The sequence below is a fragment of the Prionailurus viverrinus genome, chromosome D3 (genome assembly GCF_022837055.1).
Source record: "Prionailurus viverrinus isolate Anna chromosome D3, UM_Priviv_1.0, whole genome shotgun sequence".
Taxonomy (NCBI): Eukaryota; Metazoa; Chordata; class Mammalia; order Carnivora; family Felidae; genus Prionailurus; species Prionailurus viverrinus.
Window position 1 is genome coordinate 90,798,727 of NC_062572.1, and position 72,089 is coordinate 90,870,815.

At 41.6% G+C, this 72,089-nt stretch overlaps 1 long non-coding RNA gene across 1 annotated transcript; it reads right to left on the reverse strand.

Annotated features, from left to right (window-relative positions):
• Nucleotides 1–19,411: 19,411 nt before the first annotated feature.
• On the reverse strand, nucleotides 19,412–35,560 carry LOC125149013 (uncharacterized). Its single transcript, XR_007145778.1, has 3 exons — nucleotides 35,462–35,560; nucleotides 21,681–21,707; nucleotides 19,412–19,483 (listed from the first exon to the last, which is right to left on the reverse strand). It is a non-coding gene; the product is annotated as an uncharacterized LOC125149013 (long non-coding RNA).
• Nucleotides 35,561–72,089: the final 36,529 nt, after the last annotated feature.

Genomic DNA, 72,089 nt, shown 5'->3' on the forward strand with positions numbered 1-72,089 from the left:
CAGCAGCTTTCTTTTCAGAGACTTGATGCTCGGCTTCACTACACCAGGAATTCTTCTTGATGCTAAAGGAAAGTTTGAGGGCTGATTTGTCTTTTTGTTTGTTCTTTTTTTTCTAAACAGGACAAGGCATATACACACAAACACTTGTTTCTTCCCAGCCTAATTCCTCTTTCTGAAGTGGCTTCAATCCCAGATTGTTGACTTCTAAACAAAAACTAATCAGTCTCTGGCAGGAAGAATTCTGCATCCCATCACGGTGTGACAACACTCCCGGGCAACAGTGGGGAGCTGGAAAACAGTCAAGAAACAAGAGGTAAATGGGAAAGCTACCTGAATGCTAGTAACAGACCCCTCCAGACACCTGCACAGACAGCTTTAGGGTCACCTCAAGACCACTTCGCTTGTCCCAGCCCGGATAAAGCATGGCAGGTGAGGAAGCCCAGCCTGGGATGGCATTGGCTTCACATGCTGGGAATTGGCCTGCTCTGCGGAGCCACGATGGAACCCAAGAAAGCTCACTCAGGAAAAGTCAGCATTTAGCAGTAGTCACCCACAGACAATACCTGGACAGGATACCCAGGCAGAAACGATAGCAACGCTAACTTCATTTTCCTCAAATTTCTGTAAAGGCTCTCTCTGATTTGTCCATTCCCACACTTAGACTCAACTCCTAGACAGAAGAGGCAGGAATGAATATGGGCTCTTTCCAGTTTTCTAATCTCTTATTATAACCACCTAGCACCTGACCTGTTGGTGTCTGCTTTCTCTCTTTTGTGCTTTTTGGTTTAGTCTGTTTAGCTCCTTCTCTCTGGCTGTACTATTCAGAGAGAGGACTTAGCAGCAGTAAGCCATAATAGCTACCAGATATTAGCTACGACTGTGTGCCTGCCTTTTATACACAACATATTTAATTCTTCCCAATAATCCCTAAAATTAAGTTAATTCAGAACCAGAACAATGGTGTTGGAGATGGGGGAAATGAAGCGTTCTTAGAATGGTTTAGACTTCGTCCCCACCGCAACGTGATGCACCTGTATCTATTACAGCATGAATCGCCAAAGTTCCTTGCTGATTAAAACAGCCTTACTCTGGAACCAAACTTCATACCCACCCTTTTGTGCCTTCTGATCATGTCTTTTGTATGGGGGTATCCTTTCTGTTGGAACAGAAGGCAAAGAATTATTACGTGGAACAACTCTGGCAGAAACTACAAAAGGGAAAATGTGACAATATAATTTTGGCTTAATAAAATTTATTTTAAGAAGGCATATTTATTATGTATTTTATATATGGTTTAACATAAAACTTCTATATATTAAGTGGATATATTTTCTGAAAGTTTAACAACCAGGCAATTCAATGGTAATAAATGAATTAAAATGGAAAATAGATTCTGACCATGGTCATTCCAAGCAAAATATATGTTTTCCATCTCATAACTAACTTGAAACTGACAAACCAGTAGGATGTCTGACTTGGTTGGTGAGTTACCAGGATTGACTTTACAAAAAAAGGAAGTTTTTAGTTTGTAGTATTTTAGTATTTAGTTTGTGGTATTTTCTGTGGATGGAAGTGATGCCTATCCGAATATGTCCCTTGAAGCTACGCTGTGCATAAATATGGATAGGTTCATGAGCTTAAGGTCAGTCACAGGAGGAGGGTGGGTGTGAAGAGACGTTAGCTATCCATTACAATCCAGTGTGAGAAGTGCCATCCGGGGACCACACCACTTGTAATTCTCAAGAAGTCACAGAGGACAAAAGAAATCATAGAGGAAATCATGGAGATGACAGATGGGTCATTCCAGATAGGAAGAAATAATCCAACCCCAAAACTAAGTAAAGGGAGATTGATGCAGATACCTGGCAAAGTTTCAGGAGTACTTTTAGCAGATGGTTATAAAGGTAAAAAGATGCTTACTAGGAACCAGAATGGGTTCTTCAGTAAAACCATTTTCAAATGGCTTACTCTGCTACAAGATGCAGAGAATATAAAAGAAATTGTGTGACTTGATTTCACCAAGACATTTGGCTAAGTTCTTTATAATATTTTAGAATCTTATAAGGAGATGTGGTTTGAAAATACTTCAGTGGATTTATATCTGGCTGAATAAACTGAGGTAGAAAATATGATTCTTATCAACCAGAAGAGGAAGCTCCAGAGAGCAGCTGTTAGTTGGATAAAGATGTAGGAATCATCTTTATTAAATTTGCAGCTGACACAGGCTAAGACGGATGGCCAATGCCTCAAACGACACAGCCAAGATTCAAAACAATCCTGATAGACATGAATGATGGACTGACACCATTAGCATGACATTTAACAGGGGTATGTGAAATCATACTCAGAGAAGACAGGAGAGACAACTAAACATCAGTGTCATTTAGGAAAAGGTGTCGATTTTGTTTTAGTTTACTATATGCCCAAAACGGATAAACAGTATGCCATAAAAATTTTACTCTTCTCTAATAAAAGAATAATATCCAAGCAAAAGATGTAACAAAATCCTACTATGCTATATACAGGTTTTTTTTTCTGCTTGGGATTCCCTCTTGTAAGAGGAACATAGAGAAATTTGCTCAGAAGAAGGTGATCATGAAGAGATCACGAAGGGATCATGACCATCCCACATGAAGAATGAAAGAAACAGGGATGGAGCAGGTCTCCAAATATTAGAAGGATTGCAGAGAGAGGGTAAAAGAATGAGCTGTTGAAATTCAGTTCTAATTGTGTTACTCTCCTTCAAATCCCTCAAGAGTTACCGACTTTCCTTCAGTGTACGTTTCTTTCTTCATCCTATAAAAGCCCTTCATTGGCCTCCACATTCTGTCTTCTTCCTGCTTCCATCCCTCTGCCATGGCCCCCCATGCTGCCATATTCCAGGCTCCAGCAATTCTGAAATTCACTCAGTTCCTCAAAAACGTATTCTGCCCTGTCTTCAGGTTTCTAGGCTTGCTGTTCCTTCTGTTTCAGATTCTCTTCCTCAGTGGCTCTGCTGCACCAGAGTGCACCTCCAAGGTCTCAGTTTGATAACTTCCTCCAAGAAGCTGAAATTGGCCTGTGGTCTCCTACATAAACATAGGCTTGGTGGGGATCTCTGCTCTCAGAACTAGGCCCCCAATCTTTGAACTAGACTCCCCACCCCCAGGGGGACTGTTTACATTGCATCCTATCATCTAAAACATCCCCCCATACATGCACATGGGGCCCTGTAAGGTCGTGAAAACAGAGGCCCAAATCTCTTGCACCACTGTATCCCCATTACCCAGGGCAGCAAAAGGACTAAACAGATAGACATTCGCTTTTCAAGAGAGAGCAAATTAAGAACCCTGTGGGAAAGCCGTGGGAAAGAAAATCTTTGCTCAAATCTGGAACACACTTCCTTTCCTCTCTGCCCTGATTTCCAGGATTGAGGCAACTGCTTCCCCCCAGACCTCCCAGCTCAGCTAGTTTGTTGTCTTGTACCGACTCACCCTAGGAAGGAAAATTTGCTTGACTCTCTAGGCCCAGCACCAGACAGGCTTCTGTTCTCCTATTACTCTCTGCACTGTGGAAAACTTATAAATTAATGAAATAATTTTTATTTGATTCTTGAGGCAATTCCTTAAAAAAATATGTGTTCTTTCTGAACAATTGACAGCCCACATTCTGAATCTAAATTCCTCTCCAGGTATTGAAGTTTAGAAGGAGTAGCAAACCCATTTACAATATGCTATATTTAGCATGGCAAAAAATAAAAGACTTATTTGTTGAGAACTAATAGCTTCTCCAAAAATATACACTTCTACTTTGTAAAAACCTTGAGGGTTCACAAAGTATACTAATTAAGTGTGTGGGTCTGAAAACCTTTTATTCAGATCCTTATTTTTCCCTGTGAAGTAAGAAACCAACAGAAATAATTTACATGAATCAATAGCTTACTAGTAATCTCTAAGTCTATACTAACATAATGACGAGCATGAGTTCTATTCATAGTTTATGTCCCTAAGCATGTGTGATGTAGGACACGACAAAAGTCCCTCATGTGATGTGAGTGTTTTTCTTCCATAACTAACCTGTAGGGAAATGTCTGTTCATGTACATGCACAGTTTATTTATATCAGTATCCATTACAAATCTCACATTTCAAAAACACATCTGGAAAGTAGTAGAAATACTCTTCGTCTTTTTGTCTTTCCATCTGCTTAAAGCACAGAGTTTTAATTTGGATTTGGGCCCCAAAAGCAACTGAGGGAAACACATCGAAGAGATTCTGTTTTGGGTGAGCCTGTAGGGCACACACTCCTCCCAGTTCTATTCCTCTATGTTCTGACTCTAATGCCCACTCGGTGGCACCAAGCCAAATTCCCTGCAAAGGTCACTCTGGGGTAGGGATTGGGAAGCAGGAAAGAGCTTAAAAGGAGGAGAATATAATTACCAAATATCCAGTCCATTTTATAAAAGCCTTCTAAAGCCTAATAATAAAATGTCCAGATTATAAATTGTGGGATTATCTTTTACAGCAAACTGTATTCCAAACAACACTGGGAAAATGAATTGCTTTATCTGCATTTAATCACTACACAGTATAAACTTTTCAATTCTCCTGAAAGTGTACAGGACTGAGGTTTTTAGTTTTTTGTGTTTTTTTTCTGAAAAGAGCATTTTCACAATGGAGTCTGTTTATAAATTTCTGTGCTATGTTTACTCGAAAAAAATTACGACAAAATTTGCTGAGTCTTCACCTACAAATGCCAGAGACCCTGCAGTACCCCTATCCCCTTACACTATAACATAGAAACTGTGACATTTTAATGAGCTGTAGTGTCCTCAGAGCCAGAGCTCACTTGATAATGACCTGCATTTGATTTGAGCTCAAATTGTGTGGGCATCCCTGCCGTGCCCCCACTTATTTTATTAAAGACAATCACATTTCTAAAGGAGTTTTGGAAGTCATTTTTAATGTTTCTTCTCATCCTGAGAGCTTTTATTTCTTGCACATCCAAAAGGCACTCAAAAGGTTAGAAAAGACAGTCCAAGGTGCTTGCAAAGGGACTCGGCAGAGTTCAGTGAAAACTGCAACCAACATGAAAATAACCAAAGACAGAAGGGCTCTCAAGTGAATCACATACAGCCTTTCTCAATTCTGCCAGTCTTGTTTCACTCTCCCAGCACATAGCATGATACCACGTGAAATATTTTTTCTAAGTGAAGTATGTGTCTGGAAAGGTATTATCTTTTAGAATGCTCATGTGAAAGCTAAACAATTTTTCAAATGAGGCTGCTAGTGTCCCAAATAGATGTAAAAATTCACTTAGAAGAATTGATTTGTGGCACAATGCACAAACAACATAATGAAAACATTAATTTTATTATTTTTACTTGCCCAGTTTTACTAATCAGAAAGTATGCTGTTTGGCTTAATCAGTACAGTTGGTTTTATTGGTATATTGGCTTTATTTTATGGAATCTGGCCAGATCTGAAATTCACCCTCTGATGGTAACTCTTACTGTCTCTATGAATACTGGAAGGAATGTGCTAATCCTTCTGAGGATCATCCCAGAAGATCTACAGGTCACGTTCTGAACTCAAACATCTCCAGAGGAAAGTGTAGGCTCCTGGATTGCTGTTGAAGGGGCATTGCTTAATTTGAGATGCAATTGTGGGAGATACAGAATTCATTTTCCTAAATATATAAAGGTAAATAAGTTGAAATACCGAGTGACATTGGGTGGAATTTCTGGAATTGTTTTTAAGTTAGTCAACATAGCTTATGCTATATCCCTTAATGGGTTTATCTCACAATACCATGGAGAGTAGATTCCCAACCACATGGTAAGACTTAATTCTTTTGGAGACCAATGTCTAAGATACAGTAGTAGGCAGAAAATTACAGTTTAAAATTTTTATTTAACATAATGTTACATTGTTGTACTTCAAACAAGAGTTGCGAGTAAAAGCAAACCAACAAGGAATACATTCCAAAGGGAAGAATAGAGCCTCATCAAAGCTTTCTTTTTTCACAGACTAATCAGTCAGATAGTACAGAGTTGTGAAATCCCTTTTTCACTTTCTTGAGCCACCTTATCTAGGAAATTTTTCATTGCTCTTAAATTACCAATACTTTTCTTCTGATTTGAAGTAAAGAAAAACTAGATTGATGGTTAAAGAGGAACTTAAAAAAGATGTCGGAAGAACCAAGTAGGGAGAAACGTTGTTTTCCCATATTGGAAAGAGGAAAGAAACAACTTCTATAATTGACATGATTGAGAGGTATAGGGGCGGTGAGGGTGATAATGCACATCTCACCTCTCGGCTCCTTGCTGTCTGGCTTCACATCCTGTGCCATTTGATTCAGAGCCTTCGGGTTGCTCTGCTTGCTCCTGGCAACCAAGCCAATCCTGCAGTGCTAAGTTAGGAAATGTTCCTACACAGCAATTCATTCCGCTTCCGGTCCCAGCTGCTGCTGTGTTGCTGGGTTGGCTCCTATTACTAGCTTTGGCAGTCATATCCCAAAACTATTTTTATATACCATACCATTTTTTGTGAACTTGTTTTTGAGGAAAACTGCATACCTAGTGCTGAAGTTTGATCTGGCCAATAAATCATTCCAAATATATATGGGAACTGGCTGATGGGCCCTTGGAAGGGTACTAACAATATGAAAAACTAACTAAAGAAGTGTTTAGTTATGATCCAAGGAACTCTCCAAGCACAAAATCAATCTTCTCATAATCTGGAGAAAAATGAGCTGAGAATGACCACAAAAAGAAAAGGAGATGAGGAAGAACAGAAGGAGGAAGAGAGTGAGAATTTTATGGAGGAAGAGTAAAAGCAAATGTGATTCTTCTTCAAAGTTCTCAACAGGCTTATCTGCTGTGTAAAGGTGCTGGGTATAAAAATCATCTGCCCATGGTGGTGAGGTCAAGGTCACAGTCCAAGTTTCATTTGAGAAACTCAGTTTTTTGCACAAATCCTTTCCAAAAAACCTGAGATCACACTTCAGTAAGTCACTACTAATATATACATGTGTGCATGTGTGTGTGTGCATGAGCATGTGACATTAGGAAATATGTCATCTACTGTTCTATAGCTAATGAGACTATAAGGAAGAATGAAGGAAAAGTAAACCTATATTCATGTATATAAAAACAGAAACTTCAGCCCAGCAGGCCAGGGTAGACAAGCTGAAAATCAATGAGCTAATGAGAAGGCATGCAAGGAAGTCACATAAAGGACAGAAAAGTACATTCAAAGAAAGTAGAAGAAAGAAAATAATAGAAGAAGAAAAAATATATAAATTATAAACAAATATACAAGACAAAGGAACAACACGATCAAACTTGGCCTCCTTGAAAAAAACTAATAAAACTAATGGACTTTTGAGGCACCTGGGTGGCTCAGTCAGTTAAGTGTCTGCCTTTGGCTCAGGTCACGATCTTGCGGTTCATGAGTTGGAGCCCCACATCAGGTTCTGTGCTGACAGCTCAAAGTTCGAAGCCTGCTTTGGATTCTGTGTCTCCCTCTCTCTCTGCCCCTCCCCCACTCATACTCTATCTCCCTCCCTTTCTCAAAAATAAATGAACATTTAAAAAAACTTATGAACTTCTCATGGTAATGATCAAGAGGTAAAACAACAGAAGGTCCAAATGATCAGTATTGTAAATGAAAAGAGGAACATCCTAATAGAAACTGAACATATTGAAAATATTTTAAAAGGATATTTTGAGCACATTTATGCCAATGAATATTTAAATTTAGTTGAAATTGGCCAACTTCTAGTAAAATACAATTTATGAAAGCCAATTAGACAAAATCGGGTGGGAGGGAGGGGAGGGTAGGTGATGGGCATCGAGGCACCTGTTGGGAGCAGCACTGGGTGTTGTATGGAAACCAATTTGACAATAAATTTCATATTAAAAAAAAATAAAGCCAAAATAGTTGTAAAATGTGCAACATCCCTACAAAGAAAAGTGTAAGACATTATGGAAAGAAATTAATGAAGATGTAAATAAATTAATGGACAAAATTAAAGACTCAATATTCTAAATCTAACATAACAATTTTCCCCAAATTGATCTATACGTTTAATACTATCCCCATAAAAATTCCAATGGGTATTTGTGCATGCATGTGTGCGTGTGTGTGTGTGTGTGTGTGTGTGTGTGTATAAACTGATAAACTAGTTCTGAAATTTATCTGGAAATACAGTGTCATAATACCCAAAACAATATTTAAAAAGAAGTACAAACCTAAAATGCATACTTCTAAGTGAATGTAGCCTATCTGAAAAGGCTACATGCTCTCTGATTCCGACTCTGTGACATCCTGGAAAAGTCAAAAGGTTAGAGACAGTACAAAGATCAGGAGTCACCTGGAGGTGGGAATGGGGTGCGCTGAACAGGCAGAGCACAGAGCAGTGAAAATACTCTGTATGATAACATAATGATAGATATATGACATCCATTTGTCCAAACCCATAGAATGTGCAATAGAAAGAGTGAACCTTGAGGTAAACTTTGGACATTGAGTGATTATAATGCATGAATACAGGTTGATCAACTGTATCAAATTACTAATCTGGTGAGTGAAGCTGATAATGGGAGAGGTTATGCATGCTGGGACAGAGTGTATACCGGGAATCCCTGTACCTTGTACTCATTTTTGCTGTGAATCTAAAACTCCTCTAAAAAATAAAGCCTATTAAAAAAAAGTACAAAGTTAGAAAGTTTACCTTACTGGCTACCCAATGATTATAATGAAATAGTAACTAAGACAGTGTACTATTAATGCAAGAGTAGAACTAAAGGCCAGTGGAATGTAACAGAGTTTTTAAAAACCAGCAGGGAAAGCTAGTACATGGAATTAGGATAGAGTTTGCCTACAGGAGGAGAAATGGGTAGTGGTCAGAAGGCAAATCTTACAATTTGCCCAGAAATTAACTCCAGACTGAGTGTAGATCTTATATGAAAAGCAAAACATTGAACTTTTAGAAGATAATACATGCAGATCTTGTCATGACCTCTACCTTGGGAAAAATTTCTTAGACACTACCTAAAACAACACTGAGTGTAAAGGAGAAACGTGACCCACTTTGCCACATAAAAATTAAGAACTTCTGTCTCTCGAAAAAAATCACAAATAGGCAAAAGGTGAACTGTTCACAGATGGTGAAATTGAATTCCAATAAGTTAAACGACTTCCCTAAGATCACACAACTAGTGAAAGCTGAGACGCAGACACAAAATGGGCCCTCAGGCCCCGTGCTCTCTCCCTGGACATCCGCCCCGGGACGGAACTCCCTTTGGACCAAGGGTTGTAACACGAGGTTCGTTCTATTTTACCGTGTTTCTTCGGCAACTGCTACACGCCCGGAGCATCATGTTCAGACATCTGTTTCCCCAGTTCCCCAGGAACTGGCCCGACACAATGTCCTTAAAATCCCAGGATAGGCTTGAGCCACGGGTTCACAATGACAAACATAACATGTTTCTAAACTCTCCTGGAAACAATTTTCTTCCTTTTCAGTCAGGAAGCACAAAGATTGAAATTCATTTAAATTCTATAAAGCAAAGCAATTTTTTTCACCCTAGACTGTATCTTACAACATCCACTATATGGAACACTATCTCCTGTGTTAACCTTCAGTAAATGCTGCCCTCAGATCCTGGGGAAGTTAACGTCCAGTGCAAGAAATTATATTCGTTACAAATGCATTTACATGCTAAAGTTGATCTTTAAAAGCCAGTAATTCTACATACATATTTAAATGGGAGAGGGGAAAAATTGAAGCTATGAGTTACATTTTAATGGAGTAGGGCTTTTATTCCTTGTGCATATTTTTAAATCATATAGCAACACCAAACATGTTAAAATAGAGATAATCAGTTTTATTCACAGAAATAACCCATTAATCCGTTACAATATTTTTGGAGGACCCAGTGAGAGAATGCCTTGGGCATCAATGCCTGACTACCTGAATTTAGCAATAATATTGGAACACTCTTTGTGCATATGCAGGAAATGAGTATCTTGATTATTAATCAGTGCATGCCCTACCCTGAGAATGTTCCACATTAGACTTAACAAAACAGTAATACCAAAATAAGATGTAATTCATGTTGAAGAGCAGAGAAGTAGTTAAGTAAAAGGGACTTTTTGTAAAGCGGCAGAAACAACCCATTAGACTTTTAGAGAAATTTTTAAAGTCCGAATTTAGGAAGAAACGGCTACTTTATCCACAGCTTTATAAACTGTCAACTGTTACATACATGTTGACGTTTCAAGGTGATAATTTTATTCTGTTAAGAGTTGGCACCAGAATTACTTTTGGAACTCCTGCTTCCTGACAAGATGGAACCAGAATTACCCTCCTCCTTTTCCTTGAAAGGGGTTAAACACCATACCTTTCTCTGCAAACCGTCTGCTGCGGGATTCAGATGTTTCCAGCAGTGGAGTTGAGTCGTGACCCTTAGCATATAGGTCTCTCTGATTTTGAGCTGAACACTCAGGTTGTGGGAGCCTGTCTATCACTGGGTCTTGGGGTTAGAGGCATGACTGTCAGACATCAGAACATGGAAATCAGTGAAGCCGGATTGTGGAGGCATATTTGGGCCCCTCGACACAGGATTTACTGCGTGCTGAAAGGACTCAAGCACATAGAGTAAGAGTTCATCCTGGGCACAGTGAGACCAAACTTGCCCAAGGCCATTCATTCCAGCAAGCATTTCTAGGCTCGCAGGAGGAAGGTGACTGCATGGACCTAAGAGATGTCGCTATGGAACATGCCTTGCTTAAGTGTGATACAGGAAGAACTCTTCTCCCATCAGGGAAGTAGCACAGCTTGGGAGGATCAGTGGAGAGGCTACACCAAGGCAGGCACAGCTGAGGTGGCAGCAGGGGCAGGGAGGGCAGCTGAAATGCTTGGTTAAACCAAAGCAGCAGCATGCACTTGACCCATTGGGTAGCCTGGACCCCAAGCGCCCTGTGTTCCTGCGAAGCCATAGGCTCCCATGGCATCACTGATATCAGAACCACCTGCAACAACCCAAACCATCGATACGGGTAGCTTGACGAAAATAGGACTGTGGGATGTTACACACTTGAACTTGGCTAGCCACCAACAGAACAATGTGAGAGAGCTACATCATGAATGCTCAATACGTGGGGCTCAAGCCAAACCCCCCTCTACCCACTCAGATGATCGTAATGCAAACAGAAATCTTCTGCTTCGCAAGAACGATGAACCCGCAGGTGACAAGGGGTGACCAGGGGGATGGCGTCTAGAGCTGAGGACGGGTTTCTTTTAGACACAAATAAGCACCTGTGGGGATGCTCATACCAAGACAGGACTTCTCACCTTCAGGCTGAGGATGGGTTGGGTCTCAGGACATCAACTTTTGTTCTTTTTTTTTTTTTTTTAATTTTTTTTTTCAACGTTTATTTATTTTTGGGACAGAGAGAGACAGAGCATGAACGGGGGAGGGGCAGAGAGAGAGGGAGACACAGAACCGGAAACAGGCTCCAGGCTCTGAGCCATCAGCCCAGAGCCCGACGCGGGGCTCGAACTCCCGGACCGCGAGATCGTGACCTGGCTGAAGTCGGACGCCTAACCGACTGCGCCACCCAGGCGCCCCAGGACATCAACTTTTGAATCCTGGTGTTCCCAGCCGGTGAACTGAGAACTTCAGGCTAAACAGAATAGGGAAAGGGTACCATTTAAATTTGGTCTTTCATAGGACTGCCAATAGTCTCCTAGAGCTCAACAAAGACAGCAGGGCGGCTTGAACTTTTGTCACAGAAATCCAAATGTGTGTGTCCCAGCGGCTGCCCTGACCCCGAGCTTTCTGTCTGTGACCTTCCACAGACATCTACAACATCTACAATCACTGGCATATAACCCGCTCCTTCCCTGCAAACCTAGACCCCTGGACAAACACATAACAGCCCTCACATAGCAGCAGGATGGGCCGCAGAAGACTTTTTATTTCAATTATAAAAGAAGTGGGTTTTTATTTTAGAACTTTGACACTCTCCGAAAATGAAGACTGCTTTTCCAGTATTAGAGACAGAGATAGAGACAGAGACAGAATGAACTCCCCTGTTCTCAGTAAATCTCGAAATAGAACAACCACCTTGCCCAAGTGTACCATCTGCTGGCTGGTGACCTGTGCATGAACAGATGGCATGATTGTTCTTGTGTCTGGTATCCAGTAGATATTCGCATGACAAGACTGCCAGGTAGAGGGGATAAATATAGGCTGTCTGTCGGTCCCCTCCTGTTTAGAGCTATCGCCTTCCAGTGATCACTTGATGGGGAAGAGAAAAAATACTTAGCCATGTACGTTCTGCACATGTTTTATAGGGGAAATTAAAGATTCTAATTTGAAGTGGTAAAGATCCAACCCTTTCTGAAAGGCCTAAATTCAACAAGGGATAAAAGAGAAGTGTATTCTTGCTTTAAAAAAATTAGTTTAATGAGCAGTAACAGCTGTGCCACAGAAATAGGTATACAGATTGTACTTAGATTATTCTTTAATTAAAAAGTATAGGGGCAGCTGGGTGGCTCAGTCAGTTGAGCGTCCGACTTAGACTCAGGTCACGATCTCACTGTTTTGAGTTCGAGCCCCACGTCGGGCTCTGTGCTGACAGCTCAGAGCCTGGAGCCTGCTTCGGATTCTGTGTCTCCCTCTCTCTCTGCCCCTCCCCTGCTCGCACTCTGTTTCTCTTTCTCTTTCTCTGTCTCTCTCTCTCTCTCTGTCTCTCTCTCTCTCTCAAAAATAAAGAAACATTAAAAAAATGTTGAGGATAATTTGCTGTAAACTATGGATTCTTTCATATAATTCAGCAGTCATTTGAAATCTGAATCCATGAGCCTTTCCATTATTTACACCTGCCATTTTCCCTAATCTCTGCATTTCACTGAAGCCCGAAGCACAGTGCTCACTCCGGGCCGTGGGTGACAGGTTGAGGGACTGATAATCCTCGTGAACATTTCCTCGGGCCACACACTCACCTTGTGCCTCACAACAAAAGTGATTTCCCCTTCAGGCCCACCCAGTGGCTGAAACCCAACCGATAAGCGAGTCACAATAAAGTATTCCTGATGTGTAGCAGTGACAGGAGATAATCTTTCAGGATTTGTTTGTTTGCATTTTTATTGAACATTTTGCTGTTCAATAGGGTCCAGTGCAAGCAGATCTCTCCGACTGATTTCAGATTCCACAGCCGGATGTGACTTCCAGGTTCTGACCAAGTAATTGCTCATGAGGCTGGTTCTGCTGTGTCTTGAGGTCTTAGAAATGCTGGGCTGTATTTTTTTTAACTTTATTTTTTTATTAATGTTTGTTTTATTTCAAGTTGAGTTAAAATAATTTTATTTGCAAATAGTGTTGAACATTAAGGAGTTCCAAGAAGTGTTATCACAAAACCAAAACTACATTCTTTGTCTCCTCATCTTCTACCTCATTCTTCTCCCCAGAGGAAAGCACATTCAACTTTGCAGCTATCCCCCCCTCCCTGATATTTCCAAAAGATATATATAGCAATGCAAAAATGCTTTTCCGATGACTCAGTGTTACGCAATAGCAATCCAAAATTCTCAGAACTGAGAATTTTAGCACACTGGTATGCTCTTTTTCCGTCTTCAACCTTTCAATATAATTTTATTTTTAATTAACCCCAAAGGAGTATCTATATAGTTGTACACACATAGCCGTTTATTTCTAATCAATATATATGTTATGATTCTGTTTTCATTTTTATGCCACCTTGGATTTAAACTACAGTCGCTATGTGTGTCCTTTCATCATTTTCGCTCATTTTCTGGGAATGTTTACTCAGTCTTTTTACACCCTCTGACAGTTGTGCAAAACCCGCTCAACATTATTTTCCCAAACATGCAGACACATCAGGAAATACATCAGTTCCATCTACTTCTCCCCCCGTCTCAATTTGCAACTCTCTGGGCTGGTCACCTCTCGGCTTGCTGACCGGCTACTGGCCTGAACCGGGCTCTGCTGTCGCTGCTGAACTTACCCCCCTATCCTGTGTTATAGTTTCTGTCCCCCCACCAGTCCGTCTTTCTCTTTCTCATCCCCCAATCCCTTTCATTTTGTGGAAATAACGTCTCTCCTGAGAAAACATGCAGAAGAAGTTAATCCCTAACACTTTTCACATAGCCACATTTTTGTATTCTGCCCTCAACTCTGGAAAAGCAATCTGTTTAAATATAGAAGTTGAGTGGCACCTGGGTGGCTCAGTTAAGCGTCCGACTTGATTTCGGCTCAGGTCATGAGCTCATGGTTGTGGGTTGGAGCCCCGCATTGGGCTCTACGCTGACAGCGTGGAGTCTACTTGGGATTCTCTCTCTCTCTCCCCCTCTCCCTGCCCCTCCCCTGCACAGGCTCATGTGCACACACTCTCTGTCTCTCTCAAAATAAATACATAAATATAGAAGTTTAGGTTGAAAATAGGAATTTCAGAAGAGCTTTTCCTTCATCTTCCAGATTCCAGTGTCATCACCGAGAAGCCTGATGTCTTCCATGTTTTCCAGATTCTTTGATCGTCCTCCTCTGGGGTTTTCTCAGAATTTTTCCTTATTATTGTTCTGAAATTTATGAGATGTAACCTGGGACAGGTCTTTTATTTTATTCATTGTGCTGGGCATTCAGTGGACTATCTCCCTCTGAAACAGGTCTTCATCGGTTCTAGGAATGCCCCCTGTGCTACTCTGTGGCTTATCCATACAGTTTCCTGCTTACTCTTCTTGGGGCTCCTCCGGTCAGATGCCAGACCACCTACATCAATCTTCTGATTCTCCTTCCTTCGTCTCCAGTGTTCATTTCCATGTCTTTTTGTACCCAAACCTTAAGGCTTTCTTAAATATCATACTTAGGCTTTTATATATTTTGTATTTAGAAGAGCTCTTCTTTGCTATTTGATTATTTAAAGAACATCCACTTCTCTATTCATGAAGAGATTATCTTTCAACTTCTTGAGAATTTAACTATGGCCTCTCTGAAATAGTTCCCCGCTCCCTGTTTCCTTTGCACCCCTTTTCTACTTATTTGTTCTTTCTTTTTTTTTTTAAAGAGAGAGGATGAGAGAGAGTGTGAGCAGGGGAAGGGGAGAGGGGCAGAGAGGGAGAGAGGGAGAATCTCAAGCAGGATCCACACTCAGCACAGAGCCTGAAGCAGGGCTCAATCCCACAACCCAGACACCATGACCTGAGCCGAAATCAAGAGTCGACGCTTAGTCAGGTACCCTCTTATTTGCTATTTCCTCTTGATTTAGCCTTTTCCTTCTAGCACTCCTTACCTTCTGATGATCCTTGTGTGTCTCTCTCTATTGGAGGGTGAAGCACCCAAATGCTGATTGGAAGTTCTCAGGGCAGGCAGACCTGTAGACTGGTGGAAGGACAATGGAGAAGTTGGACCTATTTTTGTTGGGGATCCCCAGTTGGTGTTTCAGTTTCTCCAGAGAAAGATCTTCCTGTCCCTTATCTGGAGAGGCATCATCCAGGCTATAATCTGACACTGGGGGAGAGAGGAAGTGGAAAGGCTCTCATCCAAACTGCAGACCATACTTAACAACCTCGTGCCATTCAGCTCCTGTCACCTGCCCTTCTCTGTGCCTGACACCTGTGTCTGAAACTCTGGCCCCCTACAATCCTGGTGCCATCATGTCCAACACTTGCCATTCTTGTCTTTCCGAAGTTGTGTGGCAAACCAGCTTTGTCTTACTCTTGCTTTTCATATCACCCCTCCACCTGCTCAATTCCTTTTCATTTTCACTGATGGTGGACTTTGTGTTTTCTGGGGTTCTTTTCTTCTTGTATTTTGGGATGGTTGTTAAGAAAGAAAGAGGAGAGAGATATGTCTACTGTCCCATATTGAAAGCTAAGGCAATGGAATTTTTATTTAGTTTTGCCTTTTTAAGCCAGCATAAAACTCATTATTAATCATATTCTACTATTTCTTTCTTCTCCTAAAGCAGCAAATACGTGGCATTCTTGATGTAAATATTGATTACATCAAAGCAGGTCCAGCGTGGGGCTATGAATCACTTTGCTAATTGGAGCTACAGGAAAAATTCTTGACACTTGGTCTCTTAGGGAAGCTTGTTACCGTCAGAATAAGAAAGAGAATATGATATTTTTCTAGTGGATTTTTCCATAATGAGCATCCAGGAAATATCATTTCCTACTGACCACTAAACCTGTGTGAATAATTTGGGACCTGAATTTACTAGAATGTCAATTTAAAATAACCCGTTTCTGTAACAATATTTTCATACTTCTACTGGTGTCACATCAGATATACTGCTCTTTATATCTTATGATGTCTGAGAATCATGATTTCTGCTGAATCCAGGCAAAAGCTCCCATAACATGGCATGGGGTAGCATGGAACCAAGGGGATGATAATGTCCAGAGTTGACAGGTGCCTGTTGAGATTTTTAGATTAACAACAAATAGTTCTTCATCATGTGTTTAATTTGAAAATCTGAGACATAATCAGAGATTTATATTTCCGATTATAATGCACATTTCTTAGGGGAGACATATTTTTTAAATCTTGAATGGCCCATGTACCTCTAAGTCCTATAACAGCAGTGACGTGCTATCTGGTCAGGAAAAAAAATCAAACATAATTTATGTTGAGAGAGAAAGAAAAGGAGAGAGAGGAAAATTCATTGCAGCAAGTGAAATGGAGCTTTTTAAGCTTTGCTGCAAGAATCTTGACAAAATAATTCATATTTTAGCATTTCATAGGAAACATAAATTTTTGTAACTTTTCTCCTTTCAGCCAGAAATCTGTGCAACTCCAAACACAGGAAAGATTTTAACTGAGAAGCATTTGCTACTTTTTACTTGTTTTCATACAAATTAAAATACTGTGATCACTGCAATTATTCTTGAGGTTTTCCTTTGTTATTAGGGAAAACAGGCTTTAATTGGAATGATGTAAAGATAATAAACAGTATATCGCGGGTATGGTTTCATTAGTATTGTTACCTTTCCAAAGTGCCCACCAACTTACTAAGATGTGAAAAGCTACGTCATGAGATAAAGGAATAACAGTTATGTCAAGGAGGCATAAAATAGCCAATTATATTTCAAAATGATAATTTTAATGTGTATTTTGACCTATATCCTAAAAGTTTCTACCAAGATTATCCCTTCAATATATACGGTTGATCCTTGAACAACATGGGGGTTGTGACGCCAACTTCCCCAAGCCGTCGAAAATCCATGTATAATTTTTTTACTTCCCAAAACTTCACTAATAGCCTACTGCTGACCAGAAGCCTTACCAATAAATAGTCAGTTAACATCGATTTTGTATGTTATGCGTATTATATACTATATTCTTACAATAACGTAAGCCAGAGAAAAAATATTTCATTAAGAAAATTGTAAGGAAGAGGGAATACATTTACAGTGCTGTACTGTATTTACTGAAAAACATCCACATATAAGTGGGCCCGTGCAGTTCAACCCATGCAGTTTGAGGGTCAACTGTAGCTTTTATTTTCTTCCCCTTCTACCTGCAACTACCACTGGAGAACTTGAACAAGAAATCAGGAAAACTGCAGTTCTCTAGATGGGGACATGTTGACTTGATCCCACACACGGGCAGGATCAGCTTCCCCTCCAGGTGGCATAAGAGGCCCCTCATGCTCCCCAACACCCACCTATCAAAACTTGACACCATAGCTACGCCCCTGGGTTACCAACCTGTAGAAACAATGCGGTGAGCTACTGTCACCTGCAAATAAAATATTTCCATGAATAAATGGTACACAGGTGGGTAAATGTGAGCTGGCGACACCAAGATGTTCAAAGACAGATATCTGCATTTTTAACAAGCTCCCAAAAAGATTTTAGTGTGGATGGTATGGAGAGCACTTCTGAGAAGCACTGCTCAGAGCACAGGAAATGGGGATGTGAGAAAGGGGAGAGAAGAGTCAAAAGATGGGTGAGATGGCCAGGCACACGCGGAAAGAGGAGGAAAGCGATGGAGGAAGAGGGAAGGGTGGAAGTTTGACACAGGAGCAAAATACAATAGATGGGAATGGAGATGTCATAATAAAAATAAACAAAGTTAAATAATCCACAATGTTTTCTGGCTCAGCCTATCTGCAGTTGTTCCTATAATATGCAATATTTTGACCTTAGAATTACATTACTGACCTCAAAGATATTAAACTGTATCTACTAACTAATCATACCAATGTGTGACCCATAAACCAGTCTTGAGCCAGTTTTCTCTTGTGTAATAATCTTCTCTCCTGAAGATACTTTTTTTAATCTTGTAGAATTAATGGCAAGTGGATGAAGTGAGTATCAAATTAAACAAAATTTCTAATGCCTCTCAATGCATAAGTCAAAAAGAACTCAAACTTGGTCTTGATAGTTGCTCTTTTTTAAAAGTTTTTTTTTGTTTATTTGGTTTTGAGAGAGAGAGAGACAGAGAGAGAGAGAGAGAGAGAGCACGAGTTGGGGAGGGGGAGAGAGAGAGACAGAGAAGGAGACACAGAATCGTAAGCAGGCTCCAGGCTCTCAGCTATCAGCAAAGAGCTCGACGCGGGGCTCCAACTCACAAACCATGAGATCATGACCTGAGCCAAAGTCGGGCGCTTAATGGACTGAGCCACCCAGGCACCCCTTGATAGTTACTGTTTTTAAATCAGTCTTTTTTTTTTTAAATTTTTTTTAACGTTTATTTATTTTTGAGACAGAGAGAGACAGAGCATGAACAGGGGAGGGGCAGAGAGAGAGGGAGACACAGAATCGGAAGCAGGCTCCAGGCTCTCAGCGGTCAGCACAGAGCCCAATGCGGGGCTCGAACTCACGGACCGTGAGATCATGACCTGAGCCGAAGTCGGATGCTCAACCGACTAAGCCACCCAGGCGCCCCTTTAAATCAGTCTTAATACACAAATTTCTACCTATTCCTAGGCTCATGGGATGTCAGTGTTGAAGATGAAACTGGGCCAGCTGCCATGGCAGCAGCACTGCTGAGAGGAGGCTGAGGTGAGTGTTCCACATCCACACACCCTGTAGGTCCCCTGGGCCCCCTGAGCACTCATCCAGACCTGGCTAACTGGCCCGGATACTGCCTACCAATCACACAAAGATTCTGATTTCCCAGTAAGGAGCGGTGTGATAGTCAATGGTAGGTGTCACCTTGGCTAAGTCACGGCACCAGGTATGTGGTCAAATACCAGTCCAGATGCTGCTGCTGTGAAACTGTTTCTCGGAAGAGATCAACATTTAATTCAGTGGATTTTGAATACAACAAATCTTTCTCCATAATGTGGGTGGGCCTCATCCCATCAGTGGAAGACCTTAAAAGGAAAGGACTGATCTCCCCCAAGGAAGATGGAATTCTGCCAGCAAATGGCTTTCAGACTCAAGTTGTGCCATCAAATCTTCCCTGGGTCCCCAGCTTGCCTGCCATCCTGCAGATCTTGAGTTCTACACATGTGGCAGTCCTCCTTCAAAGAGACACAAGTGATATCTGTTAGCAGCTCAAGTATGGCAGAAGCTGATGTTCACCAAGGTACAAAAGACATCTGGTGCCAGGGTGTAAACGGGAGCCCTTGCCGAGTTGGCTGCCCCTTGACAAGTGGGTCAGAGCAGATTTACACGGTGTCTGGAAAAAGACAGCGAGCCTCCTCCCCAAGCCCTGACTGGCCTAGTGGGAGGTACTGACACCTACACCAAGGATGTGTCCATCAGAGAGAATTATCGCTATGAAGTAATGGAAACAGGAGAGTCAGAAAGATGGACCTCGGGGCTCCCCCTGACTCATCGAAAAGTTCCTGAGCATCACTTGATGACTGGCACCAATGGGATCTGCAGACTCTCCCTCTGTCCTCACCAGGAAGCCTGTGGATTCTAACGTGGCCTCTGATAGAGGTCTGTCCAAGGAGAGAAGATGCGTAAGTCCAAGGAGAGAAGATGCATAAGACAAAAGACTGCCAGTTGTCTCTACGGGAATATTTATCATCAAGAATAAGTAAACTGGCATCTCCCATTTTAGTCATTATTCTGTGTACGTGTTATCATTATGAGTCAGCCCCTGAGAAATGGCCATCCCCTTTGCCTGGTGACACTGAACTCAGCACCCGGGTTTCCTTGAATCTGCACTGGCAATGTAACACTGGGCTGTGCACCAATCTCTCTCTTTCCACAGAGACTAGTCAGATCATTCCAAAGTTTTTCTTGGGATTTGGACTGTTATAACCTTTTCTGAAGTTCAGGAACAATTAGACTGGTACAAGAGTTGGGGAACAAAATGGCAGCCTTATTTGTGGCATTGATGGATTGGAGGATGAAGCTCTAAGACCAAAACAGCTATGGGTATGGCCCTGGAGGGAAGCTCCCCCTCTGAGGCACAGGAGGTGTCTCTGTGCTGTGTGGTGGGTCCTCCCTGCAAGAGGCCACCGGAAGACAGGACAACACCTGCCGTGGGTGGGTGAGCTGCCATAGTGAACCAGGTCAGGCAGTTAAGTCAGTCCTGTTCCCATGGGGAAAAGACAGGGATGGGATGAAGACATGAAACACTGAAGATTTCTCCTCAGTGCTTCCCAGAGAAGCATAAAAAGCTCCTTTTTATGGTTCAAGGTAAAATAGGGGAGAAAGAAAAAGAAATTGTCCCCGGTACATGATAATTATCATTCTAGCCAATTTCCCATACATGTCAATTTCCAAAAAAAAAAAAAAAAATCCACAATATTATTTTTAGATTAGTGAGTTACTTTTCTTTGAATGATTCAGAAGGTAGTTTGTATCTGTGATATCTCTTAAAGGCTTCATAATCATCCATAGCCATGTCTAAGTTCTATATTTCTATACCTTTATCTCACTTTTATAGCTTTTAAAGATTTTAGAAGCTTATAGTTCCAAATCTTTATCTAAATCCTTGTAAGTGTTATAAATTTTAAATATTTATCATTAACAGGCAATCCTCTGGATATAACTTAAGGGAGGGGGAAAAAGCTCTAACTTTCAAAAGAAAAAGAAAAAGTTAACTGAAAAATCCTAATAGGGCATGCTTTTGGTTCTGTATAATTACATATATAGACGTTGAAAGCCCTACCTCTGTATTCTAATTGAGGAAAATTGGGCCTCCATTTAGTTCCAGTTACAAGTGATAGTCCAGAAATAAAGCTAGATGCTCTGCTGTAGTATAGCACTTTTGCCTTGCGTGGCTCATACACCCAGTATTGTAAAAAAGGAAATTAAGACGTCTATAAGAGCCACAAGTAAGCAAAAGAAGCCAAAAATACAGCTTACAGTTAGAAGAAGAGTCTGGATGGAACCGGAGGGTATTATGCTAAGTGATATAAGTCAGTCAAAGAATGACAGACATTGTATGTTTTCACTCATATGTGGATCCTGAGAAATTTAACAGAAGATCATGGGGGAGGGGAAGGGGAAAAAAAGTTACAGAGAGGGAGGGAGGCAAACCATAAGAGACTCTTAAGTACTGAGAACAAACTGAGGGTTGATGAGGGGTGGGGGAGAGGAGAAAGTGAGTGATGGGCATTGAGGAGGGCACTTGTTGGGATGGGCACTGGGTGTTGTATGGAAACCGATTTGACAATAAGTTATATTTTCTAAAAAAAAAAAGAGAATAGCAAGCACCAATAAATAAATAAATAAATAAATAAAATAAATGTTACATACCTTCATTGTAATATTCACAGTCAAGTGCTAAAAAATAAAAGAATAAATATTAAACTAACAAAAATAAAAACCTAACAAAAAAAGAAGAAGAGTCTGCTATTTATAATAGGTTACTGCCATAGGTACTGCCATCGGTGAGAATAAAACCAGACTATAAAAAATAGAGGGAGAGAAAAGAAGGCTCAGCCCAAACTTGAGCTTTGGGAACGTTTCCCGTAACATCCCATCTCTGTCTTTCTTGACTTGTTATGACTGGTTGAGGGAGGGGTTCACTGTAAGAAAAGCTTTCTTTCATGCCAAGAAAAAAAAAGAAGAAATGTTCTCAGGGTCATCTTTAGCTTCACTAATTGGTATCTGTGAAGGCGTTTTATTCATTCATTCGTAACATTCCATACATTTAGTTTTAAAAGAAAGGGCAAATTACAGAGGAAAGCAAAACATTTATTTTCAAAGCAAGACGAATCTCGAGAAAAATAATCAAATACATGAGGTTTGTCTTCAGCCCTATCTCCCCTGCTTAGTCTTTCAAGAGAGAGAAGCTCCCTGACCCACTGGTCAATGCCCTGTGCTTTTCCGCCTCGCCCCTATACAAAGTGCTTTAAGAGATGATATGACGAATTCGGTCACCTCAACGCCATGCGCAGTAAGACTAGGTGGCAGTAGAGTTACGTGCATTAAACATAGTTGCGCGTGTTCACATCCAACAGGGGAAAAAGCCTCAATCAAAGAAGGAGGTGATGGCGGCACTTCCAGAAGCCGGTAGAGCGAGAACGATTTTGCAAGACAGACTCTCAGAAAACCTCAAAACACGGTGTATAGACACATGTTCCGTCTTGAGGATATAGGTAATATTTATTAATGAAGCCATTGTTTATTTCAACTGTAGAGCATAATACAGTTTCCTCTAATTAAAGGCTAAAAGCCAACAAATAACTCGGGTCCATAAGGGTCTGCTATTCCCAATGAAGAACCTTTCGTCTGAAAAAAGCACAGAAAACAGAAAACAATTTCTCCCCTAGTAGCCATTGTAATTGATTCCTGGCATGAGAACATCTGCTATAGATTATGTGCAGACATTTTTGTGATGTTAATGTGGTCAGAAATAACCAAAAGACATTTAAGCAGATGAAGACATGTTATTTCCATTTCAAATAGGGATTTAATTCTAGGCGAACCACTGAACAACAACAACAACAACAAAGGCTTATATTTATGTTGACCAATTATAGATTCATTTGTAGAAACTGGGAAATGAAAAAGAGGAGCCAGCAGATGAATTAGCTACCATAATTATAATGCCTTGTGGGGAGATTAAGGAGAGAAGGTTAAATGGCATTGGGTTTCAACCTTAAAATAACTATAACCTTTCCCTTTAAAAAGCCTTAAACTCAATGACATAACAGCCTATTGAAATTCCACCTCTCCAGGCCAGGTTTTGAGCGCTGTCCCTTTTAACCTTCGTGAGATTGATAGATCAACGCAATGATCTATGGGGAGAAACGCTGGGAAGTGGTGAGAAATCACTTTGCCTTGCATACAGTGGCAATCCCGAGAGACCCACCTGGGTGCTGTGCAGTTAATCACAGCACCCCACCCCAGCTGGCTGGATTTATAATGGCAGTTCTCACCCCCTAGCTGAGCCCCCCCATCTCTCACCTTTTTTATTACTTGGGAGAATTGTATCAGAAGGACATCAAGATTCACATTTTCATTTGATTTAAGAGTATGTGGAATAAGTCACTAGAAAGAAAAAGATGATTGAAGATTGATGCAATATTTTTGATAAGTTGCTGCTGTAAAACGTCACTCTGACCCAAACAACACTAGGGAAACAGGGAAGTGTGAAGGATTGAAATTCCAATCCATGTCAGAATTTTTGAGACATCAGTTTTCCCATACTCTATTCCCATCCTTTAATAACAAGAATTAATGAATGCAAAATTGCCCTATTTCTAGAGAATGTTTAACCCAGCACATATGCTATTTGTATTTTCTATTTGAATTATTACACTATTCAGGATTGGATGAGAAAAATCCTATCTCTGTTGATATGCTGATCCCCTCTCCTTTCCAATTCAATAAATAGGATCTCAGTGTCTTAAACAAAAGTATAAACCTCATGTTTAAAAGGGGTAAAGGCCATTCATTAATAAAGGACATTCTAAGATTCTTCCCCTCTGAGCAAAAGGCACAGGCACCCATGCGTAACATTCTACACATAATATTTCACTTTCAACAATTTTTAACATCAACGTTGATCAGCAAATTCTCTTCTCCATATTGCCTACCTTTAGTTCTACATATGTGACCCATCTTTCCCTAAATGGCTCCTGTTTCTCCTTGTGGAGTTCACCTCAAACATCCATCCTTGACTGGCTTTAAGTCTCTTCTAATGCACTTAATCCACCTGACATAACAACAAACACCTCATTATATGCATACTGGCTTCTTATGCAGCTGTAACGAATTAGCACACAACCTAAAACAATGTGAATTTATTATCTTGCAACTTCTGTAGGTCAGAAGTTTGCACAGACTTGGCTGGGTCCTGTGCCCAAAGGTCTCACAAGGCTGAGACCTTCTACAAACAGCATACAGTTGGATCTTGTTTTGTTTTATTTACCCAGTGTGATCGGACTGTTTAGTTCATTCATATTTAATGTTATTATTAATATAGTTGGGTTTATGGGGGCCCCTGGGTGGCTCAGTTGGTTAGGCAACTGACTTCAGCTCAGGTCATGATCTCACTATTTGTGGGTTCGAGCCCCGCATCAGGCTCTGTGCTGACAGCTCGGAGCCTGGAGCCTGCTTCAGATTCTGTGTCTCCCCTTCTCTCTACCCCTCCCCTGCTCACGCTGTGTCTCTCTGTCTCTCAATAATAAATAAACATTAAAACAATTTTTTAAAAAATATATAGTTGGGTTTATGTATGCCATTTTACTTTTTGTTTTCTACATGTCTCATGAAATGAGTCTTTGTGTTCCAGATGGCGGATTATTGTAGCCAGAATGACCCTCCAAAAATGTCCAGATTCTAATTCTAGAGACCTGTGAGTACATTTTGCCCCATGGCAAAAGGGACTTTGCAGATGTAATTACAGTCATGAAAATAAGAAGATTATCCTGGATTATCCAGGTGGACCTACTCTAATCACACAGGCCCTGGAGTCAGAGGTATACTGTAGAAGGGGAAGTCAGAGAGACTTGAAGTGTGAAGGACTGAGCCCACCTTTGCTGGCGGGGCTATATGGAAAGCATGAGTAGGAATGTGGGTAGCACCTAGAAGCAAACACCAGCCCCTGGATGACAGTCAATTGAGGAACTGGGACCCCAGTCCTACATATGCAAGAAACTGAATTTAACCAACAACATGAATGAACTCTGATTCTTTTCCAGAGCCTCAACAGAAGCTGTAAGATAATAAATTCACAGAAGACACACAGTAGATTCAAAGATACAAATAGGCTGAAAGTAAAAGGATGGAAAAGAGATATACCATGTGAACAGCAGCTTTAAGTAATCTGGAATGGCTATACTAATATCAAACAAAATAGACTTTAACTAAAAATGTTACTAGAGATAAAGAGATAAATTATATAATGATAGGGGGGCAATCCATCAAAAGTTATAAGAATATAAACATAAGTGCATCTAATAAGAGTGTCCCAAAATTCATGAAGCAAAAGCTAATAGAATTGAAGGTAGCAAAAAACAATTTTACAATAATAGTTGGGGACTTCAATACTCTATTTTCAATAATGTATAGAATGAGCCAGGAGGTAATCAGCAAGGACACAAAAGACTTAAACAACACTATGTACAAACTGGACCCAACAGACATCTGTTAACATTCCAATTTACAAGAGAAGAACACACATTCTTTTAAAGAGTGCATGGAATGTTCTCCAGGGTAAATTGTAATTTAGGCCATAAACTAAGCCTCAATAAATTTAAAAGAATTGAAATTGGACAAAGTATATTCTCTGATTACACTTGTGTAAAATTAGGAATTGACAGCAGAAAAAATAGAAAATTTATAAATATGTGGAAATTAAGCAACATATCACTAAGTAACCAATGGATCAAGAAGAAATCATATGGGAAATTTAAAAAATACTTTGAGGAGTGCCTGGGTGGTTCAGTCAGTTAAGCATCTGACTTTGGCTCAGATCACAATCTCATGGTTTGTGGATGTGAGCTCCACATCAGGCTCTGTGCTGACAGCTTGAAGCCTGGAGCCTGCTTTGGATTCTGTCTCCCTCTCTCTCTGCCCCTCCCCTGCTCATACTCTGTCTCTCTCTCTCTCTCTCAAGAATAAATAAGCATTAAAATTTTTTTAAATACTTTGACATGAATTAAAATTAAGACACAGCATACTAAAATGTAGAGGATGTAGCTAAAGCATTGCCTAGAGGGCAATTTATAGCAGTAAAAAATATACTAAATGTCAAAAAAGATCTCAAGTCTACAACCTAACATTCCACCTTGAGACACGGGGAAAAAAAGAGCAAACCAAATCCAAAACAAGAAAAAGGAAAGGGGGGAAAATGGGATTAGAGTGAAATCAGTGAAAGAGAATAGAAAAACAATTGAGATCGACAAAACCAAAAGTTGGTTCTCCAAAAGCATCGACAAAATTGACATCTTTCACTAGACTAACCAGGAAAAATAGAGAAAACTTAATTTACTAAAATTAAATGAAGGTGGGTCTATGGCTGTCAACTCAAAAAAGAATTATAAAGAAAGTCTATGAATGACTGTATAATGACCTATTTATATAATTTAGGTAAAATGGATGAATTCCCCAAAAAAGCACAAACTACTGAAACTTACTCAAGAAGACCTAGAAAATCTGAATACCTCTAAAATCATAAAGGAAAATATGGGTGAGCATGGGTTTGGTGGTATCTTAGTCTATTTTGGTTGCTATGACAAAATATCACAGACTGGGTAGTTTGTAAACAAAAACTTATTGCTTATAGTTCTGGAGGCTGGAAGTTTTTGGATCAGGGTGCCTGCATGGCCAGAAGTTCCTCTTCCAAGGTGTAAGTTGGAACTTCTCTAATAAGGGCACTAATCCCCTTCATGAGGGCTCCACGCTTATGACTTACTAAGCACCTACCAAAGCCCTCACCTCCTAATACAATAATTTGGGGGGTTAGGAACTCAACATATGAATTTGGGGGTGGGGGGAGATAGATTCAAACAATAGCAAGTGATGAGTTTTTAGACATGACATCAAAAGCCCAATCCAAAAAAAATATATTGGTAAGTTGGAATTTATTAAAATTTAAAACTCCTCCTCCTGTTAAAACATAAGCCATAGTTTTGGATACAATGTTCTCAAAACACTTATATAATAAAGGATTTGGATCCAAAATACACAAAAATTCTTTAAAATTCAACAATAAGAAAACAACAGCCAAATTAAAAAGTGGGCAAAAGATCTGAACAGACACTTCACACTGGCAAGTGTACAGAGGGACTCTCATCCATGTTGTTGGAAGTTCAAAATGGTGCAGCCACTTTGGAAAGCAGTTTGTCAGTTTCTTACAAAACTACACATACTCTTACCATACAATCAACAGTCTCACTCCTAGATACTCACCCAACTGATTTGAAAACCTGTGTCCACACAAAACCTGCCTGTGAATATTTATAGCAGCTTTATTCATAATAATCAAAAACTGGAAACAACCCAAATGTCCACCAGGAGATTAAAGGATACACAAAATATGTTTATCCATACAATCAAATGCTACTCAACAACAAAAAGGCATTAAGTACTGATATATACTAAGCATTTATCTTGAGTAAAGGAACTGGATACCAAAGAAGTACATAATTTCATTTAAAGGAAGTTCTAGAAGAGGCAAAACTGATCTCCAGTGTTATGAATTATATCACCAATGGCCTGGAGAGGGGGTTAAAGGATTCTTGTAAAGGATCCCAAAGAACTCTTTGGAGGGCCAGAGTTGTTCTACGTCCTGACTGGGGTGGTGGTACATGACTGCCCATATTCTCAAACCTCATCCAGTTGTACACTTAAAAATGAAAACATTTTATTTTGTGGAATTTGAAGAGAAAAACTCTATAACAAATAAGAACCCCACGTTGATGAAGAATCAATAATCCTCATTTTAAATTCTCTTTCAGTATCTGAAAATCTGTGCTCTTAATTGTTAATTTGACCCCTATGTGGCCATTTGTTGTGGGGGATATGATCACCCCATATCTCCTTGGAATAGTAAAAATACATGGAAAATTTCTATCTTAACTAAAAATCTCAATGGGCCAGACAGATAACCCCATTCTCCTCTTCACAAATTAATCCTGGTAGGTACTAGGAAGACCCTTTATTGCTTCTTTGAAGTAATTTATACTTCTTTACTTTTCTGATTGCAGCCTTCATTTTTGCATAACTTTCCACTCCATATAACTCATGATTCCTTTGATACTGGTAGTGGCTACAATTTTCCCAGTATTAGCTTTGTTTGACTATCTAAGCAATAAAAACTGAAAATAATTCACTAAAAACCTATTTGCATTGTCAGCTACATAATCCTCCCTTATTGGCTGTGTGGCTCTAGATATTGGGAAGAATCCATACCTTTATGATTATTTCTTTACCGTCCAAATTAAGTCATCACGTAAATCCAGCCATCATTGTGTGTTACCTAGAATGTAACAGATGGTCTCCTGCTTTTCTGTCTGTGCCCCCGTAAACTCTCAGGCAACTTTCTCCCTGGCATGTGACCTCACTGTCACCTAATCAGAAACAGATAGTCAATACTGAATCCCTTTGAAAGTCATTTTTTTCAGGGTAATTTTTTTTTAGTTCTTGCTTCTATAAGATAATCATTTAAGAACATTTTTTCACTCCCCTAAAGACATTTAATATATTTTTGCAAACACAAAACAAAACCAAAAAAAAACAACCTAAATGGGCAGTAAAAACAAACTGTCACAGAAGGGTATTTAATGGCATGGAAAGACATTCACAACATACTCTTAAAAATAGAAGTTGCCAAATAAATGTCCTGTATGATAAAAAAAAGACATTTAATGTATAGTCAGTACACATATATAGTCCATACACATGTGATGCAAGCCAGATATGTAATAGTAACTTTTCTAGTAGCTACAGTATAAAAGTAAAAAATAAACAAGTAAAATTAATTTCAGTAACACATTTTCTTTACCCTCATGTATTCAAAGTATTCTCATTCAACATGCAACCAATTAAAAATTATCAGTAAGATATTTTACACTCTTTTTTTCACCATAAGTCTTAGAAATCCAATGTCTACTTTATGCCTGAAGCACATCTCAGTTCAGGCTAGCCATATTCCAGGTGCCCCTAACACCATGGGGCTGTTCTCACAAACAGCAGTGCTGTGGTGATGGGTTTCTTCGAATAGACAAAAATGTGGCTTCAGAAGCAATTGAGTCTGTAGTGCCCAGCCAGGTCAGGTAGAGTCTGCACGGTGAAAATCAGCACATTTCCCTTTGCTTAGATCCAATTCTTTTAGTTATGGAAAACTGGGAACTTTTTTGTAGACACCATCTTAGAAGTAGGTAAAGATCTAGGATTTTTTAAAACCCAAATTTTAGATGCACACATCTGCTTATGTTTCTAGGGCAGAGGTCTGAAAAATGGAAGGAAATGTTCTGACACAAGTCAGGGCGAGAAGAAGAAGACAGGATGGAAAGTAGTAGGCGGAGCCTGGCTGCTTACATATGTCATGACAACGTCTGGTCTTTTTCACCTTCTGGTCTAATGTATACCTTTGAGTTACATTAACTCTAGTGCTCTGGGCCATGCAAGGGGTGAATGATAATCTTAAAAAGAGACAGTCTGCATGATGTATGTCTTATAAAAGTGCAAATAAGCAGGGTGACCTCAAAGCTTTGATGAGCTGTCACTCTTGATGTCTGTGTATAGACATTTATTTTGGACCGAAGGATTCTGAAATCCTCCTGCTGATCAAGGACCTCCTTCCTACTGCTTTTAGGACAGCTGTTAGGAGCCCTAGTTTTCACTGATGAGGACCAAAACCAAAAGGTCACTTCCAGGAGACCCAGCTGGTGTAGAAAGCCACCTGGCACAAACAGTGGATGTCAGGACACTGCTCACAAGAGAGCTTAGGGTGAAAAGTAGGCAGAGGAAGGCCAGAATACTTGGCTAAACTGACTGAACTCAGATAAAGCCCAACTCTGATAGAAAATTCTGGAAATTCTGTTATCTCAAGGTCAGTATTACCATTAACATTCCTTTTTTTCCCTTACTTTCTTACCGGTTTCTCAGTTTCTATAGCATGATTTACCAGGACCATTTTATAACCAGACCTTTTGGTTAAATACTTTTGATAAGCACCTACCTATAATAGTCTAGAACATTGATAAGTCCATGCCAATATTACAATCTATAATTTTATATCAATTAAACATTCTATAAACATGCGTTTATACCACAGTCACAAAAATGGTCAAAATAGGAGATCTCATTCAGGCAGATACATAAAGTTCTCATATATCCACTGGACTTGGTCAATAGGACTAACCTTCCTAGCTGCTGTGATATTGGTGGGCTTTCTTAAAGCTTACCTAGCCCCATCTTCTCAACAGAGTTACTGAGTTAGCAATGAACTAATTTCACCTACATTTGTCCTAGACACATTTTCAATTGACACTCTCAGCTGCCAATTCTATGTACCTCCTTCCTGGACTCAAAAATGGTCAGCCCATCTAAAATACTATTTTCCCAAGTTATACATATGCCTTCCAATAAAGTTCAACTCATTATAGAACTAGACTACCTTCTGTATTCCCTGATTAATGAAATGGAGGGGTGGTGGTGAAGAAGGAGGAAGGCGTTAGGAACAAGTATCTTCACCTCCCTGACAGCAGTGGGGACTTGCCGGCTACAAAGGCAGACCTAAGAATTTGGGAATTCACTTCAAGTAAATTGCCTCAAGGTCTCGGATTCTAGACGATGTAGAAAAGATGAAATGACCACTTTGCCAATCACCTCTTCTATATCTCTACCTGAAATGCTAATGATGCAAGAGCTGAATCCCCTCATTCAAGAAGGAAAATGCACCCCATCGTGAACACCTGCCAAACATTTCTCCTTCCCACACACACTACTCAGGTAAAAGGAAGAGCCTTCATTTTTCCTTCAGGAAATGCGACCAGATCCAGGAGCTTCTTACCCTCAGTTTCAACCACCAGGTCCGAACACCCTTCCCCTATTATGACCACAGCTATGGTTTGCCATTTTAGTGAAGCTCTCCTTTTAGGTCACTGAAGGATGACATTCTGAAGCCAATCTTGCCTTCGTGGAGTGGAGCCAGGTGGCTCACCTCACCGCATGTTCTCCTGAGCACCGTTAAGCAAGCGCAGCACAACCCTCCCACTGAGCACCGTTAAGCAAGCGCAGCACAACCCTCTCACTCAGCACTGTTAAGCAAGCGCAGCACAACCTTCCCACTGAGGTTACCTTTGTAGCGTGTTAAAGGTCACCCCGTCATTTCCACAGGAAGAGCAAAACAGCTCAGAGCCTTGTCCCCTGGCATTGCCTTTGCTTCCAAGAAGAAATTAGATGTGCAGGAAAAATTCAATGGCGATAGCAGAGAGGGAAAGGAACCCCAGACATGCTCCAGAGGACATGAGCGCTGCTCACTGACATCTATCCAGCCAGACCCGTGCTATCCCAAACCAGCAGGATTTGTGGATAGTAGGATACATAAACACATTATTAGAGCCATAAACATAAGGTAGTTCAGTCCTTGAACTGGCCAAAGCATTGGAAGATGTATGACCGTGCCTTGCTTGTTTTGTGAGCATACAGTTGTTTTCATCTCTTTCTGGGGGCGTGCCTGCTGTCTGCTAATCAGCGGCCCTTCCAGTAGATGAAGACAAGACAGTACACATGCCCAGAGTGCAGTAAGATGGGTAAATCTTTTACAAGTGACAGTGAATCCTCAGAAAAACCAACTTCTTATTTTTCCCCTTTTGCAGACTAGGAAACAGAACCTTGGAGAGGCCAGCCTACTACTCAGAAGCACCCACTTGGGCTCAGATTTGCATCCAGGCAGTCTGGCTCTGGAGTTTAGATATACATGAAATGACTTTACTATCAGTTTTTCCCTGGGACCTCACCACGGAGAGAAGATCTGGAAACAGACAGAACTACACTTAGTGAGCAGCTGGGACCTGGGCCCTGCAGCAGGGTGGTCTGTTCCCACAGATGGCAATTGTAGGATGGGAGGGGTCCCTGCCCCACAAAGGTCCCGGAGAGATACTCCCTCATCCATGTCCTCTCTCCACAAAGCAGCACAAACTCCGCTGTGAATTTTGAAACTGTTCGCGCCAACACATGCTTCTAATCCCTCTCTCTCTCCCGTCTGCCTGTAGGAGATAGTCCTGAAACCCACATATTTATTCCATATTACCCTTTAACAACTTGAACTTTGTTCTGCTGTTTAGCCAACTTTCCTTGTAACTAATTCTGGAAAATGGAGGCAATAAATAGATGCTTGTTTACTTCGTAACATTCCAAGGTGTATTCATAATCAATTATTCACCCAATACTTAAAGAGCTATTATGCTTTGAGAGATGCTGGAGAAAATTCTGATTACACAAAACCTGGTGTTAATAGCAAATTATTTATTTACACACTGTTTTGTAATACTTTTTTAGACCATTATTGCTTCCCACTAAAGTTTTTCTGGAATTTTTTTTTTTTTGTATCCTAGGCAAATATTAACAGTAAGTTCAAATCAACCTCTCCCCCTCTCTTTCTCTACACACACACACACACACACACACACACACACACACGTGCACATACATTTTCAAGCTACTCTTCAGCTGTGCAGAAGTAACATGACTATTTTTTCAATTTTTTTAATGTTTATGTATTCTTGAGAGAGACAGAGTGTGAGCTGGGGAGGGGCAGAGAGAGAGGGGGACACAGAATCCCAAGCAGTCTCCAGGCTCTGAGCTGTCAGCACAGAGCCTGACGTGGGGCTCGAACTCATGAACCACGAGATCATGACCTGAGCTGAAGTCAGACACTCAACTGACTAAGCCACCCAAGGTGCCCCTAACATGATTATTTTTGTTTGCTGCACAAGTAAAGGTAAAACATCCTCACCATTCCTACAAATATTGGTAATATGCTAATGTGCATAAAATCAGAGTTAAGCTCTTTCCCCAGAATCCTACTTTTTAGGGAGGGCAGGGAGAAAGGGGCACAGGAGAGATCAGAATGTGTCTGTCCCTAAGAATATACACACCCCCTTGATGCAGTGGGAGGCACACAGAGTGAGGATGCCCCTTACCAAGCTGTGTGTGCCAGGACCTGTGCACAAACTGAGGATGCCTGTACTGAGCTTAGCTCCAGGAACTGGGCATCTGACACAGCCTGAACAATTAAACTGAGTTTTGGGGTGCTTGGGTGGCTCAGTCGGTTGAGCGCCCGACTCTTGATTTTGGCTCAAGCCATGATCCCAGGGTGGTAGGATTGAGTCCCACGTCAGTCTCCACGCTGAGTGTGGAGACTGCTTGAAGTTCTCTCTCTCTGTCCCTCTGCCCCTTTCCCCCATTCACATTCTCTCTCTCTAAAAGAAATAATAAAAACTTAAAATAAACTGAGTTTCATGATCCTGCACATGACCAGGTCTCTACTCTTTGCTCTTTATTAAGGGAAAAATGATATGCAATGATCATTTGATCATGTCAACTTCAGTATTTGAAGTACTTATGTAGACAAAGTTTGTCTTATATATTCACATTCTAAATGTATGCTATTTGTGGATTCAAAAATATAATCACATTATCGCAATTTTTGCCAAGTTTTTGCAGACTGGTGACCTGTTGGTCTTTCTCTGTTTTTCGTATGTGTTTGTTTAGCCAGAACCTCAGGTGGTTGTTTTTAAATTAATTTAATTTGCATGCTCTTAGGCAAATTATGCATTTGGTAGTCTGTGGCTGTCCTCACTGGGCCCTGTGGCCCGATAGGGAATGTTGATGGCCAAGAATTTAGGTTCCAATTTATGTCCTTACCAAACCCCTACAGATACAGGAAACTGTGGCCCCATCTAGTTATAAGTACATCTCTTCAACAAATCATAGATCCTGAGGAATGTTTCATTTATGCCATTGTAATCCATTTTTCACCATTTACACCTTCAAAACTCTAATGCAATTTCTAAGTCTATAAACCTTACTTAGCAAAAATTATACTTTTAAGGATTCTAGGATTTAATTCCAGGACTTAAATTTAAAAACTGGTAGAAGTCGATTATTATTAAGAAACGTATAATGAAGCTTAATGTTCATATTAAAATCTTCTTTAATAGAAATGAGGCATTAGGTATTTTAGGAATTATAACAAAAAAAATACATTAACCAATTTAGAATTTTCTTCATTGTTTTGCCCATTTTGGATGTTTAGACTTATAACTGTTCTATTTTCTTGCCTCTGTTTAAAGTCACCAATTCAACCAATGTTCATCTACAGAGAATGTGAATTATAAGAGAATATTAAGCACTTATTAATAAGATCGTAACACTCCTGAAATTATACCATTTTATATTATAATTATTTAAAGTAGGCAGACTTTGCTTCTCTTTTCACCTGAGAGTGAAAAATGTCTGCCTCCCATATGTATTTTAATCCCAAAAGGGAAGGTTGGGTCCCCAACAGCAAGACTGAACGTCCAGCTGGATTCTGGCTGAGCCCTCTGGTTTACATCAAATTAACTAATTAACGTCAACAAAATCTAATTCGGTTGTGAGCACCCAGAAGACGGTGGCAGTAGATTGCAGCTGCTGAAGCCAGAGTCAGAAAAGTAAGACAGGCCAGGGGATGGAGAAGAGAAGAAACGCCGGTATGAGGGGTGTTGGGCAGAGATTAGTAAAAACCAGAGCCTGGAGTGCTGAACAGGCCGAGCCACGTGCAAGGGAAGGGAGGCCACAATCAACCTGGCCAGTAACAAGCACTTCCGGAACAATACCATGCGCCTTTTAGGTGCCGGAGACTCAGCAGTGCTTTTAAGCCTTTTCTAGTTAAAACCAATCAGCTCTTAAATAAAAGGGGGACACGTGATCCGGCAGCAGTGAAAAGCCAGCCCTCCAGAGATGAGGTGTCACAAGATCTAAAGGTAAAGCACAGTGAGTGACCAAATTCCTGCCCAACAATCCAAGTGCAAGTTAGGCTCAAGACCCAGGATGACGTGATTTAATCAGAACACGTGCCCACACGAAATCAGGGGTCACTTATCCCGGAAAGGGGCAGAGAGGGTTGATAAAGCGTCTTCTCTGGGGTCCAGGGACTTCACAGATCCACGTTGCTGCTGGCTGGGGGTGGCATCTCCACCCACAGGGTCTAGTTGACCTCAGAACAAGGCTAGCGTGGGGCAGGAAGACCTTGGTAGCAGCTTTCACAAAGTAGGGGTAAGAAGAAAAGAGAAGAAAAGAAAGACACAACCAAACTATATACACAGGAAATTTGTCAACAGGGTAAAGGGAAAGGTGTCCCATTTACCTGAAAGGTCAAGACTTATTGTTAGAAGTGATCCATGGTGCCAAAGCTTTCCTCTGAGGACAGCTGTCTTGGAAAGCATCCCAAACAACCAAGCTTGAACTGTGAGCCAGTAAGGCACAGGGGTTTAAATAAGGTTGAGTCTTTACTTTTTCTGCAATCAAGAAGTCAAGGAAGCCTCGTGGGAAAGGATGCTAAACAGAGTTTAGAAGAACAAATGACTCCTCACCTATGTCAGAAGGTATTAGCACTCATGCTGGCTCTCCCTGTTTCATTTCCTGGCGTAGAATGTTCCGGAGAGATGCTTGGAGCCCAGACACAGAGTGAGCCTTCCCTGCAGTGCAGTTCACATGGTGCACCTGTACACATTGGTGGCGGGGCAGCCAAAGACCTGCCAACCTCAGGAACTCAGGACACACTTCATGTTGGCAGGTGGAGAAACCCCGAGATCTGCTTAGCCTGTAAGGATCATACCACCATTTACAATCTGCCGGGCAGGGGAAATGCAGCCTCTGAAGGGCACACTTGGGGCTCACTTAGAAAAGGGACTCACTAAGTGAATTGTCTCACAAACACCTAAACATTGTTCCCATGGCTTTTAAGGGACTAAAACTCTGAAGGACCTTCGACTTGTGTGATTTAGATACCACAGACCTCCTCTATTTTGTTGGAACTGTGGATAAAATAGAATTCGGGGCGCAGACATTTCTAGCATCTTCAAAAATTCAAGTTAATACGGAAAACGCACTCGTGGGGGCAGCCAGTGGCATTCATCTGACAACGGCACACGTTTTTCTACATAAAGATCTTTATCAAAAAAACTTGCCAAGAAACTTTTTTCCCCTTTCCTTTCTCATAAGTTTTGATGTCCAACCTGTCTTTTCATGTTTTCATCTGAAACAAAACAAAACAAAACAAAACAAAACAAAACAAAACAAAACAAACACTGCAGTATACTAAAGATGTGTACATACGCACTGTCTGCTTTTGACCATGCAACACAGCCAGCAAATCAGACTTGCTCCGACTCATCATTTCACAGTGTTGGTCTCCCGGCACCATGCCTGCAACATGACACAGCAGTGACTGTGCCTTAACCTACTGGAGCCATTCTCGAAAGACGCCTCGGATGCCTTCCCTGATGTCAACCTCACCGTGCTTTTTTGATGATACGCTCACTGCCATATGGCGTAAACTAGTCAGTGTTTTCCAACAAATGAACAATAATATTCCACTGGGTTGGGTCTTAGGAGGGACTTGAGTTTTTACTTTTTCAAATTGCACCCCAAATCTTCAAAGGAACAGTATATTTCATTCATCGAATGCATATTTACCGATCACCTGCTCTAAGCAGCAATGATACAGCTCTGAAGAAACAGAGGTTTGTGGGTTATTGAACCTAAATCCTGGGGGGGGAGAAGCATACCATAAACATGTAAACAATAAGACAGGTGTTCCGAAACAGTACATGACAGCGTGTACCATTGATGGGGATGGGAGGATTCAGCGAGGATACCAGGAATGCCTCTCTCTGTGGGCAGCATTGGAGCCAAGACCAGAACTAAAGGAAACAACCGTGGGAAATCATGCAGAGCATGACTGTGAACAGAGCAGCCAGGAGGAAAGGGGAAGTGTGAAAAGGTTTGGAAAAGTCAGGGAACAGGGTGAAGAAGGTGTGGCTTGAACACACTGAGCACAGGGAATCATAAAATGAGATAAAACTAGAGACCAAAGGTTGTAAAACCATAAAGACTTTGGGTTATTTTTGCTTTGGGTTATTGGAGAATTTGAAAAAGAGAGATTTCCTTATTAAATATCAAATGCTCACATAGATGCTGTTCTAAGGACCTTCATATGGTTTTATCTTTCTTCAGAATAATTATCACTCTTTGGAATTACAGCAGATCTTTATTCATTTCCTTGATCATTTCCTGCATCAGTAAGCAAACGCCATTAAAGCCAATGTTTTGTCTATCTAGACCACGGCTTCATCAACAATGTCCATATCAGTGCTTGCCACATAGTAGATGTTCAGTAAACATTTCAGGAAAGCAATAAATAAAGGGATAAAGACCTGAGAAGGGACAGTTAGGAGGTGAAACTCCTGTCGTGAGTCCATCGAGCATGAGGTATTTTCTCAAAGAGGTACCTGAGATGTCAGGTGAACAGCTTGCTGTACAAGGTCCTGAGAAATCGGGACCAGAGAAATAAATTTGGAGTGATTCACATACAGACAGCCACAGGACTTACTGAGATAGTTCAAACAATGGAAAAAAATACTTCTGGTAATAATAACAATAATAGTATTATTTATCAAGTGCTTGTGACATGTCAGACACTTGGCTAGCAAGGCAAAACTCTTCTCTTGGCTTGGACTGGAGCTCACTTCTCATTTGGCTTTTTATTCCTTAAACCACACCTTGCAAGCACTAAAGGATCAACCTTTTAAAAATAATTGGAATGGAAAGCTTCCAAAATAATTAGCTCCACCCTAAAGGAAACGAAAGCTTTGACTCCTTCAGAGCATAGAAAGAACTGTACCTTTTAATGTCATAGTAAGTAAAATAATGAGCCTGAGGTGCCTTCGAGCAAAAATGGACACCAGCAGAATGCATTCAACACTGTCCCATTCTGGGTCGGAGGCCACCATGATGCATTACATGAGAATTCGGCTTCACGGAGATTTTTAATGCCCTTTGTCCCCCCTCAACGCTCTTCCGTTCATATATGAAGATCTGGGTGAAAGTCTTCTCCTGTGAGTTATATATTTTTGTCTTTCCCTTCTGAGTACAAAACAATTTTACTGCTATTTCCCACAATTCTGAGAAGGAGGAACACGGAAACAATTCTGATAAACTTGGGGAAGTACTTGATCAATGCCCAGGGCTGTTCAATAAATGAAGGGAATTAAGAAATTAAAAACTCGCTCTATATGCTCTTTACAACTGTACTGCTGGTTTTTACAAGAATCCAGTAAGCTATATAAACTTTATACTCGTTTATTACTACTCAATACTGTTTCACAGACACCCACACTCAAGTGAGTCATCTACAGAAAGAGAAATCACCAGAGAGGGAACCAGAAATATTGCATCCTGTTTATGTAATTGCTTCTCCTTCAGTTAGTTGTACAGTAGACCAAAGAGTATCCCTATGCCCATCCCTGGTTCTGGAAGGCTCTGGTATCTGGGACTCATCTGGACAGAATCCAGGTATTTAAGAGTTAATGGCATTTTGCCCAGTATTAGCCACACTGGGTTTCTTTTTTTTCTTTCTTTAAATTTTTTTTTTTAGTGTTTATTTATTTTTGAGAGAGATGGAGTGTGAGCAGGGGAGGGACAGAGAGAGAGGGAGACACAGAATCCAAAGCAGGCTCCAGGCTCTGAGCTGTCAGCACAGAGCTGGACGTGGGGCTCAAACTCAAAACTGTGAGATCATGGGGCGCCTGGGTGGCTCAGTCGGTTAAGCGGCCGACTTCAGCTCAGGTCATGATCTCTCGGTCCGTGAGTTCGAGCCCCGCGTCGGGCTCTGTGCTGACAGCTCAGAGCCTGGAGCCCGCTTCTGTTTCTGTGTCTCCCTCTCTCTCTGCCCCTCCCCCATTCACACTCTGTCTCTCTCTGCCTTTCAAAAATGAGTAAGTGTTTAAAAAAAATTAAAAAAAAAGAAAAGAAAAAAAAAAACAAACTGTGAGATCATGACCAGAGATGAAGTCAGACACTTAACCAACTAAACCACCCAAGTGCCCCTAGATTTCTTTTTTAACATATAGAGCCCCTCTGGTTTGCCTGCACTGTCCCAGTTTATAACACCTGTCCCAGAACAAGTATGATTAGTGTCCTTTATGCTCAAAAATGACCCTAAGTAGGCAATAAATTATATGACTGTATAACCGTGTGGGGTTCATTCATGGTCCTTCCAGATGGAGCACATTTTATCCCCATGCTCACTAAGCAGACCTCCTCAGTCCCTGCAAGGGAACTCCCTTCCCTCACAGACTCCAAACACTTGAATCTCTGTCATGGGCTTTTCTTTAGGGATGGAAACGATTTTATTTCTCTAATAATGTGAAAAGTACATATTTCCCTTGGTTCAAAAGAACCTTTCACTTAACTGCATTTCTTGAAAGGTCACATTCCCCGCATATCCCCTTGAACATCTCTGTTAGGAGCAACTCGTTTATGTAATCTTAGCGGATTTGTAGCTTATAGATGGGATCTCTGTTGCCCTTCATTGCTTCTTCCTTCAATAAATGCACACATACCCGGTTCTTCATAAGGTAGGTTTTGTTTTCCAGACCAGTGGTTAGGATCCACAGCCTAAGAATTGAATTGAAACATATCTGGATGCTTATTAGGTCTCAACCAGAGGGTCAAGACAATATCAAGCTAGCATTATGTCCTTCCTTGGAGGATGCTGTTGACAATCAGCTGTGACATGCCTGTTTTTAATGAGGTTCTCTGTCTGCAAGACCACAGAAAGAAGGAAACTTCTCTCCACACTGTGCTCAGGATGTGCTGTCCCACTTAGCAGTGGTTAGAATGACAACTGAGTTTTTATTTATAATGCCTTTAATTTTTCTTTAAGTTATTCATCATAGCTCTCTTAGATATAGTAGAAAAGCAATAGCAATAACTAGTATTTATATAATGTTCCTATGTGCCAGGCACTGCTCTGGGCGCTATAAACATTCTAGCATGCATACTCACTAACTCCCTGGGTGGTTGGTACCATTATTAACACCAGCTTAGAGACCAGATAGCAGAAGCTGAGGCTGTCACATGAGTTGTGTGCACCCACACAGTGAATCGGTGGCAGAACTGGGACACAAACCCAGGTCACCCACTCCAGAGTGCCATTCAGCCTCCCGGATTCTAGTCCTTTCTTACTTTACTTTGATCTCCCTCCTCGAATATACTTTAATTTTACAGAATAACAATAATAATGACAAGCACAAGAACAACAAAACGTGAAAAGGAGTGCCTTACTTATGCCATTGTCCTCTGGCACAAGACAACATCAGGACTCCAGGCTGTCACCATCCAGTGGGTTATAGAAGCCTCTTGTCAGTGTTCAGCATGGGAGCTCTTTTCTTTCAGTTTGAAATTATATGTCTATGAAACTTGAAAACAATCCATGAGCAGTATTTGAGCATCTGCTAGAAAATACCATTATATTGGCTGTAAAAGCTGAAAAAACTGAATCTTTCTGATATCGTTGTGTACTTATCTGACTTTAGAAGAGAGAATCAATGAAACAAAAGGCAGGAAATGGAGTAGGGAAGATCCTCTTGTGACATTTTCCAAAGACTCTGAAGGGCAAATACTATAAAGGGAGAGGAGAAGTGATATTATTGGATATATCTAATAATAATTGGGTATCATTAAATTTTGGAAGTGCTTTGGGTTAGGTCTTCAAGATCTATGGAGGAAAATGGTTTTAATGAAGTTGCTATGAGAAGACCTTGTTATATAAAGTTTTAGGCTAAAGATTGGTTAATTGATTCAAAATCCTTTCATTTAATTATGCTGTAAGTAGTATCATGTATAGTGTAAATACTAGATATGTATGAATATAATATATATGAGTATGCATTATATATGGTATATTATATATTCATATATATAAGTATATATTATAGTATTATATATTACATATAATGATATGCAAATATGTTTATGGTATACATATATATACTTATACTGTATACTATTAAAAGGTGTCTGATCACCAATTTCTAATGTAGGGAGGGGGGTCCTCCACACCGATAATTCTTTGTGACACCAGCTGGATGTCCTACAATTTAACTCAATTCTGACACTATCTACCCCAAGATAGCATCCAATCCCACAGGTTAAGGTCTCAGACCTACAAGACTGCCCTCCCAACCCGATTCAGATGCCAGTTGTAAGTCCAACTATAAAACTAGCTATAAAATTAGAAGTTCCCATGGTCCCCTCCTCTGATTTGATTAATTTGCTAGAGTGGCTCATGGAACTCAGAGAAATATTTTACTTACTAAATTACCAGTTTACTATAAAAAGATACAACTCAGTGACAGCCAGATGGAGGACATGGGAGCTTTCATGCCCTCTTCGGGTGCACCTCTCTTCCAGCACCTTCATGTGCTCACCAAGCCAGGATCTCTCCAAACCACATTCTTGGAGACTTCATTAAATGGGCATGATTGATTAAATAATTGGCCTTTGGTGATCAATTCAACTTGCAGTCCCTCTCCCCTCCTTGGAGATCAAGGAGTAGAATTGAAATTTCCAACCCTCCATTCATGGTTGGTTCCCTTGGTAACCAGCCCCCATCCTTAGGTGCTTTCCAGAACTCACCTCATTAACATAAACCCAGTTGTGGAGGAGAGGAGCTTGTTATAAATAACAAGACACCCATTCACCTTTATGATTCTGGAGAAATTTCTGGAACTGAGGACAAGAGACCAAATACTGTGTCAAAAGATGTTCCCATTGCTCTTGGTCTTTTGGCTTATTTTGGTCATCTGAATGTCCAAATATATATCTTATAAGTCACAATATTACACACACTAATAAAAGTGTATATATTATATATATGTATATATGTGTTTGTGTGTATACTTTTTTTAAATTTTTTAATGTTTTGATTTATTTTTGAGACAGAGAGAGACAGAGCATGAGCAGAGGAGGGGCAGAGAGAGAGGGAAACACAGAATCCAAAGCAGGCTCCAGGCTCTGAGCTGTCAGCACAGAGCCCAACACGGGGCTGGAACTCACAAACCATGAGATCATGACATGAGCCGAAGTCGGTCTCTCAACCGACTGAACCACCCAGGTACCCCATTTGTATGTATACTTTTATAAATATTAGTGTAAGTGTATAGTTTGTAAGTAGTATATAAGGCTTTTCTCAAACTTAAAAGATTCATGTCTGTAGAAATGTACAAACCTTTGAAAGGAAGAAAAACAAACTTCCCTAAAATATATCTCTGGCATATTGATTATTTTAGGCTGATTATTTTTGAAAGGCTACAGACACAATAGAAGTTGCCTGTTTCTGAGGAAAACTTACATTTGTAAGGGAAATCTCTATTTGTAAGGGGGTCTCCTTTTTGTACCAAGAAGAGGAGGATGACTAAATCTCTAGAAACTTTTATCAGTGGGAAGGCAAGGACTTGAATCTGCATAACACCTTACTCTCCTTTACTGTGTTTTTCTTCCATCACTGGCTGCCCCCCCCCACCACCTCCCTGCATCCCTCCACATCTTTCCTTTGTCTTCAGCTGGAGGTAGTATTTAAATTTGTGGCTTGGAGCATTGGGGAAGTTACTCAGTTTTCCTGGGGCTCTCCCATGTATATAGGAGGCATGCATGTTATTAAACTTCTGCCTGTTTTTCTCTTTTTAATCTATCTTTTATTACAGGGGAGGGAGGGTCTCAGCCAAGAAAACTAGAAAAGTAGAGAAAAACTTATTTTTCCTCCTCTACAAATATGAGTGTGTGACTTGGCTTGGTGGAGTGCCTCACTCTGTATCTTTGTCATGCTGTTGTTGGGGGAAAAAATTTCCTCTGCCTTTTAACATCCTTCCAGCTAGACTAAGAATCAAATTGACATGACACAGATTAGCAGGAGAAAATCAAATTTAATGTTCTCCCTACTGGGAATCCACACAGACAAGAAATTCCAAAGGCAACATAAGGCTTGTATGACATCCTGAGCTCAGGAGAGGGTTAGGGGATACAAAGGGGAGGAAGACCACTAGGAGGAAAGTGAGAGATGTTTGGAAAACTAAGGTTGCCTTGTTATGCAGATAAGTCTCTTAGGTCAAGAGGAATCTCTGTTAATAACTCTATTCCAGGTCCTACTGGCAGTTGAGGGGTAGGTAAAGAACTTTTCCTGAATGTGCTGAATTTTGATTGCCTTTAACTCAAAATAATCTTCATACCAAAATGGCCCATCTTGGGGATGGACTGTCCTTGGACCCTAGGCTGCAAGTACAGCATGGTTCTACCTTCCTTTCACTACTACTTGGTACCACCTCATGACTTCAATAAAACACATTTGTTACAGATGTAACACCACACAGATTCATTCTCGTATTGAAATGAAGATGCCTTTTTCACCCTGATGATGAATAGAAAGTTCCACCAGAAACAACAGAAAATTCATAGGACTGTATATAAACTTTCAGAGTGAACAGCTCCTTATTTTCATCTTGATCATGGATGTACTATATAATGACAATGACTTGAAAACAGCCATTTAAGACATGGCAAATTCAATTTGCAATAACGTGGATGAAACTAGAGTGTATTATGCTAAGTGAAATAATTCATTCAGAGAAAGACAAATATCATATGATTTCACTGATATGTGGCATTTAAGATACAAAACAGATGAACATAAGGGAAGGGAAGCAAAAATAATATAAAAACAGGGAGGGAGACAAGCCATAAGAGACTCTTAAATACAGAGAACAAACTGAGGGTTGCTGGTGGGGTGGTAGGTGGGGGAAGGGCTAAAGGGGTGATGGGCATTAAGGACGACACTTGGGATGAGCACTGGATGTTATATGTAAGTGATGAATCACTAAATTCTATTCCTGAAATTATTATTATGCCCTATGTTAATTAAATTGGGCTGAATTTTTTAAAAAATGTAATAAGAAAAAAATTAAAAATGGCAAATTATTAATGCCTAAATTTATACTCCTGGTGCTATAAAAACAGTGTATATGATATATATATATGTATGTATATATATACATATGTATATGTATGTATGTATATATACATATATGTGTGTGTATATATGTATATACATATAGATGTGTGTATATATATGTATATGTATGTATATGTACATATATATGTATATATACACACATATATATATACGTATATATACACGTATATATATGTGTACATATATATGCGTGTATATAAATGTGTGTGTATGTATGTGTATATATATATATATATATATATATATACACATATATATATAGTATCACAATAATGACATTAAGGTTGCACTAGTGGAGGCTATATTGAAAATCCACATCATAAACCTTGGTATTTTAATTTACTCAACAGATAGAGGTGTCTTTTTAAAGGATTAATGACAGAATTGCTTGCACTTCAAAAATATGACACTTTAGGTACTTAATCTTATTAGTAAATAAAAGTCAATATTTTTCCTCATTTAAGCATACATGCAAATTCCTTAGGAATATACCCTATAAATGTGCTCAAACCCCACCACTATTACCTGAAAACCAGATCCGGTTCATCCTCAAAGCGGTTGGGACCCCCCTGGGAGCAGAACATAACTGAAGGTGCTATTCCATTGAGCCTCCTGAATCACAGATCACAGGCAGAGACTAGCCGAGGAATACTGTGCCCTAAAGATAGCCTTGCATTTTCTTTTTTCTTTTAATGTTTACTATTTATTTTTAAGAGATAGAGAATGCGAGGAGGGGAGGGGCAGAGAGAGAAGGAGACACAGAACCCAAAGCAGGCTCCAGGCACTGAGCTGTCAGCACATAGCCTGATGCAGGGCTTGAACTCACAAACCACGAGATCATGACCTGAGCTGAAGTTGAACGCTTACCCGACTGAGCCACTCAGGCGCCCCTACCCTTGGCATTTTCATGTTTAAAACCGGGATATGGGACATTCACTCGTTATTGGTAAACTGATGTCACGCACACTGCACTTTGGGAGCCCATTTTTCCATCACATGAAAAAGGGCTAAAAATTTAGTAGTTTAGTACTTATCTGTTTCAGGCTTTTGGTAAGATTGAAATAGAATAATATAGGTACCCAAAGTGGTCTTTAAATTTATAAAATGACAAATGCTAATCATTTCTATTAGAAGCAACACCAACTGGGAAAAAAAATGTGGATCTTTAATCTTTCCACCCCTTTAGTGAATGTTTTTAATGAGGTTAATTTTAGAACAGGATTCTATAATAAACTAAAAACAATGATAATGGAAACATTAAAAATGTAGACTTGACAAGTATTTCTGTAAGCAGAAAGAGTTAGGGGTTCCCTAAAAAAAAAAAAAAAAAGATGAGATACAGCTTTGTTGACTTAACAGAAGTTGTTTTAGGCCCACAGCTATTTTCACAATCTATAGCAACTGCCTCTATTTGCCAAAAGCACTTCCTGCAGAACTTCCTAGGAGGTGTTGGAATTACAAAGGAAGACCAAAACCTCAGGAGTTAAGAATTTTAAGGGACCAAAGGAATGCCAAAACTAACAGTCTCTACCAGGCCAGGAAATAACCTAACCATATCAGAGACAATAAATCAGTGGTAAAACTCCCAGTACTGTTTAAGAACTAAAAGTTGACCCAACACACATTCTTGAGTCATTTTTGCAGGATTTAAACCCCTTTGAGCACTCAAACGCCGGCCTAACTGAAGCCAGAGAATTAATGACGCTGCCCCTTGCTGGCCCTCCTGATTTCAGTCATCCTTGACCTACTCTGTCAAGTAGGATGAATTTTGCCCCAATTCTATAACGAACTCTCCTTTGAAGCCCCTTCGTGAATATGCACGCACCCCAATTTTGTCGTTCTGGGAGACACCGCTTTGGGAAATATCCCTGGTGTTCTCCTTACTTGTTCCAAGTCAAATTCTTCCTTTTCTGATCTTTGGTTGTGTCTTTTGGCTTGACGCCCACCAAGAGGGGAACCCAGATTCGGATCACGCTTTCGTAAACATTTATTTTCTTTCATCCTTTCCATAACCAGAACCCATGGAGAAGTCAGGCATCATCATGATCAGCATTCAGTTTTACAGTTGAGAGTATTGAGATGCAATTAGGTTTTCAAAATTGCCTATGAAGGCTCATCAAGAAATGGGGCCAAATCATGCCTTTCATCACACTGCCCAAATTTGATAGTGCCGTATACAGTTATAGTTCATGAGTGCAGTGTGTAGGAAAGAGACCCTTGCTTAGCCATATTTGGAAGTGTCTGAATGCACTGAACACAGTAGCAGAGAGGATCATCGATCCTGATCATTTGTGACGCTCAGCCATACGATGGGCAGGGCTGCCGGGCACACGGTAAGCTGGCCTGATGCCCCCTGGGGCGCCGCCTCGCCCTCTTGCACCACGATCCCTCTGAGGTGGTATACAAGTTGTCTCCACTCAGAACAGAGGATTTCAACAAATGTTTGTTGAATAAATCTAGCATTTGGAGGATAGGGGTAATTTCAAGTATTTTTCTCTATGATTTTGTTATACTTGAGAAGAAAGAGAAATCACTTAAAGGAAAACTGATGTATGAGGCTCATTTGTGCCTTTGAGACTAATTTTTTCATCAACAAAGTAGGGATGATAACACCTGCCAGCAGGAGGGTGAAGGAGGAGCCACACATTATCTCTATTGTTTTCCTCTGTCTTTTGTCTTATTATTTCAGAGTCCTTAGGTGGGTTTTTCCTTAGGAAAAAAAAAAAAAAAAAACAAGGAAGAAGTCTAAAAAATTGCCAAGGCAGAATCCATTCCTTTAAGCCTTGTGATTACAGAGTGTAATTTTGATTCACATTATTGGGAGCAAACAGCACAAACTGAAAAGGTTTTCTTTAATCACTCAATTCTTCACAATGTTCCCTCAAAGGAAAAAATAAAACAGTCAATAATAATGTTCAAATGTAGCAATTGCACAGAAGTAAAATACAAAAGTTCTTTTGCTCCTTGTTCATTTAAGTATTCAGCTTTTCTTCTGAAAAACAACCTTTCTTTCAAAGCTTCACTTTGACAAGCATCCTCAAGATTGATGGAAAGAAGTAATCAGCTAGAACCCTGTTTTCAAATCTCTTCACACCTTTATTTTAAGGCTGTGGCTCGAACACGGAAATAGAAGACAGAGCATTTAAATGCATTCAAAGGTTTAAGAATGCAGAAATTTTATTAGAGACATATGGAAAAGAGAAGGGGGTGATTTTTTTTAACAGAACAGAAAACACCAAGAGAAAATTTGTCAAAGGTCCCCGAGTCAGAGTGGTCAGATGTACATGATTAACATGAAAATATATGAGACTACAGCCTTAAAGTGAGTGCCAAGTCTTCTTAGAGAAGTTAAGCAAAAGTACTTGTGTTCAGTTTTATTTAGTGTAAATCACCAGTAGGAATTATATATATTTAAGGTATACAACTTGATGTTTTGAAATACCTACACGGTGAAATGATTACTGCACTCGCGAGCTAATGAACAAACCCATTGCCTCGCAGTTCCCATTCTCCTTCCTTTTCGCTTTTGTGTTTTGTGTGTGTGTGTGTGTGTGTGTGTGTGTGTGTGTGTGTGGTGAAAACATTACCCTCAGCAGATTTCAAGTGTTATCAACTGTCGTCATCATGCAGTATAGTTTATCTCCAGAACTTACTCATCCTGCAAAACTGAAACCTTGTACCCTTTGACTGACGTCTCCACATCATCCCCATCCCCACCCCCACCCCCAGTGTCCGGCATTCCACCATTCCACCCTCTGCTTCTGTGCGTTTGACATTTTCCGATTCCGCATATAAGTGACCTTATGCGGTATTCGTCTTTCTATGCCTGGCTTATGTCAATCAGCACAATGTCCTTCAGGCTCATCCATGTTGTCACACATGGCAGGATTTCCTTTTTAAAGGCTGAATAATATTCCCTTGTGCTATCCATTTATCCATCCATCCAGACTTGTCTTTGTTCACCTTTGTTGACCTCCATCCCTGCCTGTGCTACATAGACATTCAACTTCTAAAAGAAAAAAAAAAAAGTCCATTCACAATATAAAACCTGGGTCCCAATTTTACTTTTACCAATTACTGTGTCAACTTGGCCATAAGTGACTCCACCATTAAAATCAGGTCGGGACCTTCCTAAGAAGTTATAGGAAAAATGCAAATAAAGTTCTTAGCACAGGACCCTGCACGTAGTAAGTGCTGAACGGGGTGGGAACTAGGGTGAGGCAAGTGAATATTCTTTACCTTGGTTGCTGAAATTTGGGCACCCCCTCAAGCTTTGTACCTGAGGCGACTACCTCCTGCCTTCCCTCTAACGCCAGCCATGGTGCTTAGAAATGTTAGATTAATGGGGTGCCTGGGTGGCTCAGTCGGTTAAGCGTCCGACTTCGGCTCAGATCATGATGTCACAGTTCGTGAGTTCGAGTTCCGCTTCGGGCTCTGTGCTGATAGCTCAGCGCCTGGAGCCTGCTTCGGTTTCTGTGTCTCCTTCTCTCTGCCCCTCCCCTGCTTGTGCTCTGTCTCTCTCTCTCTCTCTCTCTCTCTCAAAAATAAATAAAAAATTTTAAAAAGGAAATGTTAGATTACTATTATTACCTTGTGCCTTTCTTAGTCCTCGCATCTAAGACAGGCCTTACAGCAGGTGCTCAAGACATGCCTAGTAGTTTCAGAAGGATGATGAGGATAGTAGCACCCAGCATTTCTACTTTAAAAGATTAATACAAATATATGATATTTACTTTTTTTTAACATTTATTGATTTTTGGGAGAGTGTCAGCAATGGGGGCAGGGGGACACAGCGAGGGGGCAGAGGATCCGAAATGGACTCTGCGTTGACAGGCTGACAGCAGAGAGCCCAATGTGGGCTCAGACTCACAAACCATGAGATCGTGACCTGAGCCAAAGTCAGATGCTCAAATGACTGAGCCACCCAAGTGCCCCAGGTATATGATATTTAAAGACTGGTTTAACTATGCCAAATTCTGTCTGATAAGTGATCTCTAGAGAATAACATTTTATGTCATTCATACATTCACTTCTATATTTTCTAGGCTTTAAGATAAAGGTGTGTTTTTAAATTTCAAATTATATAACAACTAAATAATATTTAGATTTGGAATTCCTATGGTTTTGTAATATATGAAACAGTAGATTATTCTCAGAAGATTATGTAAACTCTACTTTATTTGTGAATATAGGTTCAGAATGGCAGATGGTAAAAAGAAAACATTCTACAAAAAATATTTTATAAATACTATAATTTGTGTGTTAATGTTAAAGCTCACATTTCTTGTCATTATTTCTCAAATGCATTATGAACATCAGAATAGTAGCAAAAAGAGTAAGTTTTTGATATTTGTAAATTTTAGGAATGTAAATTTTTCCAAAAGATTACATTATGTATTTTTTTTTAGCATTTCACGTTTTGCAAAGAAAGTAATTTGGACATAGAAGGAGCACAGAAAACAATCCGCCTAGCAGTTACTGCGAGTAACTGTGAGTTACTGCAGACATAAACTATTTAAGAGAAAAAGTGTGTTTTTTGTGCCTATTTTGGTCCCTTTGCCATATGAACTGACTTTCTTCAACAAAGACTCTTGATGCCTATTTAAATTTTAAATAAAATGAAGTTTCCTTTTGCTATTCATTTCACTTCTCCTGTGCCAGTAAACACCCCAAGTAGTAATCAAAACTATCTCCTAACTGGAAGGATCTAATTTGTAATAAAATTTGTGGGAAAGTCTGTGCAAAGACAGTACAAAAAAAAAATCCTAATAAACCTTCGTAGAGAGATAATAAATCTAAAGATTTAAACAAACTTCATACAAAATGGGCCACAAAAATGCCATTAAACTTGCACTCTGACTGGTAAATTGGCATATGTCTAGTGAAAATGAGGACAGCAATTCTCATTACAAGTACAAATAAGACAAATATGGGCCAGCATTTCCTGTTGTAACACTGGATGGTTTTTATTGTTCATTATTTATTCACAGTAAGCAAGGGATGGCGAGTAAACTTACCTCACCTTAGACCTCAGATGGCTTAAAGTGTCAGGAAAGTGTTACGGTTCTTATTACAGGGAATAAAGAATTACAGATTATTTCTACTCCTAACACGGAGAAAGCTGAAGATCAGTAGTGAAGTGTATAAGGATAAAATTAAAAGTAGTTAAAACTCCATAATTTCTTTTGATGATGTTTAAGGTCAAGCCATTTAAGTTCAAAAAAAAAAAAAACACCCCCACCTCTTGATTATTTCCAATCTATTTCACAGAAATCATTTTCCCTCCATGTCCCCTCTGAGTGTTTTAGGTGGGCTCCTGGTGCTGGACCTTACTTAGAAGAAATGACCCTAGGCCAAAAACAGAGGAATTTCTCAAAATAAATACACCCATATCTTTTGCCAGGGCACCAATCATTCTGGCTCTTTCTCAGTCTGATCATGTTTATAGAACTTTATAGAACATTTGATTTCAGACATGAGAAAATTTTAACAATCCATTTCTTAAATATCACAATTTTTTGATAGACCATTATATTTAACAGAACTTTCTAAAGATTTTACATTGAAAAACTTACAGACAATCAAATCACTTCCTTAATTGTTAAAACTATATTTAGGCAAGGCTGATGCCTCATCCAAAATGTGTTCCAATTTTGCCATCATTAACCGTGAGGGGCAATGCACTATGGAGGATAGTACATGTGCTCCTCACCTGTAGCATTTGCAACCCAGGACCAGAGATGACATAATAGAAAACACTAAGATCCATCAAAGGTACAGAGATTTTCCCATACACCCTCCGCTCCCACATGATCAACAGCCCCCACTGGAGGGTCACACTTCTTGCAGCTGATGAACTTGCGCTGATACATCACAATCACCCAAAGCTTATGGTCTATAGTCTACCTTAGGGTTCACTCTTGATGGTGTACATTCTACAGGTCTGGACAAACGTACAATGACGTGTGCCCATCATGATGGTGTCAAGACAGAGCAGTTTCACGTCACTAGAAATCCCCCCATGCTCCACCTATTCATCCTAGCAACCTTCATTTTTTTATTGTCTCCATAGTTTGGCTTTTCCCATAATGTCCCACAGTTGGACCATACCGTACGCAGCCATCTCAGGTTGGCTTCCTTCACTAAGTGACATGCACTTAAGTTTCCTCCATGACTTTTCCTGGGTTGATAGTTCATTTCTTTTTAGTGCTAAATAATATTCCAATATCTGTAGGTACAGTTTATTTGTCCAGTCACCTACTGAAGGATATCTCAGCTGCTTCCAAGTTTTGGCAATTATAAATAAAGCTGCTGTAAACATCCATATGCAGGCTTTTATCTGGACATAACTCTCTTCAACTCCTTTGGAGAAATACCAAGGGGTGCCATTGCTGGATGGTGTGGCAAGAGTAGGCTTAGTTTTATAATAATCATCAGACTGTCTTCCATTTTGCATTCCCATTGGCAATAAATGAGAGTTCCTGCTTCTCCACAACCTCAGCAGAATGTCATGTTGCCACTGCTCTGGATTTGGTGCATTCTGATTGGTGTGTTGTGATAGCTCATTGTTGTTGTAATTTTCATTTCCCTGACGACAATTGTTGTGAAGCATCTTTTCATATGTTTATTCGCCATTTGTGTATCTTCTTTGGTGAGGTGTTTGCTAAGGTCTCTGGTGGGTTTTTCAATCAGATTGTTTGTTTTCTCATTGTTGAGTTTTAAGAGTCCTTTCTATACTTTGGGTAACAGCCCTTCATCAGACATGCTCACTCTAATAAATTGCCTTCATTGCTGATCCAGTAGTTCTGTGGATGAAACTTGGCAGGCCAATGTGTTGGCTTCCAACAAGGATAAAACCTCAGACCTCAGGGTTCTTGACAACAGTTATGTAAAATTTGCAGTACCTCTATCCGGCCAAATCTTTAGATATAAATACAGATAGATAGATGATATAGATATAGATATAGATATAGATATAGATATAGATATAGATATAGATATAGATATAGATAACATTACACATAGATAAATATATAGATATATGTAGATACAGATATAGATTATATATAAAGAGAGAGAGATAGACAGAGATAAAGATAGAGAGTTTATACTCATCAACATAAACACTACTGTGCACCAAAAGACATACACAAAAATGTTGGTGGCAGCTATATTCTAAATATTCCAAACTGTAAACAATAAAAATATCCACCAACATAGAATAAATAAGCTGTGGTATATTCATACAATGAAATACCACACAACAAGGAAAATAAATAAACTACTGATACCTATAAGAATATGGATGTATCTAGGGGCACCTGGGTGGCTCGGTCAGTTAAGCATCAAACATCGGCTCAGGTCATGATCTCATGGTTCATGAGTTCAAACCCTGCATCAAGCCCCGCATCGGGCTCCACACTGGCAGTGCGGAGCCTGCTTGGGATCCTCTCCCTCTCCCCCTTTCTCTGCACCTCCCCTGCTCTCTCTCTCTCTCTCTCTCTCTCAAAATAAATAAACTTTTAAAAAAATAATAAGGATGTATCTCAAAAACATAAGATGAGGAAAAGAAATCTTACACAGAAGAGAATATATTCTATGATTCCAATGACATAAAATTCAAAATAAGGGGAAATTAATGTGACAATAACAATCTGAATAGTGGTTGCTATCGGTGGGGTGCAATGACTGGGACAGAGTAAAAGAACCTTCTAGAGAAGTGGAAAATACCTGTATTTTACCTGAGTGGAGGGTGCATGAGTAAAATGTAAAATGTCATATAACTGTAGAGTTTAGATTTGTGTACTTAATGTTCATTATAACTCGAGGTTTAAAAAATCTAAAATGGACAATGAAAGGAGGAAAATGTCAAGAATCTCCTTGATTCCCTTTCTTGTCTGTCAACAGTTTACAAGTCTGATGACCTCCTGTTGATGAGCTGTGAGGAAAGAGATGCTGTCACATATTCTGCCAGCAGACAGAGGAACCCAGTGGCTACGAAGGCTGATTGGCGACATCTATCACAATTACAGATGCACGTGCGGGCACCCTTTCACCCAGACATCCCACTCCAGGGAATTTACCACATGTGAAAGGATGTATGTATAATTTCATTCACTGATGCTCAGTCGGCAATAACTAGAAAAGGTCTGGGGATGTCCCAATGTCCATCCCTAGGTCACTGGTGAAACACACTCTGAGAGCTCCACACAACAGAACCCTACTCAGATGGAAGAGAGATAAAACCCTCCCTGCTCACTCACATGGAAGGGGCTCTAGGAAAAATGGCTAACTGAGAAAAGCGAGGTTTAAGCCTGATATGGAAACATGTCATTCGTATTTAAGAAAGGGAAAATAAGAATATCTTTTCCTATTTGTTTTATTTGCATGGAGAAACCCAGAACAATGCAGGATGGGGAGGAGAAGATGCGTGGGGTAAAGCTAGGAAAAAAATCACTCAGTATGTGTTTTGTAACACTATTCTGGTCTTCAAACCAAAAGAATGTGTTACCTATTCAGAAAACTAAGTTAAATTATTTAAATGGTGCTGGCTTACATGGCTACATGTGTTAAAAATCAAAAGAAATTATGGGGCACCTGGGTGGCTCAGCTAGTTAAGCGTCTGACTTTGGCTCAGGTCATGATCTCATGGTTCGTGAGTTCAAGCCCTGCGTCAGGCTCTGTGCTAACAGCTCAGAGCCTGGCCCCTGCTTTGGATTCTGTGTCTCCCTCTCTCTCTGCCTCTTCCCTGCGCGCGCTCTCTCTCTCTCTCTCTCTCTCTCTCTCTCTCTCTCTCTCTCAAAAATAAACATTTTTAAAAAACATTTAAAAAATAATAAGAACAAAAATAAATTAGATCCCTATCTCATACCATACTGAAAAGATAAGAAAAGAAAGCAAACTTTAGAGTTTAGAAGAAAATATAGGAGAACATTTTTATAATGTAAGAGCTAGGAAGGATTTCTTTAAAATATATAGAGACAAGTCAAACATGAAGGACAATACTGCATTGAATTTGAGACACATACAGAAAAAAAGACACTATAAATAAATTGAAAAGAAACCCACAGATTGTGAGATGATATTTGCAATGCGAATAAACCACCAAGTATTTTTATAGAGCATTCATAAACAGCCCCTTCAAACCAATAAGGGACAAACAACCCAAGAGCAAAACGGGCACAAATATGAACAAGGAACCTAGAAGGGAAGAAACTTGAATGACCAATAAGTATATGGGGAGGAGAAAGACACAAGTGTAATAGTGGGGGAAATGCAAGATGAAAATGAGATACATAAGACACCTGTCAGATATGTAAAATTTTTAAATATTATAACTAGAAATGTTGATTAGGATGTGGGAAATGGAATTATACTTTATAAAATGATACCAACAGTTTTGGCCACTTGATAGATCCAGCAACGTTGCAGTTGCCCTTAACTTCTGGTCCAATGGTTCTACTTCTATGGGTCTTATCTAGAGGAACTCTCACCCATGCGCATGAGAGACCCCTCCCTCCAAAATAAACACAACTTAACTATAACTCAGTAGGGGGATGGATAAATAAACCATGTATTCATTCAGTGGAACACTATACAACAGTTATGTTGTATAACTAAACCTACAAGGGTCAACATGGATTAATCCTAAAGACATTTTGGGACCAGAAAAGAAAAGTCAAGTTGCAAAGCAATATGTACAATATGATGTCATTTGTGTGAAAATTTTGCACTCAGGTTTACATGAAATCTACATGGGTACATAAATATGTGATAAATATAGCAATGTGGAAGTAGGCTTAAAACAAATCAACTTAAAAATAGTAGCCACTTTTGGAGGAAAGCAAGCTAATGAGATCTGGTCACCCATTCAATAAGTGCGTATTAAGGATTTACTATGTGCCAGACATATAGGTATGAGGGATGCTGTGAAGAACAAGACAAATTTACGAAGTTTATATTCCGAGTCCAGGGATGTGAGAGAGACAAACCAATGAATATGTAATGATCTCAGTTGTTTATAAACACAATGGGAAAAATGGAGCAGAAGGAGAGAATGCAGTGTACTGATGCAGGGAATCTGTGTGGGAATATCTCCCAGAGGACATGCCCTTGAGTGGGGATCTGAGGGAAGGAAGGGAAGGAGCCAGTGAAGATCTAGGGAACAAGCTCTCCAGAAGGAAGAGCCCAGAGCAGGAATGAGCTTGACGTGCTCAAGGAGCAGCAGACAGGCCAGAGCTGGAGGGAGGCAAGAGGCCAGACAGACCAATAACCCAGATGGTGTTGGCCCCTGGTAGCCACCATGACAAATGTGGATCATTTCTGAATACGATGTGAGGAGTGTCTCAGTCCGTTCAGGCTACTATAATAGAATACCACAGACTCGGCGTCTTATAAACAACAGACATTTATTCCTCACAGTTCTGGAGGCCGGAAGTCCAAGATCAAGGTGCCAGCAGATTCAGGGTCTGGTGAGAACCCACTTTCCAGATGGCCATCTTCTCGATGTGTCCTCACCTGGGGGAAGGAGCTAGGGAGCTCTGTGGGTTCTCTCATTAGGGCCCTAATCCCATTCGTGAAGGCTCTGCCCTCGTGCCTTCGAGCCTGGGCTCGAAGCCTGGCCTCGAGCCTGGCCTCGTGCCTGGGCTCTGCCCAGGCCTTTCCCAAAGGCCCCGCCTCCTACTACCTCACTCTGGGGATTAGGTTTTAACAGGAATTTTAGGGACACAAATGTTCAGTCCACAGCTGGCAGTGACTGGATATAATTTGCTCTTTAGGAATCACTGGGTTGTGGTGTGACAGACTGACTGTAGAAGATGGGGGGAAACAGGGGGACCATCTGGGAGATGATCACCAAAGCCTGGGAGGGAGATGATGATACAGGGAGATTGTGTATTTGGGAGAAATCGTGGATCAATTGATGCACTGCAGGGGTGCAGCATGAAGGAAAGACGGGAGTCAGGGAAAGATCCTTCATGCTAAGCAGGTGGGGGAACATGAACACCTTTTACTGACAGGGAGGAGTCTGAGGCATGAACATATTTGGTGGGAAATCAGAAGTTTTGTTTTGTGAAGTTGATCTGGGGTGGATGGTATACTCTCAACCTAACCTGAAACATCTCATTTCTTAATTTAAAAGTTGTAGGGCAAATACTGTGGAATATTCACATGTGTTAAAAATCTCAGCACTGGGTACATGGGCATCAATAACCCAGAATATGTTCAAAATGTTTCATTTGTAACAAAAGGAATAGTCGGGCTCACAGTGGAGCAGTGCTTTCTGGGTAGGGCCAGCTGATTTATCTGCACTACAGAAAGGTGCATGAACCATAATGCCATTTCCATCCAAAAACTAAGAAGAGGAAAAGGAAGTGGGAAGAGTAGAGAGGAGAGGAAGTAGAGAATGTGGCTGCTTTATCTGGTTCAGTTAGAAGTTACAAGGAAAGCGCGTGAAAGCTGGCAGGCAAGGCTTCATCACGGAGTCTCCCTGACCCCAGGGTCTAAAATCACACCATCCAGCCCCACGCTCATGATCCCTGAAGACCCGTCTGTAAAACCACATTTCATACTCACAGAAGGCTGCATAACGCACATGGTGTTTCATGTGCCTCACATGCCTGGGTTTCCAGCTCAGTCCTTGGGCAAGATGTCTGACCCTCTGCACGGCTCTGTCTTATCTGGAGACAGACCCAAGGGGCTACCGTGAGCAGGTGTGTGGCCAAAGTCCCTCACAGAGGAAGCAGTCAGAGAATGTTGTCTGTAGGAACTGTTACCATAGGTGCTGCTGCACTCACTGTGTTCCTCCTGAAGCCAACGTCAGATCAACAAAATAGGACAACTATGAGACGATTGGACCTAAGCATGCCACAGAGGACCCTTGAGAAATCAGGTCATGTGGGATTACATCATGACATTTTTTACGCAGACAGGGTCCTGAACTTGATTCTTGCTCTGTCTCTGTCTACTCTGTGACCTTGAACGATCACTAAAATATTCCCAGTACCAGCTGCTCAATACAAACATGAAGATAGGATCTGCCATATCTCTTCTCGGGGCTTTGGGGACCAGGAGGTAAGGGATATTAAAGCATTTAAAGAGCAAGCCAGAAAGCATGACTGCCTACCCGGTCAGAGTGTGCGTTTTTGCAAAGGAACGTGGACAGGTGTGCCCAGAAGTGCCCCGAGCACATTGACAGCCAGGTCCAATTTCTGCCTTTCCCACACAAAGCCCAACATGGCTTCAAAATGCCCTGAACTTCTCTCTCCACAGGCAGCATTTTATTCTCTCTCTGGATTAGAAACAGGCAATTCCCCATATCAGTGCCAATGTGAGAAGGAACCTGCAGTCATCTGCATGATATGCCGTGAGCCAAAACTTCATAAATATGAGATTTGGGGTAAATTATTAAATATTTCCAAAGTCTGTTTTTTTAATCCATAAAGGGGGAAAAGTGAAGCTTCATGTATAGAACAGTTGGAAGCAGTAAATGTAATCATTTGGGTGGAATGTCTCATGTTGTGTTTAACACGTAGCAAGTTCACAAAAAATGTGTCCTCCTGTCTCCTGAAAGTCCACGATGCTATAGTCTCTCAACATATCCTGTAACGAGGGATTACTCTTTTCTTTAGGTCAGGGAACACACCTCTGAGAATGCCTTCTTAAAACCAAAATGAAATACCAACACAGACCTACCGGAATTGCTGAAACTGAAGAGAATGGTAACGTCAAGTACTGACAAGGACACAAAGCAATTGTAACGTTGGTAAGGGTAAATGGAATGGAACTGTGGAGATGATGCTCGAGAGATGTAGAAGCCAATCAACCTCGCCGTCTTAGCTTTCAACCTGTTCATCACATTACTATCTAGCACTTTCAGTGGCCGGGAGCCAAACCTGAAGGGAATGAGGTTTGATGCTTTTGCAGGAGGGGAAACATGTTCCTTTAGATTGAGCAAGAAAGGTTCAGATGAGTGAAGGGTAGAAAACCTTCAAGGTATTCTGGGTACCAAAGACAAGATCCAGCAGGTGGGAGAAATATGAAGACAGGCACAGGCATCAAAAGGGAGGGGATGAAAGTCAAGCAGGAAGGTATCCCACACGAACCTGACAGCCCAAGATGATCTATGAAGCATCCCTCAATCATGAGGATAAGAAAATCACAAAGTACACATTCTTATGTTAAAAGCATTTTTTGTGCACAACATAGAAAATAAATGGCAACCTGAGGAGTTTAACTTCCATATGCACAGTGCCTTACAGCTTAAAAAGTGAACGTGTTGTGTACATGAATTTCTGAATGCTCTGAATAGTGGTTATTATTTCAGTTTTATAGATGAGGAAACTGGAGCCTCCATGGCCTCGGTTACCCAGGATCAGGGAGTTAGTGAGTGGCAGAAATAAACTTAAGAAGCCCTCCCATTCTAAGCCAGAGTTTCTTTCTTCTGTGCCAGTGGTTCTCAACCAGAGGATGACATTGCATAGCAGGGGCCACTGGCAATGTCTGAAGACATCTGTGATTGTGAACTCGGAGGGGATAGTGAGTGATGCTATCGTCATCTGGTGGGTAGAGACCAGGGATGCTGTTAAACACTGATGGTGTATAACAACAGCCTCTATAACAAAGAATTACCCATCCCAAATATCAATAAAGCCAGGTTTGAGAAACCTGGCTTTATACCACATCTAGCTTCCCAAGTATATATTGCAAAACTAGTATTTTAAACAGCTTTTTCTCCAATTTAAAGATGAAATAACAGAAGCATAACAAAAATATATGAATTTTGCCTCTTCTTTCCTTTATTATTGGTTTTACCACCACTCAGGACAAATGCTAATCTCTGTTTTCTTTTACTTTCAAGTCACAGCTAGTAGCTGCAGTGTGGTTGGACACACTACCATGAACTATGAGTCTGTCCATTGATCAAGATAACATTAGGTCATTCCGTGGAAACAAAACAAATAAACCAAAACTAAAGAGGAAAACAAAGATGAATTTCTCATTAACATTACATGTCCAAAAAGTGTGGGTGGGATCACTGCTCCACAAATACTCAGGGACACAGGACACCAGTGGCTTCACCATCTGGGAACTACACCATCTCTAGCACATGGACCCCTCAACTGCATGACAGGAGAGAGCTTGAAGGCTGCATGCCAGTAATTAAAGACTTCACTGCCCACCATCTAGAACGAAGCACATACCAAGAGAGAATGGGGAGGCTGGAAGTAAATGTAGGAGGTGCTCTGAATAAAAGGTGCCCCCCTCTTCCATGGAAGATACCCTGCACTCACTCTGTAGAAAGCGATGGGCTTAATTGAGAGCCAAGAGTGACACAACGAAAGCAAGTTCTCTCTGGGCAGGGGTGAGAACTCGGTTCTCGGAGACATAGAATGAACTGTTGTCCCTTGTATGCTTATGGCTTGGCCATATGACCATTTAGCAATGCCTTGCACTTCAAAAAAGTTGAGTCAATAGTTATGCAATCAATTCAATGTCATTGCACGCCCTATCTGTACAAGGTAGTATATGCTTCATAGGATTGTACAAGGAATATGGGGTTTCCAGAAAGTACACGAAGGAACTGGAAGTTTGCAACTGCACACAAGTGTGATGATGTGGTTTTAGAATATGTGAATAATTGCAGCGGGTAATTTAATAGGAGGTGGGCATTTCTAGAAGGACTTTAAGCACAGGAATGCTAGAAGAGGACAAGGACTGCAAACAGACTTCTCAAATGCAATTCAAATGATGTAATGGCTGCCCAGAGCCTTGTGTTAAGCAGGACTCTGAGGCTGTGAGACCAGCACGTACCTGGAATGAAAGTCCATGTTAAGAGCATTGTGCTCCAGGCTGCCAGGTCTGTCCAAGACTTCTGACACCAGCCACCGGTACTCAGATGTCCATGGACACCCTCCCTTCAGATCACCTAGCTACAAATTCACGGATGCCCATGGACTCTCTCAGATTTGAAAATTTGCTAGAATGACTCACAGAACTCAGGAAAAACACCATGCTACAATCACAGGGGCTTTCTATAGCAAAGGGATAACAATCAGTGCCTGCCAAAGGAAGAGACACTACTACAAACTGAATGTCTGTGTCTCCCAAATTCGTGTAACACTTAACCCCTAGTGAGACGATATTAGGAGGAGGGCTTTGGGGAGGTGATAAGATCATGAGGGTGGCACTCTCATGAATGGGATTAGTGCTCTTATAAAGAGGCCCCAGAGAGTTCCCTCACCCTTTCCACCATGTAAGGACATGTGGAACATCCATGGTCCGGAAGCTCTCCCTACATACTATATCTGCCAGTGTCATGATCTTGGATTTCCCAGCCTCCAGAACTGTGAGAAATGAATTTATGTTGTTATGAGCCACCCAGTTTGTGGTAGTTTTGTCACAGCAGCCCAAATGGACTAAGACACATAGGGTGGAATCAGGGAATAGGAAGGTTCCATGCCCTCCGGGACACCTTCTCAGTGTCTATCTACGGAAATATGCAGACAGAGCATTAACACCTCGGGGCCCCTGAGCTCGGTGTCCATAGTCTGTGTTGGGGTTTCATTACACAGGCATGACTGATTGAACCATGTCCCATGTGGCTGTCCAAAGTGCCACCCCTCACATCACATGGTTGATCTTTCTGGTTTGGCCAGCTCCTCACCCTGAGTCATCTTAGCATGAGCTATCAGATCTGGTCAAGCAGCCCACCACAAATCACGAAGAGGTGCCAATCCCTGGGATAATTCCACGGATTTAGAGGCTACCTCCCAGGAGCCAGGGACAAAGGCCAGACATCCCTTTGGGTAAAGCCAATTCTTCACTCAGCAGTAGGGAATACGAAGAATGTTAGTAATGATTTTATTATTAATGACTTCACACATAATTTCATAAATATTTCATTGTCAGGGATTCTGTTTATTAAGAGCAAATAATGGGCCAGGTCCTGTGCTAAATATTTTATACAATTATTTCATTCACTCTTCCTAAAAACTTTTGAGATGGGTAATATTTGCAGATGAGGACTCTTCATTTTATGAGGTAACTTACCCATGCATTGTTAGAGGAGAAGCTGTTGAAGACACAGGCCTAACTCCAGAACACGTGCCCTCAACCACTCTGCTGTGCTGCTGTGACCAATGAGCACTGTCCACCTCGGGCAGAGGAGCGGCACAAAGGGTGCACAGCTACTGTTACTAGGGCAGGTTTCTAGAAGGCAAGAAGTGGATGTGTGAAGCTCAGCTCCTGGGTCCACACCAGCTCCTCTACAGGTCATGTTTACCATCAACTCTGCACAGTCTCTCCCCAACCCCACAGCATCTCAGGGGACAGCACAAGCCCTGTACCCACCAGCCAGCAGACTTTGGACCTGACCACAGCTGAGAACAATGGCTCTGCATCCCTGAACTGTGTCATACATGGAAGTCACTTGGGGACCCCTTTGTCCTCCATGCACATGGTCTGTTTATGTGTCTCTGAAACCCTAGTCAGTAGGCTGGAGTCTCATTTTCGGACTCATTCCCACGTCCTCATCTTGTGAGTTCCATTTATTCTTTTCCCTTAATTCAAGGAATGCCCTGACTGGACCCACTGTAACAAGGACTTCCACACTTCAGGAAGATTTTCCTCTACCCCAGAAGCATTGCTCTGACCCTACTGCCAGGCTCAGCCACCACACTGCTCACTGCCTCCCACTAAGCCGAATCTCCTCTGATGCCACTTGGACTTGATTTCTGTCCCTCCCCATGGCTACAGTCTGCAGCCCTGTTGGCTGTGCACTCCTGACTGGCTTTCTCCTGCAGCTTCCCCTTCCCTTACTTGGTCTCTGCCCCATATCTGCAGCCCTAGCCTTCAGCTTGCTCTTAGTCTCTGACCATGCCAGCATTTTTACGCCTTTGGGACAGGAGGTGGGCAAGAAGAAATTAAAAGATGGAAATGCTTCAAAATTAGCTCCCAGTTTGTGCAAGATGCTGGAAAATCACTCCAACTATAATTTGATTGATGCTGGCCAAAGAACAAAAAGGTTTCCTTAGACTTTCTAACATGCCTGAAGTCTCCTAGGTCTGTGGGAGATTATGCACATCAGCTGGGCCCTCACCCTGTACAACTCCTCCTTCCTCACCTACTTACCTACCTTTGAACATGTGAGAGCCTACTAGGAGAGCAGGCTTTCCAAAGACACACTCAGAACTGAAGGTTTAATTCAGCAAAGAGATAAAAGATCGTATCACAGAACATGGGAAAGAAAAAGAATGTTACTATTCTGGCATTTTGCTCTAATGAAATAATCTCCATCTGTACAGGGAGGCGTGTTGGAGCAGGAAAGCCAAGGGTGGGCTCTATAAGGCCAAGGATTTCTTCTGTGTTCCCACACTTGTTCCAGATGGTTACCCATGTAGTCAGGGAAGAGTTTGAGACACCAGCTCAGGCCACATTTGCCATCAGCTTTGGCCCTCAGAATTTTCTAGAGGTTGTCATTGAACACTCAAAGCATTCTGCCTAAAGGTTGAAGAACTTCTAAGAATCCCTCCTCGTTCAAGGAGCTATTTCAAATCTCCTAAAAGCAGCAAATTTGGCAACACTGGGAAGCAGCTTCAGGTTAATTTTTTACTTTGGACAGATGCATCAAAAATTAATCCAGAATGGCACTTATCTGTTGTTCCTTGGACACTAGTGGTCAAATGTGCCTAAGTTGGGGTTGGGACCCCACCAAAGGGAAGAGGTCCCGATGACCACCAGCCACAGTGATCCTTGAAAGAAAGCTATTTGTAGTCCAGAATCAAAAGCCTATCTTTCCCATCCTATTTTCAAATTATGAGAAGCATTTTGAAAGTTGTACTTTCCTCAAACCCAGGCACAGCCACTTGGCAAATTGTGTTTTTGCTGCATCCTGTCCATGGGCTTCCACATTCCTCAGGATTCCTGATTATGCAAAACTCTGACTCAGTCATTCTTTCTCAGGATGTTGTCAGAGTTTCTTGGAAACAGTCATTTCCTGACTAACTAATGTAAGAATAAAACTTGGCGAAGGTAAAACATGGCAGGGAAGCCACTGGAAATGTGTCTGCAATAAATTCACAGCCCTGTTCCGATCTGGGCAAGACCTATTCCAGTGAGGTTCTCAGCATTTTCTGTATCCAAGATAATGTATATAATGAGATTGCTTTACCTTTGTAGCTATTGGAAGAGTGACAAATGTCATGATAGGGGTCTGGTCTGCAATGTCCCCTTGGGTTAGAGGAAAGATTTCCATGAATGCCACTTTTAGTAGAAAGCTGCAAAGAACAGTAAAGGGAACTTTGGATTCAAAACTAGGGTTCTGAGCACCAGAATTAGGCCTCTGAACTAGAGGGGGAGGGTGGCCTGGCAAAGACAGTGGGGAAGGGCGAGACAGAAGACACAGCCCCACTTGTGGACGGCAGTTCCTCGTTAGGAAGGCATGGGTCTGAGTCTCTCTCACACACACACCCCTTGCACACCTCACACACCTGCTTTGCACACAGCTCTGGGGAACTCGCCCCAGGCTCCCAGTCGGGGCAGGGGATGCCGTATACCTGACGGTGCCAGGCTCCTTTGTAGGAACAGGAAAACTAACTCAGTGAGCAGCTGGGGGGAACCAGAAGGAAGAGCTGGGCCATTCAAAACTTGCCCCTTTATTCACAGTAGATCCTGGGGAGAAGCAATTGCCTGCATGTCAGCCTCAGAGATTGGCGGGTTGGAAGTCAGACAAGAGCTGGAACAGTCACGGTGCCAGATGTGTAGTTCAAGCCCTTCCAGGGACAAGCTGGAGGCACAGGGTTTTTCCCTGGAGTGAGCCGGAGGAGGAGGAGCCATGTGGAGTGTTGACATCATCGGGGGTATCTGAGGTCCTTCTTCTTGCAGGAAGATTTCTCTCCAATGGCTGAGGCAGCAGCAATGGTAAGAAGAGGACAAACTAAATGGGCACACAGCATGGCCACGAAGGAAGAGTGCGGCCACGAAGGAAGAGCACTACCATGGTAGTGGGAAAGCCTCCGGGACCAAAGCAGAACTCACCTGCTGGGACACACGTGCTGGGAGAAGAGGGGACAGGAGGGTCCAGGAATCCCACTGAATGACTGCCACTGTCCTTGCAAGGTACTTCATTTCCCCATCACAGGCCTTACCTTGGGCGTAGCGGTCATCAAGGACACAGAGAGCAAAACTAGGATCCGACAGACTCCACACAGGAGCTTTCTTTTGGTAGGACTCATGGTACCTCTTTTGTTTCTTTTTCCATGGGAGGAAAGGGATACATTTAAAAACTGCTATTTTGGGGTGCCTGGGTGGCTCAGTCAGTTAGGTGTCTGACTTTGGTTCAGGTCATGATCTCATGGTTCGTGGGTTCAAGCCCCACTTTGGGCTCTGTGCCAACAGTTCAGAGCCTGGATCGTTCTTCAGATTCTGTGTCTTCCCCTCTCTCTCTGCCCCTGCTCTGTTGGCACTCTGTCTCTCTCCCTCTCTCCCTCTCTCTAAAATATAAATTAAGAAAATTTTTTTTAAATATTTAAAAACTGCTATTTTAATTTATTATTTTATTTCCAATTGACACTTTTCTTCATGAGCATCTATGGTGGATTGAATTCTGCCTCCAAAAATGATATGTCCAAGTTCAAACCCAGGGAACCTGTGAATGTGATTTTGTTTGAAAAAGGATCTTCATAGATATGATCAAGTTACAATGCAGTCCTAGTAGGTGAGGGTGGGCCCCAATGCAATGACTATTTCCTCCTTCAGGGAGCAGCTCAGCACAGAGACACAGAGAGAGAAGGCCATGTGAAGACAGAGACAGATTGGGTGGAGTGTCTATGAGACAGAGAAGGCCAAGGGTGGCCGGCAACCCCAGAAGCTAAGAGAGGCCTGAAACAGGTTCTCCAGAAGGAAGCAAACCGGCTGGCACTTTAATTTCCGTCCGCAGCCCCCAGAGCTGTGAGAGAATACATTTCTGTTGTCTTAAGCCACTCAGTTTGTGATCATTTGTCACGGCAGCCCCAGCAAACTAATAAACAGCTTTTAAATTTTTCTCAAAACTCATAAATTAAGTCAATCAGGTGAATTTAGTGCATACACTTGTTACCCACCATTTTATCAATTATTTTACTTCTGTCCTCTGTAATTCCTGTCTCTGACCCAGCTGTCACTATAGCCTTGGACATGGTGCTTCTGGGGACAAGGGCAGCTGAGCCCCAGAGCAGCAAGGACGAGGACAGATGAGGCAGGAGGAGGAGCAGGGATGGTTTCATGCAGACCTTCTACATGATGCTCCCAGCAATGGTGTCCTTTCCTGCCCTTCCCTTCTCTTTCTGTTCTATTCTTTTGTCCTCTTTTCTCTTCTCTTCTTTCTCCCTCCCTGTCTCCTTGTCTCTCTCTCTGTGTCTCTCTGTTTCTCTATCTCTCCCTCCCTTGCCTCTCTCTCTCCCTCCTTTCTGTGTCTGTCTCTATCTCTCTGCCCCCCTCTGTCCCTCTGTCTCTGTCTGTCTCTCCTGGCACCATGCTGCAGGGGCATGAACATAGTATCAACCCCAGCCCTGAAGCAGCTTATCCTAAGCAATACTTTTGTCTGCCAGACTGGAAGTGGAGCATTAAAAAAGAGTCATTCTGGGGTTCCTGGGTGACTCAGTCAGTTAAGAGTCTGACTCTTGGTTTCAGCTCAGGTCATAATCTCACGGTTCCATGAGTTCAAGCCCCATGTTGGGCTCTGTATTGACAGAGTGGAGCCTGCTTGGGATTCTCTCTCTCTCTCTCTCTCTCTCTCTCTCTCTCTCTCTCGCTCGCTCTGTCCCTCCCTTTCTCATGCTGTCTCTGTCTCTCTCAAAATCAATAAATAAACTTAAAAAAGAATAAAAGTCATTCTGTCTTTGTTTCCAAAACAGAAGAGAAAGCAGCTACAGTAAAGTCCTTTTATCAACATGAAATAGATGCCAATTGCTTTTTTATTTAAAAACATTTATTTATTTTTGAGAGACAGAGAGAGACAGAGTGCAAGTGGGAGAGGGACAGAGAGAGAGGAAGGCACAGAATCCGAAGCAGGCTCCAGGCTCTGAGCTGTCAGCACAAAGCCTGGCACAGGGCTTGAACCCATGAACTGTGAGATCATGACCCGAGCCAAAGTCTGAAGCTCAACCAACTGAGCCATCCAGGTGCCCCATGCTGTCTTTTTCTTAAGATACCTTCTTTTTAAAAGAAGGCAGGTTAGGAAATATTCAGATCAGTAATAGGAGAAACATGGATCAATAAACAAGTTCTTGAAGGCAGTGGTAAGCGTGGCTGCTGTGGCACTGTGGGCCACTGGTGCCTATCAAGTGTTTACTTGGAGTAGTTTACTGGGCACAGGGCCCAGAGGGAGGAGAGATTCCAAACAGATCAGGAAATAGTTGACGCTTACAAGAAAGTCATCACTAATAGAGAAGGAATATTTCCATCAAATTAAGCTTTTCTGAACTTGAGATGTCCTTGGGGACACAATAGACAAATGAAAAAGGTAACACGTGAGAATACTCACAGGAGAAAACCAAAAATAAGTGCAAATCAATACGTACGAACCCTTGCTGATTTGGGTTAACTGAAAGGCCAATATTAATTAGTGAAAGGTCTGAAATATAGAACCTTACCTAAAAATATCTGTTCATTACTTGAAAGTTCCCTTGGAAGCAAACACCAGCCTGCACCTGCCAATAACAGAGATTGGAAACCAGTCTACGGAGTGATTCGCACGATCTAGAAGTTTCGCCGAATCTGGGTTCTAGAACAGTCAAACAGTGCATGGACAGAGTGTGGTGCATCCACAGCAAGAACTCAGAGCCCAGAACTGGAGCTGTAGAATTCCACCAGCAGGGCTCGGGGACCACACACACCTCACAGAGCGAACCAACACCAGAAGGCAGTCGAGAGTCCCGGCCGGGAGGCCGATGCTGGATTCCAATCCAGTCTCTCCAGGTGTGTCAATAAACATGGGCAAGTTACCTAAAGACTCTCTGCCTCCACATCCTCCTCAGTAAATGGGCATAACAGGAGCACTTGATCCCACGGACGGTTGGGAGGCACACAGGGTGCTGAGTAAAGTGAGTCACTTCTGCCACTACGTCTGCTACCACCACCGCCTGTCAGGTCTTTGTAGCGGAGGCTGGACAAAGAGATCCAGTCAGAGCAGTGGCTCCCATGGGCCTACTGTCCATAGCGCCCCCCTTGACCCAACTGCAATCCTAAAGGCTCTGCCACAGAACTGGACTTTGCCCCACCTCCGGGACACCCTTCCATTCTCCTGGCAGGGTAAGCGTGATTATCCCACCTGGGGCAAAGCTGGTCCACTGAGCAGCACCTGCCCCCAAGTGGCTGGCCCCCACACAAGCCACCATGTCACTTCGCTGATGACAAGTTGGGCAGCAATGGTGGTGTTATCTAAATCTGCCATGGTGTGGGAGACATGCCGACAGCTTGTACTTGGCCTTCACGCCCAACACCTTAACCAACTCTCTTCACGGCCCGTCCTAAGGCACTGGGGCTAAGGACAGAGGCTGGCTGACACCCACGGAGCAGTCACCTTTGTGGCCGGTGCCATTACTTACCATTCCACAAGGTGCTCACGTATGTTCCCACTGTCATGAGACCACTGACACCCTCTTCCTAAATTTACGTGCATCCTGTCATCTTCCTTTGGGTCCCTGAGCAACAGCCAAGCCATCTGACACAGGCCAGAAGTCTGCAAACATACCAGTACCTGGAACGCATCCACTCTATCCAAAGTGGCTGATCGAGCTCCCATGCTGCCCCTGAGTGAGGCCACAGTGTGGCTGAACTCCCTTCTCTTCTAGCACCACGATATGGAGCCCACTGTCCAGAAACAAGGCCCGGGTCTTTCTTCTCCTGTTAGTGGTCACAGCAAACCTCCAAGGCCACAGCTGTAAGCCAAGGTGTTAGTGTGACACAGGTGCACAGGTGCACAGGCCTGTTCATGTAGCTGACAGGACCTCTAGACCTGCTCGAGAGTGATCGCCAAAGAAACAGTTTCAGTGTAAGATCTGATGCTACACCTGCCTGGCCCACTGGCTGGGTGAGTCAGATAAGACCCAGCTCCCACAGACACCTCCAGCCATGCCTTCAGGCCAGCAACACAGTGCCTTTCAAGTGGGGAGTAGCTCCTTGCTGCAGAAGGTATGTTCTTGCTCCGGATCTCAAGGGGTCTATACTGACTCTTGTATGTGGGGGTTACTACACCTCTAATGAGCACCGCTGTCCACCACGGATACTTCTCTACCCATCTGACTTGCTGAGTCATACACTCTGATCAACAGAGCTGTTTGCTCTGCAGCTAGACCTGCTGCAAAGCTCAATTTTGTTCTGGGAATCTTTCAAAACTGAAAGCGTTTGAGTCACCTGATAAATGGGTTGAACTACACTCTGCTTCCAAACGCCAGAGAGTCTTACCCAGCAATATGCCTCCTTCTTACGAGTAGGGAAGGTGAATGCAATCACTTGCCATTTATCTGAAAGAGGATAAGACAGTGTGCTCCAAACAACTGGCACCTGAAACCTCATCGAGGTGGCTGGGCCACTGACTCTGCATGGAACCCATCCCCAACCCCAGGGCGTGGGTGTCTCTTCGTGGTAGTCCAGGATTCATTTTCTTTTTTAAGTTTACTTATTTATTTTGAGAGAGAGAGAGAGAGAAGGCAAGTGGGGAGGGGCAGAGAGGGAGAAAAGAGAGAGAGAGAATCCCAAGCAGACTCTGCACCATCAGTGCAGAGCCTGATGCAGGACTCGAGCTCATGAACCATGAGATCATGCCCTGGGCCAAAGTCAGACGCTTAACCAACTGAGCCACCCAGGTGTGCCAATGGTATTCCAGGATTCTTAAAGGCACTGGTGTTTGTCCCTCTCACCAGGGTTCCCATACTGCTTTGTTAAAGGGTGTGTCCTCTGAGCCTCTCCAAGGAACATAATTCTGGTGACAGGTTTTCTGCTCTCACATAATAAATATATCCCCACATCTCTTCCACCTTGAGCCTTCCTTCTGATCCCTTCTCGATACCATGCCAAGGCATTTGGGGATCTCTAGCTCATTTCTGTAGTGCATTATGTGTCTCAGCTTCAAGGGTGCACTCCAGCATCACCATGGGACCTGCCCTCACGTCCCTGGAAGGATGCTGAATCACAAGCAAGAAAGCTCTCATGACCATAATTCTCTCTTAGCTGAAACTTATCCCAAATCACTGCTGGTGCAGCGTGAATCACTGGGACACATCTACACACCCAGGGCTCTCACACCCTGGTTATTCAGTCCCCCTAGGGCATGGTCCAGTTCTAGAACACCAGCCCCCAAACTACCATCCCCCCGTCTTTTCCTGAAAGCAGAGCCAGAGACATACCCCAGTACAGGTACTCTTTGGAGCCACGTGATCTCAGAAACAGAAGTGGGGGCTGAGAAGAACAAAACAGGGAAAGAAAACTAACACACAGGTATGTTTTTCAGCTGTTCACCATTGTGGACATGAGCTCGATTCTGCTGGGCCCCCCTGAGGAATGATGTATAAAGTGCCTCAGTGTATAAAGAACTGTTCAGAAAAGAGGAAGGTTTATCCATCAGAACTCCTTTGTCAATGGTGACCCAATAGGTGTGAACCCCTTATCCTGTTGGGCTTGTACCCGAGTCCAGGTGTGAACCCCTCACACTGCCAGCTTTACACGTGAGCCCCACACTTCAGCCTCAGAGAAGCTCTGGAACACAAAGAGGAGGTCACGAAACCATGGGAAATTTCGTGAGGTCACATCGTGTGAAGTGGTTCCCAGCAATATGAATGGAGTAGAAGATAAACAGAGAGGATGTGAGACACAAGCCGTGTCTGATCTAGAAGGTATAGAGGCTTAGAAATAAGAAAGCCACAAAGAAAAAAAGTGAGTAATCGATTCTCAGTACCAGTTCTGGCACTCCAGTTCTCATAGCGGAAGGCATCTATTTGCGGACCTGGACGCAGCAGCAGACGACCCTCACGTGCCGTGAATACTTGAGTCATGTGACAGGCTCTCCTTGCTCTCAGTTCCATGCTCACCACGCTCACTGTCCGAACATAATCTGGCCTCCACATGACTCAGCTTCAGCAGGAGAATGCGCTAGAGAGAATGTGATTTTCTTGTCCTTACGGCAATTACAATCTTCATTATAAATTAATTAGGGCAATAGGATTTGATACATCAGGCTCTTGTGTACTATGAGACTGAGTCAGCAGTCCCAGGGCCAATAACCACACATAAGATTGACTTTGGAGACTGAAATGCTTTTGCTGTGAGCAGGGAGAGAAAAATTTTCAGGGGTCCAAGTTACCTTGGTTCAAGTGAGCCTGGAGGAGAGGGGCCAGTACAATTATTAGTCGGCATTATTCGACTTTATGTGTACCAACAGACTGTCAAATCTTAGGAAAACCTCAAATTATAACATCCATATATAGCGACTCGGTTTGTCATTAGCTAAAAGGCTCCTTTTGCACTCTGGAGGTAAGGTCCAAGAGGAGGTAATTTACAGTATAAAATTGAATCGCTGGGTTCTACTCCTGAAGCCAAGAATACACTGGATGTTAACTAACTTGAATTTAAATTTTTAAAAAAGGAAGAAGATTGGGAGTTTAAAAAAAAAAAGACTCGAGGTAAGAAGTCTGTGTGTGTGTGTGTGTGTGTGTGTGTGAGAGAGAGAGAGAGAGAGAGAGAGAGAGAGAGAGAGACACTTAACGTAAGCTCCACTCTCTTGACAAATTCAGTGCACTCTCCAGCCCTGTTAACCCTGGGTGGTATATCGTACAACAGACCTGTAGAGCTCATTCACCTTGTGTGACGGAAACCCTGTACCCACTGGATGGCAGTTCCCTCGTCTCCTGTCCCCTCGCCCCTGGTAACCACCAGCCTCCCCTCTGTTTCTGGGAGTTCGACTATTTTAGACACCTCACGTAAGTGGAACTGGGCAGTCCCTGTCCTTCTGCGACTGGCTTACGTCACTCGGCATAATGTCCTCAAGATTCAGCCACGTTGTTGCAGATGGCAGGATTCCCTTGTTTAATGCTGAGTAATATCCCATTGTATGCATGTACCACATTCTCTCTATCTACTCCTCTGTCCACGGATATTCAGGCTGTTTCCACGTCTTAGCTATAGCGAACATTGCTGCAATGGACAGGGGAGCGCTAATATCTCTTTGAGATCCTGATTTCAATTCTTTTGAATACCTGCATGTGGGACTCTGAACGGTAGGGTAGTGCTAGCATAATTTTTTGAGAACCTCCACATTGTTTTCCTTAGTGACTTCACTATTTTTCAACACTAGCTTACACTGCTTAAAACCCAACAGTGTACAAGGGTTTAAACATTACATTCTAACACTTGTTATCTTTTGTTGTTTTTTAAGGTAGCCATCCTCATTTGTGTGAGACCATCTCTCGTTGTGATGTTGATTTGCATTTCCTCACAATTCTGATGATTCCTGCCGATATGGGACCATCCTTTCATACACGTGTCGGCCACTTGTGTGTCTTCTTTGAAGAAATGTCTATTCAAGTCCCTTGCCCATTTTTAAATCAGGTTATTTGGGGGTTCTTTCTACGATTGAATTGTTGGATATTCACCTATTATCAGATACATACATACATACATATTATCAGATTTTTTGTAAAAAAAAAAAATCTCCCTTTCTTTTGATCGCTTTTTACTCTGCTCTTCCCTTTTCCAAGTAGCTACTTTTTAGTTTGATGTAGCCCCACTGGCCTATTTAAACCTAGTTTTGCTTTTGTTGCCTGTGGTTTTGGTGATAGATTCAAGAACCTTAATCATTGCCTCGACCAATGTCGTGAAGCTTTGCCCCTATGTTTACCTTAGGAGTTTTATAGATTCAGGTCTTACATTTAAATATTTAATCCATAGTGAGTTGAGTTTTGTGAACAGTGTACGAAAGGGGGAGAAGAATTTCATTCTTTTGCATAGGGACATCCAGTTTTCCCAATACCATTTGTCAAAGACTGATGAGAATTCTTGATGGCTAATTAGCCGGCCTCTCCCGGTCTTCAAGAGAGTCTTTTAATTAGTGTTTTTACCACCTGAGAATATGCAAAAAAAAAAAAAAAAAAAGCCAGGAA